The sequence below is a fragment of the Vigna umbellata genome, chromosome 7 (assembly GCF_029865625.1).
Source record: "Vigna umbellata cultivar VRB3 chromosome 7, Vumbellata_1.0, whole genome shotgun sequence".
Taxonomy (NCBI): domain Eukaryota; kingdom Viridiplantae; phylum Streptophyta; class Magnoliopsida; order Fabales; family Fabaceae; genus Vigna; species Vigna umbellata.
In genome coordinates this window covers 26,481,181-26,553,269 of record NC_142171.1, presented here as the reverse complement: position 1 = coordinate 26,553,269, position 72,089 = coordinate 26,481,181, and the positions used below count along the sequence as shown (strand labels likewise).

Sequence of the window (72,089 nt, the reverse complement as noted above, 5' to 3'; positions counted from 1 at the left end):
TGTGATAAAATTAAAATTAAAATAATTATAAAATGTTGGTAGAATAACAATTATAATGCATAACAACAAATTAAACTAAGTTTTAATTAATAAGTTTAAATTTTTGTAATTGTGACCATTATTTGCATAAAAGTAACTCTAGAGAAGCAACACTATCAGTATTTAATATTAAACATCTAAATAAATAACTATTATACAAGATGAAACAGTATTTTGTGTGTTTAATTAAAAATATAATATTAAGAAAGAATCTAAATGAGTAAATATCAAACAATATGAAATAATATTTTGTGTTCGTAATCATAAGTATCAAACAATGCTTATAATAATGTTAATGTTTTTAATTTAACGAAAGAATTATATTAACTTCTTTTAATTAATTTAGGATCATATTAAATAAAATATTCAAAAAAATTACTATAAATATGAAAATCAATATTAAGCCAAAATCTTATTTATTTAGTGCAAGAAAAAAAGTTGACAACAATGTTAGGTATGTTTCTTCTCATATGTAGTGGATAAGGGTAAGTGGTACCACATACTCTTTCCATTTATTTCTTTATAAATGATTAGGAACAAACTACTCAAATTTGCATTCCTTCCTAAAAAATCAGTAATAAAATGTAAATGTGCTTACCTAATTCAATACAAATTAGAGAATTTTGGTTCAATTATTCTTAGTTTTTTTTTTAAGAAAAAAATTGGCCAAACACTTGTTTATAAAAAAATTCCTTAAAAGAACATAGCTTTTAATTATAGTAGAGGAGTCTCTCTTCTTTTTTCTTTAATCCTTAGAACTAGTTACATAGAACTTATTTAAGTGTTTGAATCCAAACTTAAAAAAAATAAAAATTGCTCAAATATGTCACTAATCATTGTACCAAGCATACGAAAAATCAATGCTAATTAACTAGCTAGGTTGAAATTATAGGAAATAATTTATTGCAATCCTACACAAAAGTGAGCATGAAAAAAAAACGGTTTTCAATCATTGACATCCAACTACTAATAACCAAACACATTGAACACACTCAAAAGTTTGTTTTACCTAAGTACAAATAAAAAGAAAACAGTACTGGCATAGATTCAACCAAATATGTTCCACGTCTATTTCATTAAATTGCGTCACCCATATATTGAATTTGATCAAATGTGAGAGTACCAACTAGGTCTGTCATGGTAAAAATAGATATAAATTCAAAACAATATTATTAAATTTTTATAGTTTCTGATTTTTTTTTGTTAGAAGACAATTATATTTGTTGATGATTTCACCTCTTTCATTTTCTACAAGAGGTTGTGATAATATGAGGAGAATTTGTGGAGGTGATCAAAAGGAAAGTTGATTTGATTAGTAACATAGAATGGAAATAGGAAATAAAAATTTGGTGAGGATAAGTGGATTGACAATGGACATTAAAGAAAAGATTTCTAAAGTTCTGTAGAAATTTAATTGTTAAGGAAGTAATTGTAATTGAGTGGGATAAGGGTATAAAGGTAGGGAGTAAAATATACAACATGTGTAGAATCGAAGATTAAAATGTGAGTCACTTGTTTTTTAGTTGTAGGGTGGCAATACTTATATGAAAAATTTGTGATTCCTAGGTGAGGATTATATATGTATATCATGGGAATACACCTATGCCAATTTGGATATCTAGGAATGAATAATAGAGTGTGGCGACGTATGCTTCATAATAGTTTGGAATATTTTGAACCATATAGGAACAATGTCAAAAGTATATGTAGTGGAAGTATTACTCTAGCACAAGTTAAAAATTGGGCATGAATCACAAGTAAATGGTCATACTTTGATTGGTTCATGAGTCCAATAATGTGTGTTCAACTTTTACACTTCTAGATATGTTAGATAGTTGAAGAGAAAGTATATGACAGTTATGTTCTTTGATTAGTAATGGACTAATCAAAGCAAAACATAAGACAAGGAATAAAATGGTTTAAAGAATAATTTTGATATATTATTTTAAAGATTAGTGTATCATATGTATACATACGAAATTCCACAATTCCTCATTTATTAAAATTTAAAAATAAATAAATAAAGATACAAAAATAAGGTTGCACGTGATGTATAACCTTATCCTTGCCATGATTATCAATTATAAAAGGGTTAAATATGTTTTTCGTCCCTTAAGTATCACACGATTTTGGTTTTAGTCCCTACTTGAAACTTTGATGGTTTTTAGTCCTCGTAGTTTTGAAACTATTAGTATTAGTCCTTAAAAATGGACGGCGTTAAGTTTTAGTAGATGTGGCAAACGGCGATGCCAGGTTTGATGCCAGCTGCGCTCTGCACTCTCTGCCACGTTGCTGGCCAATAAGAATCTGACACTGATCACGTGGCCATTCTCGTTCTTCCTCCCTCACCCTCACTACAACTGGAATTTCAACCGTCAAAAGGACTCAGAATGTTGCTGCCAAAGCCGCTGCTCAGCGCCTCGCTCAGGTCATGGCTTCTCAGACTGCCGACGACGACGAAGACGACGACGACGACAAAGATCTAGGTTTTCACCACATTGCTCCCCCGCCTCTATCTCTCTCCAAGAACTCTGCTAAGTCTACTACAAATCTCAGATCGCCATCTCCTGCCACGGTCCGATTCTTCCCATTCCACTCCACATTTATCTCATCCATCATTAACTGACTTCCTTTCCTTATTCACCTCCTAACTTAATCAGGTACCTCGAAACCTCCCGGAAGAATCAATGTATCTTCGCGCACCAGCACCAACACCAACTCCACCTACTACTAACAGACCATTACATTATAATAATGTCTACCTGTCCACCCCCTAAACAACAATTACAATTCGGGATTCCATTAAATTTGCAGGTTTTCGTTTGATACTGGATTCGTTCTACCATGGCGGAGGTGCAGGGGCAAGTTTCCCCAATCTGGCAAACCCTAATTTGGGGTGGAAGGGAGCTGACACGTGTCAAATTCTTATTGGCCAGATAAAAAGAAAAGCAATGTGGCACAGAGTGCAGAGCGCAGCTGGCATCAAACCTGGCATCGCCATTTGCCACATCTACTAAAACTTAACGTCGTCCATTTTTAAGGACTAATACTAATAGTTTCAAAACTACGAGGACTAAAAATCATCAAAGTTTCGAGTAAGGACTAAACCCAAAATCATGTGATACTTAAGGGACGAAAAACATATTTAATCCATTATAAAAAGGAATCCAAAATTAGGGAAAAAAATTCATATAACACCTTCATGTTCAATAAATATAAATGAAAAAAAGAATTACAAATGGATGAAGAAGATGAATGTAGACGAAGAAGATGAATGAAAAAAAAAGTATGAATGAAGGAGATGTGAGAACAAAGGAGAGATGAGGAAAAAAATGTTGATGAAGGAGATGTGCTTGAATAAAAGAATAACTGGGGATGAAAAAGATGAACGTAGATAAAAGGGATAAGTGTAAATAAAAAGACGAGAGTGAGAAGATTTATAAATATGAATAAAGAAGACGTGAGATATGATTTATCTAGAAAATAAATAAAAAATTGTAAGTGAAAAAATTTGTTATTTTTTAATATAAAACTTTTGAATAAAATTAATCTATTCATATTTATTGTGACGAAACCACACATGTTCATAATATCGAGTCCTATATTAATATTAATATGAACGAAAAGTGATCGATGAGATGATACATAGTAAATGTATAAATAATTTTGCTTAGTAACATTTTTTGTTGTGTTTTTTCCAAAACCTCATATTACCGTTGTGCTTCTCCGAAATTGTTTGCGTGTGAATTCTTGGCACAGTAACTACAATTAATGCAATAATAATTTTTGGCTAAGGTAGCTCAACCTCAACTAACTATTGTGGAGTATGCAATAGAACATAATAACGTGTGGTCATAAAGTACAATGGTGTTAGTTCTTATTTGCTTAGGTTCAAGTTCCAACAGAAGATCTTAATAGTCATGATGTAGGGAAAAACATTACATCAAACAAACTATTCATATTATTAAAAAGTTGTTAAAAAATATTTTCTATTCAGAATAATGATATATTAACAACTTTTTTTAACAATTTTTTGACAATAGATTATATATCACTATTTTTTTGGTTCGTATATTTGAAACGGATCAATCACAAGTTATTACATTAACGGTTGTAAAAAAGTTGTAAAAAGTTGTTAAAAAAACATTTTTTATTTATATTTGTACCCTTTCCTTAAAAACAATAATAGGTATCATGTAAACGTGCTCACTTAGTTCAATGCAACTCCAGATATTTTTGGTTCAACTATTATGAGTTATTTTAAAGAAAAAAGAATTGGTCAAAAATTTGTTTATAAAAAAATTTCTTAAAAAAAGGCATAGCTTTTAATCAAGTTATAGTAGAGGAGTTTCTTTTTTTTTTTAACCTAGTTACATAGAACTTGTTTAAATGGTGTCAAAACTCGATAAAAGAAAATAACATTGTTTTGGTTATGGGGCTAAGTCACCAAACTCCTTCACAATTTGCTTTTTTGTCGTCCGGTCTCGCTCCAAGCTCCTTTGTCTTACTCTTCCGTCCGGGAGGAAACCTGTCAAAGATCCTTTGATGCCAAAGTCAGTATACGAACCGTTCGACAATTCAATAGAACAATAATAAATGTGCAGTAAATGCAACCTATCTACCACTTACCTTTGAGCTGTATTTATAGTTTTCGCCTTGGGCTTGGGATTAGTGAAAAGTTAATCACGGCCCAATTCTAGCCCAATGGCTTTAATCGCTATTTAAGGATTCAGCCAAGGGTTCAGCCTCCACCCATTTGGTGAAGTAGTCGATCGCCACAAGGATGAACTTCTTATGCGCCCAGCCTGTTGGGAACGGGCCGACTATGTCCATCCCCCATTGCGCGAACGGCCAGGGTGACGTCATGTTGTGCAAGGTGTACGATGGTGTGTGCGTGTTGTTGGCGTGGGCCTGACAGCTAAGGCATTTCTGAGCGAAGACCTTAGTGTCCTCCTCCATGGTTGGCCAGTAGTATTCGACCCATAGTACCCGAGTCTTTAGAGCTCGACGATCGGTGTGGAATATGCAGATTCCATTATGGAGCTCGTTCATGACATACTGCGCTTCTTCCTTCCCGAGACACTTAAGGAGAGGGGTGGAGAACCCTCTCCGATACAGGTCGTCCCCTACCATAAGGTAGCGGACAATCATCTTGGCGTCCGCCGACTTAATCGATTGGTCGGTATTTTGTTGGGCCATTAATGCTCGAATCTGCGCTTGCCAATCCCCGACTTCACCCTTTGACACCGCCAGGCATTTGACCGACGGTTGCAACAATAAGTGGTGTATGATCGTCGTCAACTGCCCTTTTTCTTTCCCCGAGCTTAATTTTGATAACATGTCCGCCCGCGTGTTATCCTCGCGAGGGATGTGCTGGATGCTGACCTGATCAAAGAATTTTGTTATGGCAATTGATCTATGGAAATATCGGAGGAGTTGTTCCTCCTTCACCTGGAACTTCCCATTCATCTGTCCCACAACAAGCTGGGAATCGGTCCGGCACACAACCTTCCGTGCTCCCATATCCCTTGCTAGCTCCAAGCCGGCCACCAGAGCTTCGTACTCCGCCTGGTTGTTGGAGGCGAAGACCAACGAATGCTCTAGCAAGAATCCGTTCGGGCCTTCTAGCACTATACTAGCCCCACTCACAGACCGCCATGACGCGCCGTCGACGTATAGGTTCCATTCATCATTGACCGCTAAGGGCAACTCAGCTACAGAATCGGCCAAGTGTTGGCCCTTAATTGATCCTCTCGGCTCGTAACGCAGGCCGAACTCAGAAAATTCGACCGCCCATCCCACCTTTCGTCCTGCCAAGTCGGGTTTTCTCAAGATTTTGGAAATAGGAAAGTCTGTCCGGAAGACGACCTAGTGACTCTGGAAATATAACCGGAGTCTCCTGGATGCGTTCAGCAAGGCTAGGACCACTTTCTCTACCTGCTGATATCGTGTCTCGGCCTCTTGGAGGGTCCGCCTGATGAAGTACACGAGCCTAGGCTCGGGTTGCTCTTGCATCAGCACTACGCTGATCGCCGACTCTGAGACACCCAAAAAGATCTGCAAATCTTCCCCTGGCGTCGGGCGGTTCATCACTGGTGGATTCATCAAGATTGTCTTGACATCCTGAAACGATTGTTCGCACTCAGCATCCTACACGACGGCGGGTCCCTTCCTCATCTTTCTCAACACCGGTTTCACCAGCATTGGTTTCATATGTAGGAAAAAGCGATGTTTCAAATATGAATCCTCGTTCCCTAAGAAAATGAAAAAGTGGTTCCAAAGATGAACCCTCATTCCCTTAGTCCTCAACAACATGTCTTGTTTTGGTACACTCAATAGTCTCACATTTCTTAAGAGTCGATGTCAATGGTCGTTTAAATACCCCTTCCTCCTTTAATCCACTAATGTGTCTTTTAAAGATAAAATCATGACAAAGTTTTGGGTTCCAAAACAGACAATATCTTAGATGAGGTTACCTTCTTTGTGTTGCATATTCAAAATACAATTGAGCAAACGAGGAAATTTTGTTACTAAGTTGTCCATGTCATATTTAAGAAAAAAATAGTTTAAAATTTTAATTTTAGTATTTTTTTGTTGTTGTTGATGCTCTTAATCATCTAAATTTGAAGAACTTATCAACCATCTTTGAATTATCTCAATAATTAGTAAGAATAAGAAATACATTTTACTTGATAGAAAGATTTTTTTTTTTACTGTAATAATGATTATCAAAACAAGATTGAAAAAATAAAATACAAGATAAATTTCTTATAAAAAATATGATTATTTCATTAAAAAGGTAAATAGCTAAATATTTTAACTTGATTCACTTATTAATAAGTTAAAAAATTTGAAGTAACAAAGAACAATTTATTAAATATATACAATTTCTTTTATAATTATAATTATATTAAATTATATACATACTTATTTTTATTGTGTTAGTCTTAGTGATCAAATATATAAATTAATGTTAGGGTTTCTAAAGTGGAACCCTCTCTTGATTTAAAGATTCGTTTCTAACCTTGAAACCCACCTAATCATATTTTCTATCAAATATGCCAACTGCTTTTCAAATTCAAATCTATCATAATTTGTTTTTCTTCACTTTCATGTTAACATCCTGATCATTATTTTATGTTCTAATATTTTAACATGCAGTCTTTACTTTTTCACATCCTTATTTAATTTCTGCACCAATTAATAAAGATAAAAAAAGAAATTTTCCTATAGACAAAAGTACAAATAAGACGAAGATTTTCCTTTAAGTTTTCTTCCTATAAATTGAACTCATAAATATTCAATCCTAGGCCATATCTCTTCTAATAAGCTAACACGTCACATAATCCAACAAACATATAAAAAATGTGTTACACTTTATTAAAAAAAATAAAAAAAATAACATATTAATTATGTTCTAACAAAATGTAAATACAATAACACCAATTATAAAAAAAAACACCAAAATCTCAGTACCCTTTTATTTCTAATTATTATATTTTTATCAGGTTTAATTGTTAACCTCCACCGTTAAGCAAATGGTTGATTATTGTGTACTGGAAAGAAAAAAAAACTCCAATAAAGTACTGAAAACCACCAATCCCTAAAAAATTGAATGATCATCATAGTTTTTCAAAGACGTGATAGCATGAAGAAAGCATCACTCTTGCACTAGATAGAACCTATTTCCATGAATTAAATTTATGTTCCTTTAGCATATGCAATGTATACGGACAAACATAAGAAAAAGTCACAACTAATTATTATGTTAGGTCTATCTAGATTATTACAAGAGGAAATAAACTTGGATTTAAATGTATATATTTAAAGTACGATGTAATTTAGTTTTAAGATTTTAAAAATAAATAAATATAATTTTTTTAATTTAATTCTGTTAATTTTCTTTTACATATTAAAGGCTTTTCAAAATAACATTTAAGTTATTTATATATTTTGAAAAATTATAACTCAAATATTAATCTAAAATATCTTTTTACAAATCTAAAAATACTCAAAAAATTAATATTTAATTTTTTAAGTTTAAAAACAAAATATACTAAAATTTAGAATTTGAACAAATTTCAATTTTTCATTAACATATTTAACTCACTAATATACATTGATATAGGGATGAGTTAGATTTAAAAAAAAGTTTGATCATGATTAATTCGATCCAATTATATGCATACATAGTTTTATTTTAAAATATATAACTTTTTTCCAAAAAACTATACATTATTCTCTCTATATGTATAATTAAAAAAAATTATTATTTACTTAAATTAATAGAATATAAATGTACTTATCAAGTCGATTATGTTTATTGTTAATAATTTATATTTAGAGAATTATATTACTGTTAATTATGTAATATAAATAATTAATATTAGTGATTGCTTTATATCTTATATTCTCAAAAGGACAATAACTGTAACACTAAAATCAGATACCAACTCAAACTATTTAATATTGAAATGAATTATGTAACACCCCATAATTTCAAACTTGATAATTCATAATTGATATATTGTATCATATTTCAACTATAAATTCATAAATATAACTCGAATTCTTCTACTTTATTCTTCTATCTCTCTCTTCATTGACACTGAATCAGACGACATTCCTTCATCTGCTCCCGTATAACGAATTATACGATCATCGCACATACACAAACACAAACAAGTAGGGTGAGCTAACATGCAACAAATCATTTATAAAACATACAAAATTACTTTGATACACTCAACAAACATCATATAATAATTATGTCAGACACCCTCATACCATCATACAACAATCGCACCATAGATACTCATCTCATCATACCACAATTTCTAATAAACACTCATCCCATAATACCCCATAAACACTCATCTCACAATACTCAATAGACACTCATTCCACAATACCCAATAGACACTCATTCGGGTGATACGTTGATGAGCGGTCACGGGAGGTTATGCACTTGTGATGACTTCTACTTCTTCTTACAAATACACTTCCAAAATACTCCACACCATCCACAAGGTTAGTCCTCAACACTATGTCCAAAACCGGCACATAGACCAGGACCTCCTGCCCCTCTCACTACATAACTCATCCTTCTCTACTTGAGACTGGATGATTATTAGAGTATCAGGATAACTTCCAACAACAGGACCCTCAACATCAACATATACACAAATACCATATCATTACAGGAATCTCCACGTGACTTATACCATGCTCATATTCCTCAACTCATATTATACCATTACGAAATCTCCCCATAATACTCATATCATGTTCAGATGAATAAATTCAAATCCAATATAATAAATTACAAACATCACAGAAATCATACAAAATGAATATATCACAAAAAAAATTAACAATACTAAAATATCACCATAAATGGTCACCGGAGAAGAATCAAATATTTGTCGAATCAAACTCACCATAAACGCCAGTACATATGACTAGTCACAACTTACTGGATTTGTCAGGGCTGCTCTATGATCAGGGATGTACCAACTCCGGTTTTTAAGATTCCTCTATCCTACCATCACAATTATAATTCATAATTCCATATCTACCACAATAACATGAATTCATCAGAAACTTTCATTCCAACAAGATATATTGCACAATAATTTAACAGTACATAATCTGTTCAACAAGATTTAAGTTAAAAACTTGTCGAGTAGACTTCCAGGGAAGAGAGGTGCGTCACAATAGACAACTTAAGTACCAAGTCTTTCCTTAGCCAAAGTGTTCCTCAACTAGTTTTAACAAATTTCTTATTTACAGATTCAAAACAACAACATATAATATTAACACAGAAATTCAATATAGATAGATATATATTAAGCACATATGTTTTTCATTAAAAGTATTCACACATAATTTCAAGGCATGAATAGTAATAAAACAATACTAAATCATAATATAAAAGCTTAGAAAGGTTAGCTCCCCTACCTCTATTCCAGACTTAATCTCTTGCTCAGAATTTGTTTCCCCGAAAACCCTTCAGAACTTCTACTCTTCTTGCAACTAAAAAATTCTTCCTAACTCTTTCTTCTCTATTTCTCAAGTTCTCACTTGATTCTTCATCTCTTAGTGCAGAATAACCTCCCCTCTCATGGCTATTTATAGTCCAAAAATTTTACTATTTAACAATTTTTTAATATTATTTATTATTTTAATATTATCTTATTATATTAATATTTTAATCATCACTTATCAATATTTTAATTTTTTTTAATTTTTTTTATTTTTTTTTATTTTTTTTTATTTTTTTTTATTTTTTTTAAACAAAAAGGTAGAAAAGAGCTTGAACTCTTTTTCTTGAAATCACCACAATTTTCTACCATTTAAGCTACCAAAATTTCTATATTTAATTTATTAATTATATTTTCCATTCACAAAGAAATTTATTACTACTAGTACTAAAATTGTTACAATTAAGGTAAATATTTTTCATGGATCTTACAAATTATATATAAAAATTGAAATTTAAGAGAGAAATGACATTTAAATTGTAAATGAAAAAAGTCAGAATCATTAAATTATTTAATAAAACAAAAAAGTTATCTAATTTAACTCCATTAACAAACCTACCCATACTTAAAATATTATACAAAAATACCTCTAAATAAATTAGTTTATTCATCTCTTTTCATCCATACCAAAGTTTGGTGAGGCCAATAAATGAAAACTTCAAACTTATTTATGTATAGTTATTTATCTATTGAGTGAATTCAACTAACAATCACATTTGGTTACTTATAAAAATTGAGTTCTCTTAAAAGATGTACAAAAATTGAGTTGTGGTAACAAATGACTTTTTAAAATATTGTTCTAATACATACTTTATAACATGCCAAATGTTTAGTATATTCATGATATTGATTAAGAATTAAAGGAATAATTAATTCTAATTAAATATTTTCATTTTTTATAATTTTATTGTATTTTTAATATCTTTTTAATTTTTTTTAATAAATATATCCAAGGTGATTAGCATCTTAATATTTATAAAAAAACTAGAGCAGTTAAAACAGGTAATCCGGCTCGGACGAGTTGGTCACTTAGTGAGTCAACCCAACCCGGCTCACTTTTCAGATGGGTTGGTGGGTTAAACGGGTTCACTCACTAACTCACTTAATTATAAGTTTTTTTTAAATAAAAAAAATTATATATTTTTTTAATTCAAATCTAAATAAATTTCACTCTAACTCCAAGACAATTAAAAAAAGTATAACATACAATCCAAGCGTAATCCAAAAACAGGCACAAAAGGCGATAAAATAAGTTTTTAATATTAATAGTTTTTGTATCACTTGTCCATCTATAATATTAGAGTCTTGAATAGATAAATCTATAATATTTTTCTTTCTTGAAACATTTTTTTTTATCTAATCTACAATATAATAAAAAAATGTTAACTAATCATATTGAAACACAAAATAATTAATAATTAAATTAAATTAGGTGGGTTAGTGAGCCAATCCGGCTCACCATGGGTTCAACTCGGATGAGCCGGATTGTAAGTGAGCTGGGTTGAAAACTAATCCGCATAAAAAAATTACATTTTTTCAAACCCAACACAGTTCAAACACTTGCTGGACTAGGTTGACTCGCGAGTTAGAACCCATTTTGACAGAAAAAAAAATATAAAATCAAGAAACAATTATATCAAATAATGCAAAAATAGAAAATAATTGAAAGTATATTGACATATGTTAGAAAATATATTATTATCTTTATATTATCATAAATCAAGTCAGAAATTGTGAACAAAATTTAAGTATAAAATAAACTTTATTAATTCGATGACTTAATTAGTAATTTAGTTTTAGTATTTAAATTTTTTATTTGTTGTAGCTTTTATATTTTTTTACTCAATTAGGTATTTTTAAAAGGATTTAAAATAACTAAATGTGATTATTTTCATTAAACTAACGTTAATATTTTAAAGATTTTTTACGTGTCATATTTTAGATAATATTCTATTTTGAACGTATTACAAATTAAAATTTGAATCATAGTATCACATAAAAAATAGAAGAGTTCTAAAATAATCCAAACCTTAACATGTAAAGATTAGATTTTAATCCTCGCACTTTTCAAATAATATTAACGTTAATTTAAAAAAAATCATATCGAATTTAATTTTACAAAAATAAGCTTTAACAAATAAAAAACAAATATAAATATTATGAAAAATCAAAGATTTAAACAAAAATAGATTAAATTGCTACTAAACCTTTTGCTTAATCGTTAAATTATAAATTAATCATAAATATATATCAATATAATTTAGAGTTGTCAAAACGAGTAACCTGCCTTGACTCGGACCCGGTCACCACGTGTTAGTCACTTAGGGAGTCAACCCTACTCAGCTCACTTATTAATAATTTGAAAAAATTTGAACTCGGTTCGACCCACCACGGATTGGATCAATGACTCATTTAATTATAAATTTTTTAAAATAAAAATATTACAATTTTTTAATTCAAATCTAAATAACCGTCATATTAAAAGACAACTCAAAATAAAAAAGAAATATCATACAATCCAAGCATAATCCAAAAACATGTATAAAAAGCGAACAAATAAGTTTTTAATATTGATATTTTTTATATCACTTGTCCATTTATAATATTAGAGTCTTGAATAGATAAATCTATAATATTTTTCTCTTTTGAATAGAGTTGTCAAAACGGGTAACCCGGCTCGACCCAACCCGACCTACCACGGGTTGGCCACTTAGTGAGCCAACCCAACCCAGTTCATTTATTAGCGAGCCGAAAAAATTTGAACTCGACCCGACCCATCACGGGTTGATGGGTTAAACAGGTTGGCTCATTGGTTCACTCAACTTTTTTTCACCCTCTTTTCTGAGATTCTTATAACATGTTACTTTGATCGATCAAATTGAAACAGTAATAATTGGACCAATTGATATAAAAAAAATGAAACAAAAGAATTCTATTGTTATATATTCTAAGCTATCAAGCATAAAATTTTGCCAATTTAGTTTAATGAGACATACACAACCATTTGACCAAGAAACTACATATAGCCGTTAACAAAAATATATAGAAGAATGGAAGACAATAGCACAATGCAGCACGAAAAAGCTCTACTGTGAAGTAAAAGTTGTGTTTTGAATAATTAATTTGATTTCAATAAAAAAGAAATAGGATTTGAATAATTAATTTGATTTCAATAAAAAAATAGGTGGGTTTGTGAGCCAACCCGGCTCACCACGGGTTCAACCCGGGTGAGTCGGATTCTTAGCGAGCTGGGTCAAAATTGGTTCGCATCAAAATTTTCACATTTTTTTCCAACCTAACCCGGCTCAAACCCGTAGTGAGCCGGGTTGGCTCACGGGTTTCAACCCATTTTGACGGCACTACTCTTGGGACATCTTCTTCTTTATCACCCACCATCTACAATATAATAAAAAAAATACTAACTAATAATATTAAAATACAAAATAATAAAGAATTAAATTAAATTAGGTGGGTTGGTGAGTCAACACGACTCATCACGGATTCAATCCGATGAGCCAGGTTAAAAGCTAGTCGACATAAAAATAACATTTTTTTTAAACTCAATATGTCTCAAATTCGTGGTGAGTTGGTCCGTGGTTACAATCCATTTCTAAAAATACTAATATAATTATTGATGTTAAATTTTCTTAAAATTGAACAAGAATAAATAAATGAATTAATTAATTTATATATATTATTTGAACATTAAATTTGCAGTTCCCCATGTGATGAGAGTAAACACGTCAGGTGTTAAATGCAAAAACTGTTCCTTCGTGTAAGTGATGCCAATAAATAGCAACCCATCCACCATCCTTCAACCATCCTTCAACCATCCTTCAATCCACCATTTGGTCTCAACAAAACCTTATTCTTCTCAAACATCATAGTTTCTGTTCCCAACAACTATGGCTTCAACACCTGGAATCCTCTCAGACTGGCCATGGAAACCTCTCGGAACATTCAAGGTTAATTCATTGTCTTTTCCCTTATTTGCAGCAAAGTTAATATATAGTGTTTTTTTATCACCATAAAATAGTAATATACATAGAACAATAGGGTGCTCCAATCCTCAGAAAAAGATAAAATTTGGAACTGATAATTACAAGATAAGTAAGGATTCATATATGATTTTTTTTTCATTTAATAATCCTAATTTAGTCAAATCGGTTTCTGAATTATCATATATAATATTTTATATTAAATTGATGTTGATACTATTTAAAAAATAATAACTTGAAAATATAAATGAACATATAAATAAGAATTACGAAAAAAAATATAGTACTGATTTATATTTAACAGAAAGAGTCTCATTAACTCTTTTAAATTAAATAAAAGCTACGAAAAAAAATTGAGAGAATATATTAAATACTATTTGACAAAATTTGAAACATAAAAAACTATTAAACTTAACTTTTTATCAAGAATAAAAATTAAATAAATAAATAATCACTTAGATTACTTCAATCATTTTACATTAAAATTATATATATATACTATTATATAGCAAGAATTATTTTTTTGTGTTCAAATTTTTCTCTAATTTTATAGTTCAAGTAATATAATTTTTATTTAACAGTTTTCTTTTAAAATTTAATCACATGGTATGTTTATATATATTATAATATAAATCACATTTTTTATTTGAGAGTTCATATTATTTTTATGTTTTTAACAAAATAATTATCAAATAACAAAACAAAAAGTACTGATATGTAATAAAAATAATATTATTATACATATTCTAGACTAAAGATTTTACATTTTTGCGAATCACCCAAACCCTTATTTATTTTAATCCAAAAAGTTTTTTCCCTATCAGTCTTTGTATTTCTAAAATTAATATAATTATTTTTTATATTTTGTATGCCACACACGATACGTAGCAACCCACTAATACATTTTATAAGTAACAATCGTCATTTTATAAGTAACATACATTTTATCATCTTTCATTATTATTCTTTCAACTTAGCTTCATCAAAGGGTTTATTGGAATTGTCCTTTATTTGGTTGGTGTTGGTCTATTATTTGACAATTTGCCAAAAGGGGAAAGTATGTGGTGTCAAGTCAACATCTAGATTTAAACATGGGATAGAATGACATCAAAACTATTTATGATAATACTATACGTATAATTTCTCTTACTCACTTTTTCATGGATTTGTAGATTTTAATGAATTTTATCTTTTTTTTTACTAATATTACCTCCATTCCAAAACAATCGTCATTTTCGTTTTCTTTATTGTTTTTTTCCCTCAAAATAATATTCTTTGTATCATACATATCTAAAGTATTTCTCGTGCCACTTTCAAAATTAGAATTAAGCCAAAAAAATGCATACCATCTTTAGAAAATTTAAATATAATTAATTTATTTTTTAATGTTAACATTTTAGTTTCACTTCTTATTCTTGATATAGAATCTTGAATCCCATTGAATATTTCACAAAAATGAGATCTTATATAAATTTTAAAATCGTAGGGTCTGTATTTAAACCTGAAATAATGAGATCTCGAGTCAGGTACCATTTGAACCCAACAACTTATTAAACAAGGTATCAATAAATAATATAATTTATCAAAACGTAAAAAATAAATTATCCAAAATTGACTATTGAGCCAAGGTAATAAATAAAAATTTAAAAAAAAAAATCACATATATATTATAATTTAACATTTAGCTTTGTGATTGTGCAGTACATGCTATTGGGTCCTTTTGTGATTAGAAGTTGGTATGGTATGTTGGTGAAGGATGAGAGCGAAAGGGACGTAACAGCCTTTCTAATACTACCATTTTTGCTGTGGCGTATGCTTCACAATCAAATATGGATTACTCTCTCTCGACATCGAACTGCCAAAGGCAATGCAAGAATTTTTCACAAAGGAATTGAATTTGATCAAGTTGACAGAGAGGCCAATTGGTTAGTTTCTTCCATCTAATACAATATTATATTATAAGCTTTTTTTAGGTCTTTCGCCTCATTTACATCATCACACTAAAATAAATTATGAGTAGAAAAGTTTATGTTAAATGAAAACAACCTCACACATCCCACCTATATTTACATATTTCTCTTCTTGTGATATAGATATATGTTAAAATATTTAAGTTTAATTAAATCTCTCTAATTAGAAGATGAACATTAAATTTAGTTTTACAATATATAAGCTTGTAAGATAAGCTTGTAAGATGATATTTGCATTTATTTATATATTCTAAAATCAACTTAGGTAGTTGATATGAGATTCTCGATACTAATCATGTCATGAAATATATATTTCGAACAAAACAGTTCGATAGTGAGTGATATATAGACTTAACAAACAACAAATATCAAGACTATGTTAAGAAATGAATTTTAAAACTATGTTTTTATGAAGCGATTTTACTGTTGAAGCGAATTTACGAAGATAAATTTTTCATTTTAATCATGTTCGGATTGAGGGAATTGAGAGTAATCGAAGCCGATGATTTACACGATATATGAACTTTTGAATCTATAATGATATACTTAGATTTGCGGCGATTTAAGTGTAAATGTCACTTTTGCCCTCAACAATTTTCATAATTTCAATTTATGTAATAGGTTACACTGTATTCGATTTCATAAAGTACCCCATTCCATGACTCTAGCTATTGCTAAGTTCACCCCATCCCATCTCCTCTAAGTTAGTGTAAGCGGACATTATTTGAAACTATAATCCATCTTCTCTATTTTTCTTCAATTATGAAATTAGTGCAAGTGAATATAGTTTAAGTTTCACTCAATCCTAAAAATCATAAAATTTACGTTCATTTATATATTATAAATTTATCCTTTTTAAGTAGACGTGAGATCTTTAATATTAAACTAATTTCATTGAAATAGGTTTTTCACTTATGTATATAACGTAAATTGATCTTAATCAATAGTCGACATGTGATTGTAAGATTATTTGATTTTATTGTTGAGATGATGTTTTACATTTTTGTTTTTTCATGTTGTAGGGATGACCAAATTCTGTTCAATGGGCTACTGTACTACTTGGCAAACTGGACATTCTCTGGTGCATCACGTCTTCCATTATGGAGAACAGATGGAATGATTATGGCAATGCTGATTCATTCAGGACCAGTGGAGTTTCTGTATTATTGGTTGCATAGAGCACTTCATCACCATTTTCTCTATTCTAGATACCATTCTCACCACCATTCTTCCATTGTCACAGAACCTATAACTTGTGAGTCACAATTTCTTCTTTTGCATGCTTTGCTCATCAACGTCTCTCTCACTTCTCACTCACATTAATTTCACTCAACATATTTTAATTATACATCTAAGTTTCACATCGACTAGAGATAAGATTAATTTATAGTATATAAACGACTGAAAATCTCACCTTATATATCAATTTTGTGAAATTGTCTTAAGTGTAAAATCCATAACTATCAGACCATCCATTAATATTAGTCTCACGTTTTCTTAATCCAAATATATTAATATTTATCTTAATATATCACTCAATTTTGACATATCAATTATTTCAATATTCAAAAACTAATTTATTACTTATTATCATATGAAATATTTTAACCTTTTTTTTCTTTTATCGAAAATATATAATAAAATTAAAGAATGAAATATTAAGAATGTCGTGTACACATAAAATAAAATGTCAAAAAATAAATATACAGAGAAATTTGATAATCTAGATTTCCATTTCCTAAGATTTGAATGTCACATGTGAAAAAAAAATTATTTTTATTTTCCTATATCTCCTATACACCCTAAAATGGAGTCTATATTGATCTTCATTCCTGTTATATATTTTGCTTTTATTAGTTAAAATTTTGACCAAGGCATCACCTTACAAAATTTGTAAGTATTATCAATTAGGGTTAAATTAAACTTTATTGGTATATAACTTTTATTCCATAGAAATTAAATAATTTACATTATGTATTCATCTTTATGTAACTTTTTTCTTTTTGCAGCTGTGATTCATCCATTTGCTGAACACGTATCATATTTCGTTCTGTTTGCAATTCCAATGTTAACCTCAGTCTTCACTAACACAGCGTCTATGATCACCATATTTGGATACGTGACTTACATTGATTTTATGAATAATATGGGTCATTGCAACTTTGAGATTGTTCCAAAGTGGCTCTTTAGTATCTTCCCTCCTCTCAAGTACTTCATGTACACCCCATCGTAAGTATTTATTACTTTTAATCCAAACCATTTTTATCATTGCTATATCTATATATCATTCATTATATTTCTTCTCAGATAATGAAATCAGATTATTTTTGTTTATCAACAAAAAAAAAAATTGAATATAGTGAGTACTTGAATTGTTCTAAACCCACTTACACATAAAAATTATATAAAATTTTCCAAAAGGAAGAAAAATAAAGACACAAGCTCATCACTCTAGTACTACTATTTAAAAATATATGATATTTATAAAATAAGGTTTACATCGTATATACATATTTTAAAATAATGTTATTTTTAATCTATATGAAATTTTTAACACATTTTATATTAGATTATACTTCATCTTTGTGTCATATCTTATAATTTACTGTTGCAAAAATATCAAAGTGATAATTTCCTTAAAAAATACAAAGTTGTCTATGTTGAAACAGTGACAATTTTAAAGCTATTGGGGATGTTTAGACGACGGTAAGTTAAAATTGTCGTCACGACAGACAACCTAATAAATTATAGTTTTTTAACCGTTAATGAAATCTTCATGTAACTATTGTCTGCAACCTCTGTTACAATAGTGATTTCACCATTAACTTCATAATTTATTTATATTACTTGTACTAATCTATCACAATTGTGAAAGAAAAAATAGAAACAAGATGTAATGAATAAGAAAATTTAAATACAATTGAAATTCCGTACTTAAAATTTCTAGGTAACTGAATGTACTTATTTTGTATATATCTCACAGGTTTCACTCCTTGCACCATACTCAATTTAGGACAAATTACTCTCTCTTTATGCCATTTTATGACTACATCTATGGCACCATAGACAAAAATTCTGATCAATTACATGATTCAGCATTGAAACGAGAAGAAGAAACCCCAGATGTTGTGCACTTAACACACCTCACAACACCTAAATCTATCTATCATCTAAGACTTGGATTTTCTTCCTTAGCCTCCAAACCCTACCAACCCAAATGGTACCTTTTCTTCATGTGGCCTCTCACAGCTTTCTCGATGATCCTAACATGGATATGTGGTCGTACATTCATTGTGGAGGAAAATCGTTTGGACAAACTCAAGTTGCAAACTTGGGCAATACCCAAGTACAATTTTCAGGTAAATACGTTACAATTTTTCTGGCAAAATTTACTACTTTTGAAGTATGAGTCGCTCTTAAAAGAAATAATGATATCACTATCAATGTAAAATCTTAGATTCAATATTTGTAGTTATTTTTTTTATTTATAGCAGTCATTTTTTTTTTCATTTTAATAAATGTGAAACTTTTAATTCTTACTTGGATTCCTAATAATATGTTGGGATTTATATGCGTTACGAGATATATGTTGGGAATTGAAGTGTGAGTCCAAGTCCCACATTGGATAAAAATAAGAAAGTAGAGCATTATATAAAACCGATCTTACCTGAGATCGAAAATTCCAAGTTTGTCTATGAAGAACCGAACTAATTATATTAGTGTCTATGATGGATTTTTTTTGTATAATACACTAACCGATAGGGCCTCATTGTTAAGTGCTACAAGATCTCGTACATTTGAACCCATCGTTGTGGACCCGAATCCATTAGTATGGGACATTTTCTTTTCCAAATGAAATCCCCTAGTATATGAAAGAGTGAAAAAGTGTTTTCGTTGTTGTGGAATAAGAAGCCTTCGTATCTTAATGCATATATTGAATTTATTCGGAGCTATTAGAGTTGGATCTACTTTTTGTCCATTATCTTAAGATTTTGCATAGAAAGTGGTGTCAATCACTTATATGGTTGAATTTATATTACTGGTGTTTTGTATCTCCTTATACCCGAGAGATTTACTACGAAATCCACGAGAACGAGAAAAAATTTACTATTATGAAGCATGAGTTGTTTATATGAACATTGATATTGTTTTCAACAAAATACTTTAAGATTAAATGCTGTGGGTTTTTACTTTACTTTTTTATAGTACTAACTTTATTATTTTTATTCAAAATTTTCAACTCTTGGTTAGATCTCTATAATGTAAATATTCAATACAGTTATATTATATAGTAATGTGTAAAATAACATTATAGACTATGCGATTTCTTTGTAGTACTCTTTGCAATCGCAAAAGTTGAGTATCAACAGAATGATAGAGAAGGCAATATTAGATGCAGACAAAAAGGGTGTAAAAGTGTTGAGCCTAGGTCTGATGAATCAAGGGGAGGAGCTTAACATCTATGGAGGGTTATATGTTAGCAAACATCCTAAGCTAAAAGTTAAGGTTGTTGATGGAAGCAGTCTTGCAGTTGCTGTTGTTCTTAACAGTATTCCTAAAGGAACAACACAAGTATTGCTTAGGGGCAAACTCACCAAGGTTGCTTGTGCTCTTGCTTTCAAATTGTGCCACCAAGGAATCAAGGTTCACCATTTTAATTAACTGCATAGATTTAATTATATATATATATATATATATATATATATATATATATATGTTAATTTATTTAACTTTAGACTCTCTTAATTTTGATCTCACATGCATGATTACTATATTTCAGGTTGCTACAATGCATAAGGATGATTATGTGAGGCTAAAGAATTTGTTGGATAGGTCTGCAACTAATTTGACTAATTTGATCATTGAGAAAAGCTGCACCCAAAAGGTAATTAATGTGTAATAAATTTTTCCTAGTTTCATTTTCATAATATATTTTAGTAGAAACGATTTTGTAAGGTTGAGGCATTATAGGAATAGAATCAATTCTACTCATTCTTCATTTGTTATTGTTGGAGAGCATTATATAAAGTCTCACACATAATAGATAAATTTAACAATATATTATTAAAAAAAAACACGTAAATATAATGTTTTAACACCGAGTCAAAATAGGTAGCAAGTTTATTTGTGTTATTTATCCATGGTATATTGATGGAAAATTCTAATATTTTACTCATTTATATTTAAAAAATATTCATGTACATCAAAAATAGTAATTGACGCTTAAAATAACCAAGAAAATAAATAAATAAGTTTATAAAATATATGATGGGAAAGAGGAGAGATAAGAAAAAAAAATCTTTAATAAGTATATAAGAATGAAGGTATATTTTTATCATTTCTTAATAATATTTTTAATTATCGATCAAATTAGTAACGATGAATAAACTTAAAAGCCTACCAACAATGAAAGTACTAAAATATGTTAATTAAATGAAAATGAATAAGCTGTAAAGATGATTGAATGGTGATAAACAAAATTTTCTTTAGTCTCTCATCTTTCTTTTATTTATATAGATTTGGTTAGTTGGAGATGAATTGACTCAAAAGGAACAATTGCATGCACCCAAAGGAACATTGTTTATTCCATACTCACAATTCCCACCAAAGAGATATCGCAAGGATTGCTCCTACCATTGCACCCCAGCAATGCTAATTCCCAGTTGCGTTGAAAATGTCCATTCTTGTGAGGTTTGTTCACATAATGTTTTCATTCTTCAAATGATTCGATGGTGTTATTCAATTTGTACATGGTTCAATGTTTTGTTTTGGTTAGAATCTCAAATGATAAAATTGCAAACATCTTGCATATATTGCAGGATTGGTTACCAAGGAGGGTAATGAGTGCATGGCGCATTGCTGGAATAGTACATAATTTAGAAAGATGGAGTGAACATGAGTGCAACTACACAATGAATGACATAGATAAAGTTTGGCATTCAACACTTCAACATGGATTTCAATCTCTTAATGCACTGAATTCTGACAAGGAGCAGGATGAATGATTCCCTAAAAAAATATTCTCCTTATATCTCTTTTTAAAGCTCTTTTCAAAGTTATTTTATGAATAAAAAAAAGTTGTTGTATCTCTTTTTAAAGTTTTTTTCAATGTTATTTTACAGATTAAAAAAAAACACACTACTTGTCTTAGCTTTTTCAAATGTATTGGTTATGGAGATCATTTGTGTAACACTTTTGTTATTTCAATTATACAAGCAAATTAGTGTATGTATATCTACATGTATCTATAAAAATTTAAAATTTCTGTACATTCTACTTTCCTTCTTAGATGCAATTAAATATTTCTTTAAAGCAATCGAAGTGAAAAGAACATTTTCACTCTACATCATTGTTATAGTAAGAATGTTGTTCGAATTTGAAGTGAGTTTAATCTCACTTTAAGTAGGGTATAGAAAAAAAAAGAAGACTTACATATTTATGGTTTTAAGGATTTTAATTGAAAGTAGAATTATGAACTTTTTATATTAAAAGTTTATGACTCATTGGTATCAAATCCTCTATGTATCTCTTAATGAATAAAAAACTAATAAATTGATATGATAAATTTGAGACACATGTGTTATTGGCACTTCTACTAATTCACCATGCCATGTCCACTTGGGGTAGCTCCTTAGGAACCCATCACACAAAACATGCTCTCGTATTATTGCAATGGGTAGTCTCCGCTTGTTCAAACAATTCACACATGGACAATAAAATCTTCCATTATTATCTACTACATTCCTCATAGCAAATTCAATAAATTGTTCCACTCCTCTCTCATATTCTTCGTTTGTTCGTTTAGAATTTATCCAACTTCGGTCCAGATTAACGTTCTGTGCCAATGAACTGAAATTAAGAAAGTGATGACACTTTAACGTTTATTTAACAACGTTAGGCTTTGTAGACCGCTACAACGCAAAAACACTATAAAGCTTATTTAATAACGTTTTTGAAAACCTTTAAGGTTATTTTGTTGTGTTGTGTTCATTCTCAATGACCCTCTACTACTCTTATTCCTAAAAGACAACAAATAAAAGACTTATGGTTTTGTAATAATAAAACCGTAATAATACTACCCTCCATACATGAAAGAAAGAATAATTTCATTCTAATAACCATATTTGGAAGAAAAAACATGAACAATTACAAAATAATACAACTAAAAGACAATAAATTACAAAGACATAAAGGATAAAAATTAATACCTTACCTATGTAACCTTCAAAATTGATAACTTGTACGAGAAACCCTAACCAATGCTTGATTATAATTGTAATCAATGACTGAGCACTAGAACAACAAACTCGATGATATTCTTCATAAGTTTAGAGAAAAGATCAACACCTATACCTACAAATATACAAAAATGAAAAGTACAAGCATAAATCCTACCACACATGCATAATTCAAAATACACAATTGTTTTTATGCGATTGTCCTTTGCACACATGTTCAAGTAAAAAATATGTGAGAGAATTCAATGCATCTATCATACTTTTAATAGATCTCTATCAATCACAACAATAAAACCTTATTTATAGTTCTTTTCTTTGTGTAGTTGTGAACTTTAATCCTTGTTAAATTTTGAATACAGATTAAAAATATAAAATTTTAGTAATTTCCATAAAATGTGGATACGTTTTCACATTGATAAATTCAGTAATAAATTTTAAACATTATGTTAATTTAATCTCCGTTCTATGAGTATTTAACATGTATGTGAAATTTAAAAATAAATAAATGTACATATTTTTCAGAGTAAAGACTAAAGTTATTAATATAAAGTATGGAGACCTCGCTTAGTTTGACCAAACAGATAATTTAAAATGCATTATTTTTTATTAAATGGCAAAATATCATAAAATCCATATGAAAAAAACAATCATGATTGAAGATAACAATGGAAACCGATAATGCAAAAGAATGAAGACACATGGCAATGCATATTCCTTTGTAATTAAGTTAATATAGAAGATTGAAAACAACCATTTTAATTTCTAAGATGTGTTTAGTGTAAATATTTTCTCCATTGTCGAATACTTTACAAACCTCAGTTTTTATTAATTAAAGTTTACACAAAATGCAGATATATGTACACAGCAATAACTACTCCGCAGCTGCAAGGAACCAAGAAAATTTTGTATTTATGCAAAATTTAAGACCTAAATTTATCTGTGACTATACACAAACACATTTTTTTAGTGTGTATTGATAATTAATTATAGATTCCTCTCTTCCCAATCCACAATGGGAAACTTGTCATTCATGCAATCCTGAATTATCTATTGATTTCTGACCACTCATCAATTATAGGCCTTAGGAGACTTTACTTCATGGAAAATATTTAGCTTTTCCTATCAGCAGCATTCTGATGCATGAATCAATTTCATATACGTATTTTAATTCCATCAATAATTCAAACAGGAAAGTAGCTTTATAATGAGTTTCTTTTGATAATGCATGGCAACAAATATAGAAAGTTGAGGAGGCAGAGTTATGCTATGATCATTCAAGTTTTCTTCAAATCAGAAGCAAGCAAAGTTCGAGATTCCTTTGATCTTTCAATTGCAAAACTAAGAAGCAAGCAACTACAATTATATGTTAAAAGAAAGCAATGCACTTTTTTTGAACACGGGTCAAAACTCTCCACATGATTTCTCTATCAAGACTCTATCAGTGAAGTTGGAAACTCTTCAACTCCATACTGTGCAAACCCTCACTGTCGCATGCAAATTGAAAGCATCATTCACTTTAATCCTAACTTTAGAAAACTCATTTCAATCCCTAGTTTCGCGGATGGCGCAACTTGCAAGTGTCATTCCCACTGCTATGCTCCTTTTTCTCTGCCACTTTCATTGGCACAAGGACTAAAGTGAATAACACTTTCTAACATTTTACAAATTTTAAGACTTAGTTTCATAAAGTTAGGAACTATACTTCATGACACTTTAATTTTTACTATATACAGGTCTAGGTTAGGAAAAAAAAGGAAGTTTTCATGTATATATTAGTCTTGAAAGTAAAGTGTAAATACATAGTAAACCTATAAAAATCAAACATAAAAGTATTTTTAATTAAAAATAGCCTATGATTACACTGGTTTATTTGTAAAAATATAACCTTAAATCCAAAATTAAATTTGAAACAGATTCTCGTGCACAAGAAAAACACGATCTTTTTGTTCTTCAAGAACCCATGAAAACTAAATTAACAAGATAAAGAGGGGAAAAGTGTTATAGAGAAAAATGTGAACTATAACTACCTTCAAAATTCTCCAATCACCAGTGTGGATTCGGCATTGAAGGCTCCCTCCTCCTCTCTCTCGTGTTAACGCCGCTAATTTCTCCATCAATCCAAACACAATCCCCACCAATCTAGGAGAAATTAGTGAAATTAATAGAAGAAAAACATAACAAATTAAGAAAAAAACAAATAGTAGAATGTGAACTATGAATCATAAAACCTACTTGGTCAGACTTCGAAGATTTCGACGAAGAGGCAGCGGAGGCAGAAGTAGTCTTGCGAAGGGAGGAGTGTTCTCGGAGCCAAGAAAAACACAGGCGCGAAGGAGTGTCGAGAAATGCGAGTGAGGAGAGCCGAGAAATGCGAGTGAGAGGGAGGAGACAAATAGCGGAAGAGAGGAATGAGAGTGAGAGGGAACGTGAAATGGAATTTAGCGACAGAGAAATGTGAAAAGTTAGAGAGGAAGAGTTATTATAACTGATCTCTAAAACCATGTTATAAAAGAACAATGATAGGTTTTGAACTTATTTATAAGTTTGTCACCGCATTTCATATTATAACTGATTTTCAAAACTACGTCATAATATATCTTAAACTTATTTACAAGTTTGTCACCGCGTCTCATATTATAATTGATTTACAAAACTACTTTATAATATGTCCTATTTTTATTACCACCATCCTGCCAGCGATTAACCTATTATGATGGATGTTTCGGATGTGTAGGGCTGTGCGGTTCCAAATCTTCCGAGTCCTCCCGTGGTCTTGTCTCCGTGGCGGATCTTCTCCGGGCGCTCTGGCTCTCCTCTTGATCCGGAGGGGTGGAGACCTACAAAAGATTCTCCGATGCCAAAGTCAGTTTCAGAGCAGTGGCTATTTTCAGTAGTAGCAATAAATGTGCATTCAATCTAACCTATCTACCACTCACCGTGGACCTGTATTTATAGTTTTCGCTATGGGCTTGGGATTAGTGAAAAGTTAATCACGGCCAAAAACGGCCCAATAGCTTCTAATTTCTACTTACCTTTAAACCAGGCTACTTTTCCTTAAGTTATGTTGATTAGTGTTTTGGCGGGCGTGGACGTCCGCCACTGTGAAATGGGCGTCTGTCTCGCGCGCACGGAGATCCGCCCATATGGGGTCCGCCCATGTGGGCTCTTTGATACGGCGTCCGGTCTTGCTGGCCGTGTCCGCGGAGATCCGCCCATGTGGGATCCGCCCACGTGGGATCCGCCCATGTGGGCTCTTCCGTACGGCGTCCGGTTTTGCTCGTCGTGTCCGTCCATGTGATATGGGCGTCCGTCTCGTCCGCATGGAGATCCGCCCAATTAGCTTGGGCGTCCGCTCACATGGATCCTTCCGTACGGCGTCCGGCCCTTGCAGATACACAAGCCCCCCAAGTCCTAGTGCCCGTAGTGAACGTAGGACTTTGGGTTACCTAACAGATAAGATTTGATGCAGTGGCTGTCGTGCCGGGCTGCTCTGTGATGGTAGGATTCCTTGTGAGTTCTTCAAAGTTTTTCTTATAAAGAGGTTCGGCCCGGTTGGTAGGTGTTCCTCCCTGCTACAAGAGGGTTAGGAGAGTTTATACTGGGTCTAGGTTCGATCTTTGGCCGGCTCTTCAACGCATGAGCCTCCGGCGTGTCTTTTACGATTGCGTACAGGCATTGTCGTAAGGCGCCGTAGCCTCCGGAGTGGACTCCGGTATATCTTTGGGTAGGCGATCATTGGACAACCTGACGGTCCTTCCGTGGCGTCTTTCGTACGGCGCCTGGCACTTCGGCGCCCTTCGGCGGTTTCGGTATTTCGGGCGTCCTTTGTACGGCTCCCGACACTTTCTGGTACACAAGCCCCCCAAGTCCTAGTACACGTAGTGGACGTAGGATTTTGGATACGGCGCGTGGGGGTCGAGAACCCGTAATTGGGCTTTGTCCAGTGGGCTTCTTTTTTTTTTTTTTTTTTTTTTTGAATTCGAATTTCAGGCGGGAAAACACGTGGCGCGTCCCCATTGAATAGGGCTGAAGCGTCGCCAAATCTGGAGCGTTGGTTGTACCAAACCTAGACGGCCAAGATACATTCAACGGTTACTAATTTTTCCCTATAAATAGCGGAATAGATGGTGTCATTTTCGCTTATCCTCATCATTCACGAGCTCAAGATTCTTTGTTCCCTCAGGTAATAAATGACGTCTGTGTCCATCGAGTCAGGTTCTGGATCGTCGGGCGGAGTCCGGGAGGGGTCGGTGCGGGGCGACAGCAGCGATTCTCTCGGCTCAGTGTCTTCTCACTTTTTGGAGGAGGCGATTGGGTCTTCTGGGGCGGATCCCGATTCACCGACGGCGGCGGATGACCGGATTTTTCATGGTTTGCCGTTATTCCTGCTCAATGGCGGTATTTCCGTGGTCGGGTCCCCCTTTGAACCGGAAGGTCAAGGGGTGGCTGTGTCTGACTTGGCTCCCCCTGTTCCTAGCCGGTATGCTTCCTCTTACGCCTTCCGCAAGGATTTAGTGTGGCGGGTTCGCCGCACCCATATTGTCCGGGATGTGGAGGACTCTAAGTTAATTAAAGCCGGGGTAACTTTGCTAAATGAGAGGGTTTTCCACGATGGGCGGTCTAGTCCGTACGATTTCTTTTTCATGTATGTGGCTTTCTTCACCCACCTTTTTGTCCGGGTTCCCTTTACTAAATTTCAGACGGCTATTCTTCGGGAGGTCAACGTGGCTCCAACGCAGCTGCACCCCAACTCGTGGGCGGCCGTGCAGGCTTTTCTCGCTATGTGTTTGGCAGTAGGTGTCACGCCAACCATCCCGGTTTTCTTTCATTACTTCGTAGTCCGCCCATCGCGTTCTGGCGGTTGGGTGTCTTTTAGATCGGTACGGGGCAGGACCCTTTTTCGCCCCTTCTCTGATTCGTTCAAGAATTTTAAACAACATTACTTTAAAATAATCATCAACAAAGTCGGCGTCCGCGAATTTTCGGACGGTGAAGGGAATCCGCTGTTTCCACTTTATTGGACGAGAGATCCTCGACACATAAGGGCGACTTCTACAGGAGCCTTGACAGCAGCCGACTTAGAAGCTGTGCGCACCATTAACGCCCTCCCCCGCCGGATCTCCGCCCGCCACTTGGTCGAATGCCTTAGTCTCGAAGATTGTGGACCAAAGGCGTTCGGTATGGTCTTGTCCCGTTGGGTGTATTTGTTTTTCGCATACTGACGTTAAATTTTCTGAATTTTCCTGTCTCTTGCAGAATTAATGACGAATCCGGGTCCCCGCAAATCCAACTTTTTCGCACTGAGGAAGAAGTCTGGGGCTAGCTCGTCGACCGCCCGGCCGACTGTTGTTCCAGATGCGCCCCGTCCTCCTCCTTCGAGGGTCCGCCAGGCGACCTCCCGCGCTGCTCCTAAGGTAGGAGTTGCCCCTTCTGCCGGAACCGGAGGTCACAATATGCAGGCATCGCCTTCCAATCCTCCGCCGGAATTGGAGGCCGCCCAAGTGGAACCTTTGTCTGAGGCGGCCACTGTTTCAGCCGATCTCTCGAAGCGCAAGAGAGCAGATCCTACTACGGAGGGGCGACGAGACAAAGAGGGGTCGTCATCTCGCTCGGCCTCGAAGAAGGCCCGGAAGGGCAAAGACAAGGAGAAGGATCGGGGGAAAGCCCCGCTCGTTCCTCTTCCTGGCGGCATTTTTAGCCCGGCCTTCAGCATGAGCGACCGCACCAAATTTCACATGAGCTCCTCCCAACGGGCGCTCATTGAACCACTTTCCGAGTTGGAGCTTACTAACGCCATGCTGGAGATGTCAACCCGGACATCCGCCTTGGCTTGGTATTTGAAGGAGTGGGCCGACCGCCCCGGAGTGGCAGAGGTCCGGGCGGAGCTTGACCGGGAGAAGAAAAACGCGGCCTCCCTTCAGCTGACTTTGGAGGAGATGGTACTTAATCAAGACGAATACGATAAGAGGATCGAGCAGCTCGAGGACGAGCTGGAAAAAGCTAAGAGGGAGTCCGCTGAAGGGTTGGAGGCCGCCCGGATTGAGCAGGAGCGTTTAGCGGGAGAGAGCCGCCAGAAAATTGAGCTGCTGGAGGCGGAGGTAACCCGCTTGAAGGAGGCCGAGTCGTGCCGCGCCTAGGCCAATGAGGAGCTTACTCTTGAAGTGGCTAAGGCCAAGGAACAGATTGCTGAGTTGGAGTCCACCATCCTGTTTGAACATGAGGAGGGTTTCAACAAAGCCCTTCGCCAAGTGACTCTCTTGGCGGGCGTCCATGATCCCTTTGCTCTGGGCGTGGATATAGAAAAGGACGTCTTCAACGGCGTTCTCGTGGACTTGAATGCCGTCGAAGAGAACGAGCCGCCCGTGGAAGCCGCTGGGAGGGGGAAGAATTAGTTTTTTCTCTTTTTTAATATTGTTTTTTGGAGGTGTATCTTTCGACCGTCCATCCAACGTCTCGAGTGTTCCAGAGGTTGGCTGGGCGGCCTTTTTTGTAGATCTCAGCGCCTTTGAGCGCAAATGATTAATATACAGCTCTTTAATTTTGCACATCTTTATCTGCCTTTATTTTTATCCGGTTTAGTTGCATAGCGCCGCCCAACCAAGCCGAGAATTGTACTCGTTGGGACAATCACCGGGTTGGAGTTTGGTAGGGCGGACAATCCTTTCGCGGTGTCGCCCAACCAGGCCGAGAGTTGTTCTCGTTGGAACACTCGCCGGCTTGGAGTTTGGTAGGGCGGACGATCCTTTCGCGGTGTCGCCCAACCAGGCCGAGAGTTGTTCTCGTTGGAACACTCGCCGGCTTGGAGTTTTGTAGGGCGGACAATCCTTTCGCGGTGTCGCCCAACCAGGCCGAGAGTTGTTCTCGTTGGAACACTCACCGGCTTGGAGTTTTGTAGGGCGGACAATCCTCTCGCTGTGTCGCCCAACCAGGCCGAGCGTTGTTCTCGTTGGAACACTCACCGGCTTGGAGTTTGGTAGGGCGGACAATCCTTTCGTCTTGGTCGATCGAGTTGAGAGTGGCACTGAAACGCTTTTTCTACTAAATTTTACCAGATGCTTCACAGGGAGCAATAGATATCTCGTTTGATTGATTGTGGGAGTACATAAAAATAAGTAATTGAAATTAACTAAAGTAAAATTTCAAATGTGTGGCGTTCCAAGTGTTGGCGATGGGACATCCGTCCATTCGTTCCAGCCGGTAGGCCCCGTTTCCGAGGGATTCTCGTACCTTGAATGGCCCCTCCCACTTGGCGGCGAGCTTTCCATGTGCCGGGTTTCGGCGGGCGTCGCCCGCTTTTCTCCATACTAGGTCTCCCTCCTGGAAGCTTCTTGGCCGGACCTTGGAGTTGTATTTTCTTTCGACCATTCGCTTGCATGCTTCGGCTCGCAGTGCTGCCCGGTCTCGCCGTTCGTCCAGGGTATCCAACTCGATCCTCAACTCTTGGTCGTTGAGGTTCAAGTCTTCAACCTCCCGCCTTAGTGATGGTTCTCCCAGCTCAACCGGCAACATGGCATCAGTACCATAGGCTAGGTTGAAAGGGGTCTCACCTGTGGTTCCATGAGGTGTGCATCTGTAGGCCCATAGGACCTCGGGTAGTTGATCCACCCATGCTCCCTTCCTCTCCCCCAAGCGTCGCTTAAGCTCTGAGACTATGGTCTTGTTCATTGCTTCTGCTTGTCCGTTCGTCTGGGGGTGCTCTACAGAGCTGGTGATGTGCTTGATCCCTAGCCCTTTGAAGAATTCGGCGAGTTTTTTGTCAATAAACTGCCGGCCATTATCTGTGATGATGGACTGAGGGAGGCCGAAGCGACATATCAATCTCCAGCAGAATTTCTGGACCTGGGAGGCCGTGATTGTTGCTAAAGGTTCGGCCTCCACCCACTTGGTGAAGTAATCGACTGCCACCAAAAGGAATTTCTTCTGTGCCTGCCCTGTTGGGAACGGTCCTACGATGTCCATTCCCCATTGTGCGAATGGCCAAGGGGAGGATATTGAATGTAAGGCATGTGGCGGAAGATGGGAGTTGTTGGAATGTTCTTGACAGCGGATACACTTTTGGACGAACGCTCTTGTGTCCGCCTCCATGGTAGGCCAATAATATCCGGCTCTCAGTAGCCGGGCTTTTAACGTCCTCCATCCCGTGTGGAGGCCACAAACGCCGTTGTGAAGTTCGTCCATGACATAGTACGCCTCTTCAGCCCCCAGGCACTTAAGGAGGGGGGAGGAGAATCCCCTTCGGTACAAGTCATCTCCCACGATAAAATAACGGGCGACTTTCTTGGCTTCGCCCGGACCTACCATCCGCCCCTCATCCTGGCGGTTCATGATTTCTCGGATTCCTGCGCGCCAATCTTGTTCTCCGCCGGATACCACCGAGCATTCTACAGAAGGCTGTAGTAGAACCTGCCGTACGATAGTAGTCAGCTGCCCATTTTCCTTTCCCGAACTGAGTTTGGATAGTACGTCCGCCCTCGTGTTTTGTTCCCTGGGAATATGCTGTATATCAACTTTGTCGAACGCCCGGGTGAGCTCGGTCGCTTTCTGATAATATCGCGAAAGGCGTTCTTCCCTGACTTGGAAGTTGCCATTCATTTGGCCCACCACCAGCTCAGAATCCGTCCGACAGGTTATCCTCCTCGCCCCCATATCTTTTGCCAGTTCGAGGCCGGCTACAAGGGCCTCGTACTCGGCCTGATTGTTGGATACTTTGAATTTGAATATCAAAGAATGCTCCAGTAGGAAACCATTGGGGCCTTCAAGTACGATGCCGGCACCACTGACCGAGCGGCCGGAAGCTCCATCTACATACAAGTTCCAGACGTCTTGGCCGGAGGGGGGTAATTCGGCCGCGAAATCCGCCAGATGTTGGCCTTTAACCGATCCTCTTGGTTCATAGCGCAAGCCGAACTCTGAGAGCTCTACCGCCCAAGCCACCATCCGTCCGGCTAGGTCTGGCTTCCGGAGGATTTTGGAGATTGGGAAGTCCGTCCGGACTATGACCTGGTAACTTTGGAAATAAGGACGAAGTCTTCGAGAGGCATGTAACAAGGCCAAGGCCACCTTTTCTACCCGCTGGTACCGGGTCTCTGCGTCCAAGAGCGTGCGGCTCACGAAGTAAATTAGCCTCACCTGAGGCCGTTCCTGCATCAACACGGCGCTGACAGCCGTTTCGGACACTCCCAAGAAGATGTGCAAATCTCCACCTGGGACCGGTCGGTTCATGACCGGTGGGTTGCTAAGGAGGATCTTGATGTCCTGGAACGCTCGCTCGCATTCGTCGTCCCATGACTGGCCGGTCCCCTTCTTTAACTTACGCAGGACCGGCCTCATCCGCTCCGCCAACTTGGGGATGAACCGGGATAAAGCAGTGAGGCGTCCCACCAGTCTCTGCACTTCCTTAAGGGTGGCCGGACTCTGCATTTGCAATACCGCGTCGCATTTGTCCGGGTTAGCCTCGATCCCCCTGGATGTCAGCATGAAACCCAAGAACTTTCCGGCTGCTACCCCGAACGTACACTTTGCGGGATTTAAGCGCATGCCAAATTTCCTAACTTGGCTAAAAACCTCCTCAAGATCCTTGAGGTGCCCCTCTCCGTCTGCTGACCGGACGACCATGTCATCTACGTATACGTCCATGCACCGGCCTATCTGGCCCTGGAAGATTCTGTCCATTAGGCGCTGATAGGTTGCCCCTGCATTCTTCAGGCCGAACGGCATAACCTCGTAGCAGAAGTTAGCCTTCTCCGTAATGAAAGCTGTCTTTTCAATGTCCGGCCCGTACATGGGTATCTGATTATACCCGGAATATGCGTCTAGGAAGCTCAATACTCGGTGCCCGGAAGCGCCGTCCACCAAGGCGTCAATACTGGACAAGGGGTGGGAATCCTTCGGGCAGGCTTTATTCAGATCTGTGTAATCAGTACACATACGCCACTTCCCGTTGGCCTTCTTCACCATGACCACGTTAGCTAGCCACGTGGTGTAAGTGACTGCCCGGACGAAACCGGCTTTCCTCAGCTTGTCCACCTCTTCTTGCACAGCCTTACGTTTCTCCTCGCCCATTCGTCGCTTCTTCTGGGCCACTGGGCGAGCGTTCTGGAAAAGCGAGAGCTTATGGCTCATTACGGCGGGATGGATGCCCGGCATATCCGCTGCCGTCCATGCAAATAGATCCCGGTTTTTCCACAGGAGTGCCCTCAGATCCCTTTCCATCTCAGGGTTTAGCTCCCTGGCGATGAGGGTGGTTTGGGCGGGTTCCCTTCCTATCAAGATAGGTTGGGTTTCCCCAATAGGTTCCAAGCGGTCTTCGGTATTCGTCCTTGGGTCGAGGTCTGCCATGGCCACCTCAGAGCCGGCCGCCCGTCTTTTCATTGGACGAACGTGCAATCTCAACCCCGCCGCGTAGCATTCTCGTGCCGTCTTCTGGTCCGCCCGGACCGTACAGATAGTTCCCTTCTCGGAGGGGTACTTCATTGCGAGGTGGGGGGTAGAGACGATCGCTCCAAAGGCGTTTAAACACGGCCTCCCGAGCAGTACATTGTATGACGTGTTGGCCTCCACCAGCAAATACCGGACCCTCTTCTCCTCGCTAGATCGTCCGGTTCCCAGCCTCGTCCTTAATTCCACATACCCCCTCGTGTCAACTCTCTCTCCTGCAAATCCCACTATCTGTCCATCGTAGGGGACGATCAGATCTTCCGAGATATCCATCTGCAGGAAAGTCTTCCAGTAGAGGATGTTGACCGAGCTTCCTTGATCAACCAGGACTTTGCTTATCCCGTAACGTGCTATTTCTGCCGTTATGACCATTGGGTCGTCTTGGTCGGGATCGGGGGCGTGAAAGTCCTCGTCCGAGAAGGTGATGGCCGGCATGGAACGGCGCGGCTTATCAACCACATGGACGGAATGGAGGGCTCGAATATGGCGTTTACGGGCGGAGGAAGATGATCCTCCCCCCGCGAATCCTCCGGAAATGGTGTTGATATGCCCTCTCAAGGGGCGCTCCCTGCTACGGCTTCTGCTTGGTCGCCTTTCCGAGCGTGGTCGCTCTGCCCTCGTGCTCTTTGGCTCGTCCTTTCGGTAGGCCGGCCTCTGAGCAGGTCGTTCGGTTTGTAATGGCGGACGCTCATCGCGGACGTATTTCTTGAGCTTTCCCGCCCGGATGAGCTCCTCTATTTTGTCCTTGAGGGTCCAGCACTCTTCGGTGCTGTGACCCATGTTTTTGTGGTAGGAGCAGTGTTTGCTCCGGTCAGCGTTCTTCGAAGTTGGGAGTCCCTCATGCTCCACTATCAGTTCTGCACTTAGGGCCTCTCGGAGAATTTTCTCCCTTGAGGCGTTCAAGGGCGTATATTGTTGGAAGCGGGGCCCTTTCTTCTGCTCCCGGGGCCTAGGGCCGAACGTTTTTCCCGTAGAATTGGCGGGTTTATTACCGTCCGTCCTCTCTCCTCTGGCCTCTTGAGTTTCTTTTTTATAGGAGAGCTTCATCTCCTCCACCCTTATTTCATCAGCTGCTCTTTCCCTCAACTCCTCCATTGTTTTGGGTGCTCGCCTGCAGACACTATCTTTGAACGGTCCCGGCTTAAGAGCCGGCAGGATGTAGTGAAGGGCGAGCTCCGGCGTCAGGCTTTTCACTCGCCGGACGGTCTTCTGATACCTGTCCATGAACGTCCGTAAGGTCTCGTCCTTCTCCTGCTTGAGGGTCATTAATTCGAATACGGTCAGATCTTGAGTGCTGCTGGCCGCAAATTGTTTGACGAACAGCTGTTTCAACCCGGCAAAATTTTCTATTGAATTAGGGGGGAGGGTGTTGAACCATTCCAGTGCCTCATCTTCCAACGAGAGCGAGAATGCTCGGCACCAAATGGCGTCATTGCCTGTTCGGAACGCCATCGCATTTGAGAATGTCTGGATATGGGACGCGGGGTCCGTCGTTCCGCTATACATTTTGAACTGCGGAGCCATGAATTGCTCCGAGATTTGGACATTCATTATGTTCTGGGTAAATGGGAGCAATAGGGTGGATGGAGGCTCCGGCTTGATGACCATCCGCCCGTCCTCAGCAGCGCTTTCCGCATGCACCGACTTAGCCTTGCTTTCTTCTGCCTCCGATCCGGAAGGCCTCCAAGTCCTATCGCCCTCGGTGTCCGGGGGCGGGCGTTCTCCTTCCACCCCCTTTCCTTTATCTCTCGTTCGCTCTCCCCCGTTCACCTGCCCGATCTCCCGAGCTATCCGGGCTTCGCAGTCGGCCCTCACGGCCGCCATCTCTTCTTCATGACGTTGCTGCATCTCGTCCATTTTTTGTTGTAGCACGCGCATCATCTCAGCGGGATCGTCTAAGCTCATATTTCTCGTGGTCACCATTGGGTTTTTTAAATCACACGGCCCCACGGTGGGCGCCAAATGTTTCGGATGTGTAGGGCTGTGCGGTTCCAAATCTTCCGAGTCCTCCCGTGGTCTTGTCTCCGTGGCGGATCTTCTCCGGGCGCTCTGGCTCTCCTCTTGATCCGGAGGGGTGGAGACCTACAAAAGATTCTCCGATGCCAAAGTCAGTTTCAGAGCAGTGGCTATTTTCAGTAGTAGCAATAAATGTGCATTCAATCTAACCTATCTACCACTCACCGTGGACCTGTATTTATAGTTTTCGCTATGGGCTTGGGATTAGTGAAAAGTTAATCACGGCCAAAAACGGCCCAATAGCTTCTAATTTCTACTTACCTTTAAACCAGGCTACTTTTCCTTAAGTTATGTTGATTAGTGTTTTGGCGGGCGTGGACGTCCGCCACTGTGAAATGGGCGTCTGTCTCGCGCGCACGGAGATCCGCCCATATGGGGTCCGCCCATGTGGGCTCTTTGATACGGCGTCCGGTCTTGCTGGCCGTGTCCGCGGAGATCCGCCCATGTGGGATCCGCCCACGTGGGATCCGCCCATGTGGGCTCTTCCGTACGGCGTCCGGTTTTGCTCGTCGTGTCCGTCCATGTGATATGGGCGTCCGTCTCGTCCGCATGGAGATCCGCCCAATTAGCTTGGGCGTCCGCTCACATGGATCCTTCCGTACGGCGTCCGGCCCTTGCAGATACACAAGCCCCCCAAGTCCTAGTGCCCGTAGTGAACGTAGGACTTTGGGTTACCTAACAGATAAGATTTGATGCAGTGGCTGTCGTGCCGGGCTGCTCTGTGATGGTAGGATTCCTTGTGAGTTCTTCAAAGTTTTTCTTATAAAGAGGTTCGGCCCGGTTGGTAGGTGTTCCTCCCTGCTACAAGAGGGTTAGGAGAGTTTATACTGGGTCTAGGTTCGATCTTTGGCCGGCTCTTCAACGCATGAGCCTCCGGCGTGTCTTTTACGATTGCGTACAGGCATTGTCGTAAGGCGCCGTAGCCTCCGGAGTGGACTCCGGTATATCTTTGGGTAGGCGATCATTGGACAACCTGACGGTCCTTCCGTGGCGTCTTTCGTACGGCGCCTGGCACTTCGGCGCCCTTCGGCGGTTTCGGTATTTCGGGCGTCCTTTGTACGGCTCCCGACACTTTCTGGTACAATGGATAATTTATATCCGTCATAATAGGTTTGTCATAGAAAGATATTTTTTCACTAGTGAAATGTGAGTAATAAACCCTTACAATTAATTATGTTAAATTAATTTCTCATCTTCATGTAAAGCACCTTAAGGTTCTTCTTGATTTTCTTTTTCGACCAGAACAAGAGAGGAGAAAGAAACCTGAATGATGTATGTGTTCACAAGTGAAAAACATGATTTCTTTATTAATATCTAGTAGTTACTTTTCTTAAATTTTAATATTTTAATTTGATCCTACAACAAATTAAAATATCGTTTATGATACAATAATTCCTTCATAACATATATGTGTTTAGTCAATTATAGAGTGATATAATTAAGTAAACGTGGTTAAGGATTGTTGAGGGTAACTCCTCGTGATGCCAACTATAGGCATTGAAACCTACCAAGCTGATGCAGAGACCGACGATGCCTCTGGCGGTGATCGGCGTTGCCGGTGCTGTCTCTGACCGGCCGTCGAAGGTGCAGCAGTGGCGGGTCTAGTTGGCGTAGCAATGGAAAAGCCACCATGGAAGAGGGAGACGGAAACCCTACACAGGAAGAGTGGCGTTGACGACGCCGGCAATGTCGTCGGTCCAGGTCCTCGCAACGGCGAGCGGCAGAGGTTCAAGCAGCGGTGACATGGTTTATGCCCGGTGCCTCGTGAATGTTGAAGAAGATGGGAAGGAAACCCACGCGCAGGCAAAGAAAGAGGAAGAGAAGTGATGACGCCGACGCAGGTTCCGATGGTGACCGGTGCTATCGTCGGCTATCGTGACGGCAAATGACGGCGGCGGCCTTGGTTGCGGAGGTAGGTGCGGCTGATGGGGAGACATTTTGGGCTTCCATTTTAATATATCCGTTGCACCACAATATTTACTACACACACCTCCCATCAATTGCTCACCACACTGCCCCTAATTTCTTACCACATCACCGTTTTACTATCTGTACCCCTTATATTTTATTTTTTATTTGGATTATTTTATATTTTGGATGTACTAGATGAAACCATGTGTGATCGTTGGTGAATTTTCAACACTAGTCACTCCTTCCCGTAAAGGTCATCCTTTTCTATCTTCATTTTCTCCACACATTTCATTCCTTTTTGTACATCCAAACCTCAATCTTCTCATCCTTATGCGAAAACTTCATACTCTAAACCCACTAAAATCTTCTCTTCCCATAGCACTTTCTGGTGCCTATGGAGGGTACCCTCTTCCCCAATCGGCCAGTTTTACCGGCCCCTGCACCTACTAGACCAACCGAACAACCTTCAAAATTCAAGCCAAATTTTTTACCTCCACAATCTCCACCACCTCCTCCTCCTCCTTCTTTCCAATTGGATTCACTTCTCCAACGTCTTCATCATCTTTCTTCAGTCCCCATCACCACTCCCACGCTCACCCTTGTGCCTCCTTCCAAGGATAACAACTCCCTTCATTCAAAGCAAAAGCAACCCTCTTTAGCTTCTGATTCTGTTGTTGAACAGGACCAGCTTGAGGATGTAAAGTTTGGATTTTTATCTGACAAGGGAAAGTTGTTGCTCAATTCAATTGTTGGGTCACCTTTGCATGAATTGAATGGGTTTTTCAACGCTGTTGAGTTTGAGTTGCTTGAGGTTGATTTTCTCAGCATGTTGAAAGCTTTGGACCTTTCTGGGAACTGGGAGAGGGCTCTTTTGCTGTTTGAATGGGGTTGGTTGCATTTTGGGAGTGAACAAAATTTGAGGTTGGACAATCAGGTTGTTGAATTGATGGTTCGGATATTGGGGAGAGAGTCACAGCATTCTATTGCATCCAAGTTGTTTGATTTAATTCCTGTGGAGCAATACTCACTTGATGTTCGGGCTTACACCACTGTTCTTCATGCTTATGCTCGCACGGGCAAGTATAAACGGGCAATTGAGTTGTTTGGAAAGATGAATGAGTTCGGTCTTGATCCAACTTTGGTCACTTACAATGTTATGCTTGATGTTTATGGCAAGATGGGTCGTTCTTGGAGTAGAATCTTGGAGTTGTTGGATGAGATGAGGAATAAAGGGCTTGATTATGATGAGTTTACTTGCAGCACTGTGATTTCTGCTTGTGGGAGAGAGGGTATGCTAGATGAAGCTAGAAAGTTTTTTGCTGAATTGAAATTGAATGGCTATAAACCAGGGACTGTTACATATAATGCTATGCTGCAGGTTTTTGGAAAGGCTGGAATATACACAGAGGCTTTGAGCATCTTGAAAGAAATGGAGGATAATAATTGCCCTCTTGATTCGGTCACTTACAATGAGCTCGCTGCAACATATGTAAGAGCTGGGTTTCTCGACCAAGGGAAGGCTGTGATTGGTACAATGACAAGCAAAGGGGTAATGCCAAATGCTATTACTTATACAATTGTAATAGATGCCTATGGTAAGGCGGGAAGGGAGGATGAGGCATTGAGGTTGTTCAGCCAGATGAAGGACTTGGGTTGTGCTCCTAATGTATTCACTTACAACTCTATTCTTGCCATGCTAGGCAAGAAGTCAAGAACAGAAGATGTCATTAATGTTCTCTGTGAGATGAAATTGAATGGATGTGCTCCTACTCGGGCTACGTGGAACACAATGCTTGCTGTATGCAGTGAGGAGGGTAAGCACAATCATGTTAATAGGGTCTTAAGGGAAATGAAAAACTCTGGATTTGAGCCTGAAAAAGACACATTCAATACATTGATTGCTGCATATGCTCGGTGTGGATCTGAAGTTGATTCTGCAAAAATGTACGGGGAAATGATTAAAGCAGGCTTTACACCATGTGTAACAACTTACAATTCTCTTCTAAATGCCCTTGCTCGGCTAGGCAATTGGAAAGCAGCAGAATCAGTCATTCTAGACATGCGGAGTAAGGGCTTCAAGCCTAATGAGACTTCATACTCACTAATGCTCCATTGTTATTCCAAGGCTGGGAATGTCAAGGGGATAGAGGCGATTGAGAAAGAAATTTATGATGGTCATGTCTTTCCTAGTTGGATTCTTTTGAGAACCCTTATCCTATCAAACCACAAGTGCAGAAACCTTAGGGGAATGGAAAGGGCATTTGATCAATTGCACAAGTATGAATATAAACCTGATTTGGTTGTCATTAACTCCATGCTTTCAATGTTTTCCCGGAACAAGATGTTTTCGAAGGCCCGTGAAATGATGCATTATATTCATGAAAATGGATTGCAGCCAAATCTTTTCACCTACAACTGCTTGATGGATCTGTATGTCCGAGAGGGTGAGTGTTGGAAAGCACAAGAAATACTCAAGGAAATTCAAAACTCTGGTCCAGAGCCAGATGTTGTGTCTTATAATACTGTTATCAAGGGGTTTTGTAGAAAAGGGCTAATGCAGGAGGCTATTAGAGTTCTCTCAGAGATGACCACTAAAGGGATTCAACCAACAATAGTTTCATACAATACTTTCTTGTCAGGCTATGTGGGGATGGAGTTGTTTGATGAAGCAATTGAAGTCATTAGATTTATGATTGAGCACAATTGCAGGCCCAATGAACTAACTTACAAGATTGTAGTTGATGGTTATTGTAAAGCAGGGAAGCATGAGCAAGCTATGGACTTTGTGTCTAAGATTAAGGAGATTGATATCTCTTTTGATGATCGTTCTGTAAAAAGACTAGGTTCTTGTATTAGGGAGAGAATGGGGTCTGTTTTGTGAACTATTCTTTTGGACTTCCTTTTTCTTTAATTTTTTATATATACATATAGTTAGTTCCTCAACTATCAGCTGTTGCAATTCTTTAGCATGGATCACATCGAGTCTACTGGGAAAGCCATTTATACTACAGTTCTATAAGCTTAATAGTTGTGTCAATACATAACGTTATAAGGATATTGAATCCACCGACCAGGAATAAGTCCTCTGCCTGATTAAATAACTAGAGGTTCTAAATTTTGGTGTAAGAAATATTTTTTAATCTATCATATGATTATTGTTGCAGATCGGATGGGCTCTTTTGCGGTCTTCCCGTGTTCTTCAGAGTCTTCCACTCATACAGAATTGCTCGGAGGGGCGTGTTTGGACAAAAATCAAGATGAAAAAAGTGAATAAATTTCTTGTCTTTTGAAAATAATTTTTCTTCTCTCTTTATAAAATTAACTTAACAAATAATATCAACAACAATAAAGAATATAGGAAAAGAGAGATTTACACAAGTAGTTTTATACTAGTTCAGATCTCAAGGATCTTACAGATTTTATGTCAAACAGAGATTAACTTCTAGTATCACAAAATCAATAAATTTTTACAATCACACACAAAAACAAGTTTAAGGTTTAGAAACACCTCTCTTGTTATCCTAAGAGACAATATTCACTTTCCTTAAAAAACACAAAGGAAGAACACCTCCTCCGAATGTTTTATAAAGGATGAACACTTTCTTTGAATCTTTACAAAAGATGATAGGCTTCACTCAATAACAACAACAATCAATCATACTTCTAGTGAAAGTTCTCGCTCTATGCAAAAATCAAGTTCTCAAAGTCACAACACAATGGTTATACAAACCCTAGATCACGCTTTACTTTTCAAGTTCAATTGTGTGTGTTAGAACGAGTCTAAAACATCTTTATAAATATCTCAATCAAGAACACCTCCAAAAATTCATTGTCAGCTTATTCTCGCGTGATAATCAATTATGCATTTACTGAATGTACAACGGTCAAAAATATGCCTAAAAACTCCAACGGATAGTCGTGATAATCGATTATGGTAAGTTATAATCGACTATGGATAAATGACTATCATAGTCTGGTAATCAATTATTCCAAAGCCAAAAATCGAGTTTTTAACAACCTTTAAAAACTTTTTGTGATAATCGATTATCTTAAGTAACTAATGGATTATTGCAGAGGTTTTTTACTCTAAAACAAATTTTAAAGCATAACCTACATGGAATCATACAACATATAAGGCCTTTATACATGAAGTAACTCATTACAAAAGCTTTAACACATAATACAAATCTTCACAAAGGTCTTCTTGCAAAGTGAGCACTTGAGACTTGATTTTGGACATTATCAAAACTTTTATGCTTCATCCTTTTGCTAACATGTAGAAGGTATTTTTATGCCAAAATTAATAGGTAACCATTCAGTTGGATAGTGATGCATGTTATTCTAAAGTCATACCTGAGAATTTTATACATAGTAGTTGTGATAGGCTTCTACCTTGTGTCGGCCTAATGACGACCCAATCACAAAGAATCAAATGAGTGGTATAGTGAAGGATAACCACCCAAATTGTTCGGCCCTAGCATCGATTTGCCCAACCTTAGCTTGTTGGTCTTGTTCAGCTTCGACAAAATGCCCTGATGCAGTACATGGATCGTAGCTTCGTTCAGCCTCAACCTGTTGTTCAAGCCTCAATTACACTACCACTTTTGGCCTCAAGATCTTGGCTTTGTTCCAAGCCTCCAAAGCATGGACATATCTGGCCTTAATCTCTTCTTTCGTTTAGTATCCACCGAATGGTATCAAGGTCGTGGCAATTGTTCAACTCTCATTGAACAATTGTTTGGCCACTCTTGCCTTACGTTTTGCTTTTGTCTAAGCATCAACAACATGGCCCTTTGTAACCTAAAGCGTTTGGCTGATTTTCAACCCTCAACTGAATAATTGTTCAGCCACTTCTGCCTCATGTTTTGGCTTTGTCTAAGCGACAATTGTTTTGTCACCTCTAGTCTTAGTCTTGGTTTTGTTAAATCTTAACAACACAACCACCTATGGCCTTGTTCATGCCTTTATTCAACATCAACTTAGAATCTTGGCTCTTGTTCATCCTCTCCTGAACAGACTCAATCAGCATAAGTCTCTTGACTTCTCAACGATATTCGACTTCGTGAATGGTCGTTCAACCTTGCTGAAATGATTCCAATCAATAAGCCTCATTTGCTCCTTCTTAGCCTTGTGTGGCTCCTTCTTACACTATACGCCTTCTATTGAGCCAACAAAATGACCACTACTGGTTTTAAGCACCTAGCTCTTGTTCAGGTGCACGATCACCTTTGTCCAAGTTTGTGGATGTTGTTTAAGGCCTCAATTGCACATCCATTTATATTAAAACCTTTTAATATTAACATAATCGAGTTTAGCTTGTCATTTCTAAAATATCATTTTTTAAGTCTTTACAAATTGTGCTTAAGTAATTTTTTTATATTTAATTCATCCTAAATTGATAGAAAGAAGTAATATTTTAAATAACATTCCAAAGATTAAAACAAGAATTATTGAAAACTTAATGATTAAAGGTGTAGTTTAATTAATTACTAAATTATAATTAAATTTTGTACTTATAAATCTGGTATATAATTTGAAATCAATTTACTACCTATAGTTTTTATATTATTTTTATACATTTCTAGTTATGGTCTTAAAATTATATAACTATGGTAAGTTGTTAAATTTCAACTTTTATTTTAATTTTGATATATTGTTACGGAAAGTACAGGTTTTTCACTTTATTATCAACTGAGATACAAATTTAAAAAAAAAATTATAAAATAAAATGTATTATTTTGTATTACTCTTCCCAAACTTATTTCATTAATTATAATAAAACTGTTACTAAAAACTTTTAAGGGATTTTTATTTTCAATTTTCATTTTCCATATTTATTTTATAATTAAAAGACGTCACTTTCCTTATTTCTAATTTGCTTCTTGCTTACAAATTTTTCTTAAAAAAAATATTGAAAGCTTTCATTTTTTTTTTCACTTTTTCAACAAATTTTTAAAAGAAAACACATTAAAAGTAAAATAACTTTTTGATAATCAAATAATGAAAACAGAAAATAGAAACCAAGTACAAATGCAAGAACAGTTCATTATATAGTCAGTGTTAAAGCTTACAGCATCAGAACTCAAATTCTCATGCTACTTTAAATTTTCAAACATAGTTCCCCATCCTGTTTGTATGTATTTGCAAATGGAAAAAGGAAAACACGAAAATTAATATATATATCCACATAAAAGTGTGAAAAAATACATTAAAAATCACAAAGTGATTATAATTTTTATATAATAAATCATGTCAAACACTTTACAATATTTACATATATCTATATTATATATAAACATTATATTAATATTTAAATTTTTAATTAATATAACAAATACAAATACATTAACATCACAAATGCAAAAGATATAAAAATTAAAAATAAGTGTACAAAGCAAACTTAACATTATTCATCCAATAAGTCCAAGAGATTGAAACCATCATATCTAAGGGACCAACTTATACCCTTCTATCCCTAACTAATGATTTAGTAACCACAACAAAACAATGATTCATACAATCTACTAAAACCCCTTTTGAGTTATAAAAGACAAAACCAAATCAATTAACTGGATTAACTATGGGACATAAATCACCTGGCACTAAAGGCAAATATGAAAAAAACATTAAATGAGAAGAAATACTATACTCAAAAGACCTCTCCACATTTCAGTTAAACCAATCACGACAAATTGCTGGAATTCTGGTATGCTACAAATGATCATTCTGACATTTCACTGGCTGTTATTTTGTGAAAATTTTGTACATTTAAAGAATTGAAGCTTGAGGCGTATAAAAGGCTACAATGGTCTGTTACCATATTTCAGCTTCATCTTCATCTTAATTTAACTGCAGAAAACAGATCAATATCAGAAACATTTTGAATATATATCAAGCTTAATGGCAATCAAGTGATAACCAAATAAGAAAAAAGTATATATAATGGATTTTAATGGATTGGAGAATAGAGACTGAAGTATTGAAACAAGAGCTAGTTATTGAAACTGTAGGATTTTAGGTAGAGGGAAGAAAAGATAAGAAAAGAAAAGAGATTAAATATCAAGAGATTGATGTTTGACTTGATTCTATGTAATGTATTACAAAGTATTTACGGGTGCATAAAATTTAGCATATTAACCTATATTTACACGAATTATAATCCTATTAAATTCGTGAAACTAATCATGATGTAAGAAATTATGTTTGACCAATAGTAAGAGATAATGTAAAAGAGGAAAACCAATAATAGTATGAGCTACTCTTATGTATTGATATCATATTTTCATATGCAAAACTGATTAACATATACAGTTAATGGAGCCAATTCAAGGTAAATCAGAGATTCATAGTACCTTCAATTGTGTACCCACATAGGATCCAAAGAGAAAAGTTTCTCGCTTCTTGTGACAGAAGCAGAAGCAGGAGCTCTTGGTGGTGGAGCATGTACACTAATTGGGAGAACCCATTCCGTTTTCTCCCTTGCCTCGACCAAAAGAGGATGATCATACCTGTGGTTCAAAAAATCATTTATGCCATTGACAACAGTAGCTTATGCCTACATGTGAGATCTACTGCATGGATCAAATGATGTCATTGAATTTTGTTAAAATACAACTGTTTAGAGATATCACATAAATTATGGTTAGTGATGTGTAGAATAAATATCAATGAAACTAAAGGTTGATCTTTGGCCGTGTTTCAAATATTACAGTTCAAATATTAAAAACAGATTAAGAATCATATGGTACATCCACATCAAGAATAAACTGACAACTAGCCTCAGCAAGAAGACTGTCCATGTACATCATGGATAAAGTCTAAGGATGAAAAATTTGTAAAAAAAAAAAAAAAACACTATAAGCAAACAATAGGTGGGTTATGAATTGAAAGATAATCAGTAGGGTGCAGCGAAAGATGGCATAGTGTGGACTGTACAATGAATTGCTCTCGTGTAAGATCAAGAAAAAAGCAGGTGGAGGTGAAAATGGTTACATGAGTTAGTCAAGGTTGGAAGTCATACTTTTTCCAATCTACACGCTTTGGAGTTGTGAAAAATTCAAAGCGGAGAACCCACTGCACAGAAACATGTTGAGTTGAGAAGGACATTGGGCCATCCATGGGGATAGAAAAGAGAAAGCTTGTCTGCAATAAATCTGCTACAACCTCATGATGATCGCTCTGAACCTAAAAGTATAGTTGAGAATCACAATTATCAAAAACCAGTAATATATTAAAATACATGTATGCTCATCAATTTTCTCTAGTTTGATAATGATCCATTATTTTTCTAGAGTATTCTAGATTGACATTATACAAGCAAGTCTTTCAAAAAGTCAATCAGAGATTGGCCCCTTGAATAATCATGCATATGGTTAATCAAAAGGCACCACTAAACAAAATCTACATCATGATTTCTGAATAACACATTGTAGTTATCAGTGGCAATGGGCTTTTAATGATTAAATCAAACGGTGCATAGCATAGCGTGCTATATTGAAACCCTGCACTTAATATATGAAAATGTATATCATTATATATGGTAATGCTTCAAGTGTAATTTGTGCCCACAAAGTCCGAGAAAACATATAGAAAAACTACACCAGCTACAAGAGTAGCAAACCTATAGGGTAGCAAAAGCTATGTGGCAACAAGAACCAAAAGACGTCAGCTGTAGAATGAGTTTTGACCAAGGTACTAGGGAAAAAGTAAAAATAGCATCTATCGAAGAGAAGATACAAAAATGATCAAGGTGGTTGAGTCAATACAGTTTTAGACTAATGGAGGCTCTACTTAGAAGTAAATAAAATCAAAGGCAGTCAGATGAAAAGCGTTAGATTGGAGATAAAGAAAACTTTAGCTTAATATAAGTATCAAATACCTTTGTGATTGTAGGAGAATTCCTTCTAGAAGGATGGACAAATCGCCGATTTATGGTTTCTGAAGTTTCAAGTGTTATTGATATCTGAAAAATAATAATTATGATAGTAAATTCAGTTCCAGAGAAACAACCACAAAAACTATCCGTTAACTACTAGTTTAATATCAACAGATGACAAGGGAAATCACCTCAAGGCATCTCCTAGCTCCTTCTTCGTGAAAGAAAGTTAGAGTGCCACCTATCTGTAAGAAGAAAGTTGTTGGTAAATAGAACTCCTATATACGCCATGTATCAAACTCTACTTCATAATACTTACCACATCACTGAAGTAATATGTTGAGTCCGAATTTTTAGGATAAAATTTAAGCAAAACTTGATCATCAAGTCGGATATTATAAGACCTTCCTCTAATAAAGCCTTCTCCTGCAGAAAATGCCTGCAAAAAATTAGCTTACATGGAATGGGAATTTTTTTTAAAAAAATAAATTGAAGTACAGTATTCATTGTGTCCAAAGCACATAAAATTATTTTAGAAGCATAGAAAATGCATCAACTCATATGATAAAGATTCTACAGCACCAGCTTCAGCTGAAGAGGATGCTCCCACATCTTCTGTGGAAAAAGTCTTTCGCAGCTTCTGTTGCTCGTTTGGGGACATAACGGCAAATAACTTTTGGCTTGATAAGACATCTGTTTTATAAATGAATTAGCATAGCAAGTATTTAAGTTCAAAGCAAAAGTAAAAGATAACTCGTATCATTCAGACACTTATAAACCAATACAACTTCATACTGTTTCAGAAATAAATTTCCATCATAAAAAATGAGCAGTTTCACGCATAAAGACATTCTGCTATAAGTTTAAGACATAAATTTCGTATCATTCAGACACTTATAAACATTTGCTCACCAGAACCAGAATCAGATAATACTTCAGCAACAGATAGCCGAGGTAGTGCCATATTTGAAGATAAACTTGTTCGGAAACCTTCTACAGTAGAAGCATCCCTGGTCAATGATCTTGCAGAAGAAGATCGCAGTGACAATGAACTTCCAAAGCCTCTGTGTAGGTTCTCCTTCATGGGGTTATAAGAAGAAACAGATGAGATGTCATCTCTTGAGCTGTCATAGCCCTCCTCTACTCCATCATAAATATCATTTGCTCTAACCTGTGAAGAAATTATTCCATTTTATCTAGAGTACAAGAAAAAGAACAACATAAAATAAGTGAAATGCCAAAAGTTAGCTTTATGTGCAACCAGAAATGAGATACAAAATTCCCCAAAAAGAATATGAAATAATGTTTTATATAGTTTCATTAGTAACCAGATAATAAGCACCAAGCACTTAGGGAACCCAACCCTTAAAAGCTAGTTGTTGAAGAGAACCAAACACCTAAGTACTCCATTGAAAATCCCACACCACTTGAAAAGAGACTAAGGAACCCAATAATACCCGAGTCTCTATCATAGCACCACCACCACAGTCAACATTTGGATCACACTGCAACACTTCACTAGGTAACACTTCACTCGATTTCCCAAATGACTAGAACCACCCTCCACCTATCAAAACCCTTTGTAGGCCTTCTCGAGACACCAACAGCTAGCTTTAATACGAACTAGAAAACCCACCTTTACAAGTCAGCAATTAAGGACTTAAGAGAGGAGAACGAAACATTTGAATATTCTATTGAGCATCTCAGACTACTTGATGTGGGACTTTGGCATCCAATAGTACCCAATCCATCAGTCCCCATATCCATGTCAATGTAGTTGGTGTACTTCATAGGATTCTAACCTAGCTATGAGTAAGAGATTGTTGAAAGGATTAGTGACAAAATAGGTCATGTAGGATGATACCACTCTTGTACCTTGAGAAGAGAGAAATCAAGAAGGATTATAATGAATTTGTGTAGTATTCTTGTTTATAATGAAGAAGAGATACAATAATAAGGAACAAAATCAATATCTAATGATGGAAAATATTTGGTAAGATATTTCCCTATCAAATGATATTATATTTGTCTATTTAATGTAATCAAATCATAACAACATACCAACTCATATCTCTTAACACTCCCTTTGAAGCTGAAACTTATGTATCATGAGACGTACTTGTTACAACAAGACCACTTGAGAGACTTAGTAAGCATGTCAGACAGTTGGTTGTCAAAGCTAACAAAGTAAATAATGACAGCTAGTAGATATTTTCCACACATAACTTTTTGTTTGTCAAAGTGACAATCAATCTTCAATATGTTTACCATTCATATCTTTAACACTCTTCCTCAAGTTTGAACATATCTATCACTAGTCAAGCTTTTTAAATATAGTTAGAGGGCACTGTGGTAAACAATACTTGTCAAAAAAATCATCAACAGTAAGCAGTATTCATCAGAAAAACATCGACAATAAATAACACTAGCCATAAAATGTCGCCAGTAAACATTACTGACCAGAAAACACTTAAGCAGTACACAGAAGCCAAGAAACGTCAACAGTAAACAATATAGCCCAAAAAAACTGTCATCAGTAAACAATATTTGCCAGATAAACATTGGCACTGAACAATGTGTTCAGAGGAACAGTGACGAGCAGGGAAAAGAAATGATGGAAAACATTCACAATTTCTAAAATATTTACTCCTATAAGCAGGGGGGCCACATGGAAAATTTTGATGACTCCAACTATCTTCACTTGTGACAACAAGTTGAGCCTGATGTTAAATCGCATTGATTTCATCAATTCATTGTTAATCCTACAATACCACTGCAATGCCTATCCAACCAGGGTCATGATGTTGATCATGCCAATTATGCATATGAAGCTCGGGAAGTTCAGGATCCAATGCTTCTTTCATGGCTTCAATCAATGTTATCCAAGTCAATTCTCTTGCATTATTGACTCCACCTACTCCTATCAAGTTTGGGACACGACTCATGAAAACTTTCATCTTCAGACAAAAGCATGTGCTTGTCATATTCGTACTAACCTTTGTTGTGTATCTAGATAGTAAGATGATGTGAGACTTTTTTACTCACATCACAATCATTGTTGACAAAATTCCGGGTGTGGGTAACCCTGTTCCACTTGAAGAGCATGTTGCTGTCATACTTGAAGGTTTAACACTAGAGTATGCATTAGTCATTTCAATTATTGAAAGCTTGTTTGATACTGCCCCGGTTGCTAAAGTGGAGGCGCTTCTTCTAGCTCATGACTCTTGTGCTCTCTGATTTAAAAAGAAATCCTCTCATGTCTTCGCTAGACCTAGAGATATGTACCATCTACTCCCATAATCCTGGATCTAGTCCTAATAATGATTATGCTAGTGCTAGTAATAGCCCTGGAAGTGAACACTTTGCCAATTTTCAGTGCCAAATCTGTTTGAAGTATGGTCCCACCGCTAACATTTGCTTCTACAAGACTGATGCCAGTTCAGTTATCAACCACATGAACCTCTTCTTCTCTATGATCCTTTCAAACTGCAACCTGTCAAGTTCACTCCTTCTTAGTCCAACACCAGAGCTCCTAACACCTGAGTGAATCCTAATTTAAATCAATATACTCATGCTGTCACTCCCAGCACTATGCTTGCCAGCACATCTTCTCAAGATGGTGTCAATTCTACATGGATTCCTAATTCTGGTGTTCTTTTCATGCTACTGGGAGTCACAAAACATACATCAACCTGGTCATTTTGAGGGACCAAATAATTTTTTTATTGGAAATGGTCAAGATTTGCTCGTTCATGGATCTGGTTCTTCCTACTTTTTGTCTCCTATTAACTCATATTTATTTCAGATTAAATAAACTTCTTCATGTTCCCTCTATTACAAAATGTATTAAGTGTTAGTACTTCTGTACAAGACAATTCTGTGTTCTTTGAATTCCATCCTCATTATTGTCTTGTCAAATCTCAGGAAACTAAAGAAATTTTACTCAATACTCCTTCCCCAATCTCCAGCATCAAAGGTCATCTGTTTACCCATCTTCTTCAATTGATTCTCCTTCAAATACTTAATGTTTCTGTTGTTGTTTTGTAACCTAACTGTCACACTACATGGCATGCTATCCTAGCCCTCATGTTCTTAAACTCGTACTTAATTGCTGTAATATTCCTTCAGTCAATAAAAATGTTCCTGACCTTTGTTCTTGTTGTTTTCGGGAAATCCCATAGACTTTCTTCTTCTACCTCTGAAACTGTTTACACATCTCCTTTAGAATTAACTTTTACTGATATCTGGGACCCTCACATATTACCTCACATTTTGGTTACACTTATTATGTTTCCTTTATTGATGCATATTCTAAGTTCACATGGATTTTTCTTTTAAAATCTAAATCTGAAATATTGTTTCAGATTTTCAACAATTTAAAGCCATGGTTGAACTTCAGTTTAACAATAAAGTAAAAAGTGCTCAATCCAATTGGGGTGGAGAGTTCAGACCCTTTAATGATTTTCTATCAAGTCATGGTATCACCCACGGATTAATCTGTCCACACACCATCAAAATGGTGTTGTTGAAGGGAAACACACACATATTGTTGACACTGGCCTCCCTCTTCTCCATCATGCTTCTTTGCCTTTGTTTCTTTGGGATTAAGCTTTCACTACTAAATGTATCTCATTAATAGACAACCTACTGCTTCATTACATTTTAATATCCCCTTCACATTGTTGTTTCACAAGACCCCTAATTACAACTTCTTAAAAACTTTTTGGTGTGCTTTATTCCATTTTTACGAGACCCTGAATTACCCTTTAATTACACCAGACCCCTTTTTACACACATGGGATTTAGTTCCTCTCCCTTCTGATCAGAAGCCATTGGCTGTAAATGGGTTTTTCGCATAAGAGAACGCAAATGGGTCATTCAATAAATAAAAAGGCAATCTTGTGGCTAAGGGGTTTCATCATGCCCCTAGATTTGAATTTCATGACACATTATCGGCAGACATCAATCCCAATATTTTCATTTTAGGTATGTGGATGATATCATCATTACTGACTGTTCATCATCCCTCTTTCACAGTTACAGATCTCCTTTATTCAACCTTCTCTTTCAAATAACTTGGCCACTTGGGCTATTTCTTGGACATTGAAATCAAGCAATTACCCAATAACTCCTCTTGATACTCACTGGGTAGCAGGCAAGAGAATTCTATGCTACCTTAAAGGAACTATCTCTCATGGTCTATCATATTCCAGCCTTGGATCAATGGGCAGATTTGCTGACAAAGCCTCTTTCTCCAACCAGATTTGTTTTGCTCAAAGACAAACTTAATGTGACAGACATATCTCATGCACGTCCACCTTGAGTTTGAAGGGGACTGTTAGGATATATTAGAATAAAAGATTCTTTTCTCTCTCTGTATCTTTCTGTTACATTTTTCCCTCTTTGGTTTGTTATTTCCAGATGTCCCTTTTGGTGAATCAGTTTTGGGTTTTTTGGTCTTTTTGCTTACAAGTGTAGCTACTATAAATGCTCCCTTTTTATTCAGTTTTATACATAACTGAAATGATAAAATATCACATCAGTTTCTCTTTTCTCTAAGAATAATTAAAACCAAATAAAGGCATTCTTAAAATAATAGATGGCAATCGAATATAGGCTAAAACACAGATAAGTTTAGTTTACCCAATTAAAAAATATCACCAATAGCATACCCAATCAGCATCTCCATCCATCTCTTTCCAAAATATATCCAGTTGTACAGTAGTTAAGGGAACAATATCTGAAAATGTATAAACACATGGATATATTACTTGTAATGTTCCACAAAAATTAAGATGAATCAAACTAAGCTACATGAAATAAAAATGTATAGTTGCAAAAAAAAAAAACAAGAACTTAATAGTGATATATGCAATCAACTTTCATAAACAAGTAAAATCAACCAATGATATCTGGTTCAACCAAAGCTTGCTTTTCTCATCCATTTTATGCTGCAAATTGAAGGGTTGAATTTGAAAAATGTTAATAATGCCATGCTGCCATGGACTCAGACCAAAGAGAATGACAACTTCATACAAAACATGTTTATAATTTTAAAGGTCTACAAATGATAGCTAGCTTCTTAGGTCATCATGTAAACATGACACAATACTTGGCAACAATTACAAAATCTAAGGCTAAAAGGAAGAAAACTATATTTGTTCAACATCAGGAAAATTAAATCTGCCAAATATACATCTATAGGATAAACATATTTGTTCAACATCAGCATTCAAAATTTAAAAGAAAAGGTAATTTTTCAAACAGATAGCAATTTTACTTTGTAAGAAAGAACATCTTCACATACTCCTTTATAAATAAATTAATAGTGTATACAAAACAGAAAATCTATTTAGACCTCTATAGAATAAGTCAAACTATTACAACAGGGTCACAGCAGGCCCAAAAGAGACAGCAAGTTAACAACCAAACTAACCATCATCCATTGGAAAGCCACCACTCTTTTGGTTTATCCATATTTGTAACGGTATACGAACTTCCTGTACAAATCAAAGTTAACATACTTGAAAATCTAAAATACACAAACCGATACATTTTAAAAGATTGGAATAAAAATCTCACAAAAATAGAAGTATCAAACATTAAAGCAGGATAGAAGAAAGTGGGATGTATGAGAGTTCAAAACTAAAGAATTATATAAAATTAGAGACATGGTCATCATTACTAATCAAAAGTGATACCTAAGCACAATCATCATTGAAAACGAAGATGGTGTAGTAAAGGAAAAAAAACAGTGTATGTTAGTTAGCACTCATCCTGGAAAACAACTACACAAACAAAAAGGAAAAAATATGAAACACAAGGAATAGCCCTAGCAATTACTACAGTACACAAGTAGGATCCCACAACTCTGAAAGTGCTCCTAAACCACTGCTTCACCACCTAAAACAATCTTTCCTGCTCTTTACCTCCTACCAGCTTATTCCCAATAAAGCAGAAACAAACAATGAACATGTTCACATTCTCTGAACAATTGTTTCATTCAGCATGTGCCTTGAGATGGCATACTGCCTTGGAATTCCTTAGAAAGATGGGAAACCATGCATGTCAAGCACGAAGTTTTAGCTACCCTTTCTTCAATTATTAGCCCCCAATATGATACAAAAGGGTGTTTAAATTAAAAAATAAATAAATAAATAAAATTAGGCATAGCACAATGTTAGAGCAAGACAAACAAAAACAAAGATATATTAAGTTAGGAGTCCCACATTAAGAATGAATTACATGATGCTGTACTTAAAACTAGAAGCTCTCTCACCTAATGGACTAATCTTTTTGGGTTGGGTTCTCCTCTTGCATTAAAGTCCTTACAATTGCTACTTTCACTGAAAGTTGGGTCACAAAAAGGCCACCCATAGGTTGGATTAAGGTACACATTGAATATTGATAGGTGAGTGAAGCCATCAAAGAGAAAAGGGCTAGGGTCAGTTTAGTGTAATTGGCGTGAAGCTGTTATAGATGTCAGTCCTTAAAAGGGGTTGATGGTATTAGGGATCTCACATTGAGTATGATGAACTATTTGAACCTTGAGGTTCTCCCACCTAATAAACTAGACTCTTGAGTTGGACTCTCCTCGTGTTTAACTCCAAACATATTACCATTATAGCTTGCCATAAATAAAAACACAAGAATCCTACAATACTGTGGAGTTAGGTGAAGGCACAAGAATGGTCTTTTATATTATATCTCTAACAGGCCCACTTCAAAGCCTTTGGAATTGAGGCACAGATAACGCAGAGGTCTACCAACTGCGTGCTATAATTCAACATTTTGTTAGAACAGGACAACATCAAGTAAACTCTAGATCACCTACTAATTTAAAAAATAGAAGGGGAAAATTTTAGGACATACTTTTAAGAAGCTACTTCTTTTAGCTTTTGAGAAAAGTAATAAAACAGCTTTTGTTGAGAGCTTTATTGCAAAAGTTTACATACTTATTACAAGTCCTTAAACATATTTGTAAGCACTTCAATGAGGGAAAAAAGGAGGGTTTAAACAAACAGGCTGTTGGTCACGTGGTCTCTAAAACTGTGTCATCAACCAACTCTTCCAGAAATTTTATTTGCTTGGTAAAAGATCATTTGCTTTTACATCTCCAAAAACAGAGCATGAAAATAACATGAGGTAAAAACTTTTCAGTATAAAGCAGAGCAAGTCATTGCAAAACCAACCAAATCAGTAACATCATTATTGGAGTCTGCATGAGATTGCCCATTTTCAAATATTATCCACCCTCCAGTTATGGAACTTCTAACATAGTACAAATAGCGAATGTTGGAACCCTTGTAAGATGGTGGAATAATGCTAGGCAGCTGCGTCCGCACCACATCTGCAATTAACACTCCACATAATCAACCTTAAATCAAAATATATACGAAATCAGCACTAAAGCATGCAACGTTCAAATTAGTAATCCAAAATACTATATACCAGACAAAAAAAATATTTGTTATTTTGTTTACTTTTAGAGAATAAACTAGAATGAACATTTTAAAACCCACACCAAAATTGATGATTTATTATTTAACTCTATAACTAATAGTTCTGGATCAAATTGCTCATTCGTCCAATTTTAACTCATCTTGACATCACTTTCCTCCTTGCATGAATGGCTAACATCTTTACTAACTCTTTCTTTGATGGTTCTATTAAAGGATATGGGTTCTCCTTTGTTTCCTCTTGCTCTTTTCATATCATTTATTAGAAGATGCTAACAATATGAGCAAGAACTCCCCCAAAATAAGACTGAGATAATTTCATTAATGAAATTTGATCCAAAATAACCAAAGACCATAGAGTCCCGCCAATTGTCTTTGTTATTTTATCAGGTCACAAACCCATACTCACATATTTCAGTTCAAACATCCCAAGTCCTACCTTCAACAAAATTATAATGTACTTGATTTTGGTAAAATTCAAACTTTAAAATTCTAGTTCATTATTGTGAATCAAAGCAAATATAAACAAACTTATAACTGCATCAGCCCTCAAAACCAAAAGTCACAACTCCAGCAAACAAATAGCTTAAAGAAAGCCTCTGGAATCTGAACAAGTAGCAATCAACACATTTTTTAAGGCATGAAAGTTTTGTACGAAAATAGCATCAGATATTGTTCTATACTTTAACCCAATAAAACCAACTTCTCAATTGAACAAAGGCATAGGAGAGTAATTTTGAACATGTCTACAATAAGTTAACACAAATTTTGGTCTAATTATGATAATAAAAATTAAAGGATAAACCAACCTACTAGAGGCTATCTCTAACAAAAAGTGAAGCAGAATATTTCCACTGTTATGCCCCAAGAAAATGAATATGGAACAGTTTTACAATCTCTAAAATGCCCAATGGAGAATATCCATTTAAGCAAACTCAATAAAAATAAAAATAATAAGAATTTGTGTATCAAAATTCCATATGCATAACCAGACTACAAAGAAAACATATAAGAACTAAAAAACATGAAGAGAGTCCATAAAAAAATCAGAATCCTTTAATGTAGAACTTAGCATACAGGATTTGGTCGCGCCCGCATTAACAATGTGGTTTGCAACTAGGACCGGTGTTGAGAACTCCAGAAAAACATGCTCACCTGAAATAAAAATAATAATACCAATAATAAAATATCAATACTATTATATAACTCGTGTAGCGCCATACGAGTATAACATGGCACTTTCCAATAACTCCACCAAGGGCATCTTGTGAAGGAGGCCCCTTATGCATAGGCCAAATGGCCCTTTCCAATAATTCCACCTTATTCCTCCATCCACCAATGATAATCTTGATACTATTACTACTACTGCTACTAATATTAATAAAAGGGTAAAAGATGTTATTGGTCCGCCCAAATATCTCGAAATTCGATTTTAATTCCAATAAAAATTTAATTGGCGTTTTAATCTCTACACATTTTGGTCTCCTCAAGAAGTGATAGCAATATACTCCACTATTAGTTAAAGTTTATTGAAAACTATAAAACAAAAGAGTGACTGAGAGTAGTAACTAGTGTGCAGACCCAAAAAAAAATTGTATTTGTTAATAAATTTCAATCAATACAGATTATGATAAAAAGGGTGTGTTATGTGTTGCTAGTATTTACCTTAAGAAAACCACATCACTTCAGGTAAGGACTAAAACAAGTATAAAATTTCTACAGGGAGTAGAGAATAAACCTGAATTTCAAGATATTTGGGCATAACAAAACTTATTTTATCATCATAATAACAATGATACAGTAGAAACTATAAATTTTCATCTGGTAGTTAACAAATTAAACAAAACAGCAACTAAAAGAACTAAAACTCCAATTTGACTGTTGTTGCTGTAACAACATACCTCTCCTATGTCTTGTGCCAGGCAAAGGCTTCTGTGTGGCGAACCACTGAGTATCCAATTTCTCGATGCCCCTGATCTCAAAACCGAGTCTTTCCATCAGAAACGAGCACCCATTTGCCGGATTGGAGATCTGGATGGTCACAAGCACAGGATCACCGGGCCTGTAAACCTGCCTATCGGTTTCGAGCTTCAGTGTGGGGGAGATAACGGGCGCGAGTTCCTCGCCCTTCGATGTCGAACTGGCGTTGTCCACCGGGCGAGAATCTCCGCCTCCGAATAACGGGAACCTCCCAGAAAACATTGCTGTTTTTTGGGTCCAAGGTGTTTGGTTTTTTGCCTGTGAGAGCGATTCGGGTGAGAGGAAGAGCAATGAGTTTTTTCCAAGGAGGGGAATTGAAATGGAAAATTGGGGTTGTGAGAGGGAACTCGGAGGAATGGGGAAGAAGGATATCACCGGCGATGAACAGAGCAGTGTGGTGAGGTTCTCACACCGGATCTGACCTGAGTCACAGGGAAATCCACTGTCCACTATTAGCTGAATATTCAATGTCTAATAAATTCAAAATTAAAAACAAAACAACAGCAGTGATTGTGCATTTTCTCTTATTACACACACTCAACATTGGGCATTTTGTGTTTTGCAGATTTTGCATTCTCTTCTTACTGCACACTCAATATTGGACATTTTGTGTTTTGCAAATTGTATCACATCATCTTATTTTAATAAACTAAAATTTAATATTTAAACAAATTCTAATTTTAGATATATCCAGTAATAATACTATTATTACTAGTCAAAGTGCATGTCCACTTTTACCATATGATTATAAAAAAATAAAAGTTAACTATTCCAATTATTACTAAAATAAAAATGTTATTAAATTTATAAAAAATATTTTCTTAAAAAATAATTATAAAAAATAGACACAAAATTTAAAGGATAAAATAATTTATATTAATAAAGATAGAAAAAACGGTTACTTATATTACTTATAAAAAGTCCCTTTATATATATATATATATATATATATATATATATATATATATATATATATATATATATATATATATATATATAGTTATATAGTTATATATAGTTATATAGTTATATAGTTATATATTATTATTTATTTTATGTGATTAAACATAAATATGATTAAACATTTTTGTTGCTAACATTAAAAAATATATGGATATAGTCCAGAGTGAGTTAGTGTTGTCAAAACGGGTCAGTCGGTCCAATCTTACTCGTCGCATTATGAGTTGGTCATTTAGTGAGTCAATCCAATTTGATTCGACTTACCATGAGTTGGTGGATTAAATGGGTTAGTTCACTTTTCACTTATTTACAAGTTTCTTTTTTCAATTCCACAAGAAAATAACAATTTTTTTCTAATTCAAATCTAAATAAATTTCAATCTAAAATAATGTTAAATTTCAAAGACAATTCAAAATAATAAAAAAATGTAATACAATCCAAAATCATCTTAAACTCCAAATATAATCCAAAAATAAGTAAAAGAAAAACAAAATTATGTGTGTTAGCGAGCCAACCCGGCATACCATGGGTTCAACCTGGATAAGTCGAGTTTTTAGTGGATTGGACTAAAAATTAGCTTGTATCAAAATTTCAATTTTTTTCAACTAAACCTGACCCAAACTCGTGGTGGATAAAGAGAATTACATTACTATATATAGATAGGATTCAATATGTGCATGCATATATGAAGGTGGAGTGGTGCTAGAAGTTCTTTTCCACATAAAGTTGCAACTGTCGTTTAAATCGAAATTTTGTTGACATGGTCTTATTCATGGAGGTAGAAGTTCCATTTTGGATTATTAGATAAATACTTCAATTTTCACGCATTGTGTCTTAGATCATTGAGAATCGTAAGAGATCCTTGTAACCTCTTAAACATGTTTCCGTGGACAAACTATGGAGTCACTCAGCAAGACGGTCTTTGTTTACAAAACATGATTAGGCTTATAATAAATTACTCAAAAAATGATAATATAAAATTTCAATAATGGTTTATATTTGAGAAGGATTTGCAGATTAATTATGTATGGAGCTTTTGACAAATTGTCATTGGAAAACAAGTAAGCTGTTTTCAAAAGGCATTGTTTAAGATTTCAGGATGATAAAGAGGACCATCAAAGTGCATTAAATAACATTTAATGCATTTCACCAAGTAGTTTTTTTAGAAGATAATGCAATTAACATATCTTGCTTTAATTTTGTAGGTTATCTTTAACTTTACATAGTATATTTAACATGTAGCACAAAATATATGTTTTTTTTACATGAGTTTTTAGATGGAACTAACTCTAACTTCATGTCTTAACTTCTACAAATAGCACTTTGACTGAATCTAAAGACGACATAAGACACTTTGAAAGTAATATTAAAAACTTCAAAATCATACATACACTTTATTTTAAGTGTAGATATTGTTTTATTTATCCCTAACTTATCATATGGTCTAAATATAAGTGACATATTCTTGAATTCAATAATTAAATTATGCATTTTCTCATATTGAGTCAGTAGATAATACTTTGTCTAATACTTAAAATCATGTTTATTTATATGTTATTCTTCAAAAACAAGTTATTAATAACTTTTATTTGTCTAATGTTAACTAATCTAGTTTTTTAGTAACTGATAAATGTTAATATACTTTAAATTTAACATCAAAATGGATACTTAACAAACTTGATTTATATGTGTTTGATGTGAAATAGACCATTTTTAGCTTAAAAATGTAGAATGAGGTATAAATGAACCAAGTTATGTGAAAATCTAACTATATTTTATTATTTTGCAGCAAAAAAAAAAAAAGAAGAAATGACAAAAGATAATTGAGTCATAAAAATGGTGTTGAGTCATAGAAGAAAGAAGATGAGAAAGCATAAAATGGATCATTGGTTTAGCTTAACAAATCAGGACTAAGTTAAAGAAAAGAAATATTTTGAATATGGAAAACAACGACACTAGAAGTACGAGAAAACTCAACCATGAAGAAACCTCAATGGCTAAGCATAGAATATGGGACTAAGCACTGACCAATATGATCTATAAACAAAAGGATTTGTCTATGTTGTATGCACTATGATACAGTGAGGAATAATCACTTTTCTTCTTTGTAATTGTAGATTAGTTGTAGTAAGATCCATAAGGAGGTTTTGCCATTCCTAGAAATCGATTACATTCATAATGAGTGGTTAATTCTTCTTTTTAGGAGGTAGGGTAATTAACTCAGACTAATATGAAACTAAGGTCCAATCAAGCTATTACACTCTTACTAGAGGCTCCCACAAGATCTAGAGGTCTTGAGCAGTAAAGCAATGATTTATTTTGTTAGGAGTAGAGGAATCACCATAAGTCTAAAATCCTTAGGTTTTAGTGATTCAAGAATAAACCTAGATTTACAAGGAAGAGTACTTCCAGGATATAAGAACAAAGATGCAATAAATATAATCAAATCAATATTAGTGCAATAGATGAAGAGGAGATGAAATTCAGCCTCCTCGAAATTGCATCTTCCCAAATAGACTTGGAGGGGCCCTTATTCATTATAACTGGTAGGTCTACGTTTTAGAGGTGACCGATCGACAAGTACAAATATAAATTAATCTTCATAAACCCTATATGATTAACAAGACAAACCATACTTATGAACTTTTGGACCGAAATTGGGTAATCCTAATGAAAAGTCCACATCAAAACCTATAAATACAGAGGTAAGATAAAAAAGTATGTGATTGTATTTATTGTGAAATTAATACAACATTGTTATTATATATCGAATTTTGTAACTAACTTGAGTGTATGAGTGTTTTTGACAGATACACAATCGCTTGGCTTGAAGACTGAACCAAAAATATTGAAAACAACAATATTTAGAATAGAAAGAAAAACCAATAATTAAATGTAGAGAAATAGTTATTGACTCCACTGTACAAAACATGATGCATATTTGAAAGAGCGCATGCAAGAATCACAACAAACATTTATAGTTTTGTAAGAAGCGTGACCAAGCATTGCATGCCACGTACGAAGAGTGTTAGATCCAGCTTTGGTGGAACGATGAACTTGAGAAACGGGCTTAAGGATGGAAAAACATATATGTCATATTTAATTTTTTTCTCGAAGAAGGATCTCCTAAGTGCCCTATCCTTTTACATTGTTTATATATAATATTCAATTAATATAAAATTTAAGTATCTAAATTTTACGTAAAGAGACTCAATATAATATTACTAGGGTCAATGACTTCCATATATCTTATTATTATTAATATTACACTAGTGCAGTTAAGGAAAACGACATCGGTTATTTTCGCCTATAAACAACAGTTTTTGAACCGAGGCATATACAGGCGAGGTAAACAGGGGTAGGCTTTTGGCCTCGGTTCACAACCGAGGCAAAAAGAGGTAGGATTTTGCCTCGGTTCACAGGGAATCGAAGAAGTATGGTTTCTTTTTTTGAAGGACTTTGCACTTTCGGTTTAGAAGGATCGAGGCAATAGAGTGGTTATTTTTTTTTTTTTGCTTTTGTCTGTGAAAAGTTGTTTCTCAAGCTTCGAGTTCTCTCAGTAAGCAAGGTATCTTCACTCTCGAGAAAGGTCCCCACCAATCTTCAACACTCCATTCATACATCGGACCACCACAGACCACCCCACAAAGTCTTCTTCTCCAACAACATTCTCCAAAATCACGCCGCTATCCATGGCAACCTGTAAGAAATAGAAACCAAGCCAGAGAACCAGGACGTTGCCGCGACTGCAGATCAGAAAGGAAGGAACCAGAAAGGAAACCATTGTCGGACCACCAGAGAACTAGGACGCCACCGCGACTCCACCAATCTTCAACACTCCATTCATCGGACCACCTTTACCGGACCACCACAGAACCACCGCGAGAGCTCTCTCTCTCCTTCGCGCAACCTGCAATATTTCCCCCGATCTCTCTCTCCTTCGCATCGAACCACCGCGACTTCACCAATCTCTCGATCTCCTTTGCACCACAGAGCAACATCTTTCCTTCGCGGCAGAGCACCATCTTTCTCCCAATCTTCATTGTCAATGTCGCCGTCACAAACCCTAAATCAAACTGTTTCCCCCAACCTCACTTTGCGCAACCCCGTTCAACCTCCATTCATCCAAATCAGCAATTTTCAACCTGCAAAATCAAGCTAAACCTGCAAGGGAGCCTCCGCCGTGGATGATTGAAGGGAGCAAGATTGAAGCAGCGGTGGAGGCAGCATCAGCGGAGGCAGCATTGGTGGACACAGGCGGCAGGGCACCAATGGCGCGACGACGCAAGGAGGAGGCGCGGGCAAGAACAGAAACGGAGGTGACGAGCGCAGAGGTGGCGGCGCGACGAGGCAGGCACGAGCACTGGCAGCATAGGGGGCGGCATGGTGAGGCAAGGAGTGGCATTGGTGGACGAAACTGCAGAGGAAGAAGGGGAGATGAGATTGGGATCGGAGGGAGGGTTATTCTCTTTGGAGTGTTTGTGCTTGGGGCGGGTTTTGGCGGAGCTAGGAGAGGCGATAGTGGTGGTCGCAAAAGCGAGTTCTTCGTCCCTAAAAGGGTTTCTTGGGAACATGAAGTGCTTCATTTTGGGGCAGAGAGGAGAAGAACACAAATGAAATGGGGAAAGGTAAGAAGAAAGATTGTGGGGTTTGGAAAGCATACTATACCTTGGTTCTACCTTTTCTTGAGGCAATAAAGCATTATATGTCTCAGTTAAACATAGCACCCGATGCCGTACGGCTGACTTAACATGTGGAAGAAGCGTGTTCAGTGAGTTGCAGGTGTGGCAGAGGCTTTATGCCTCGATTCTGCATGCACCCGAGGTAGTATCACCTTTTCAAAAAGCTGTCAGTCCAAAAGCCTGACTAGTAGGTGGGATTTTTTGCACCGGTTCTGTCTGCAACCGAGGTCGTAGCGTTGTTCTGCTTCGGTCCTGCATGCAACCGAGGCCTATAAGTTTCCCTTAATTTCAAATCTGCCACCGCATTTTGATAGGCAACGATTTGATATAAAATGAAGTATATTATACGAGTTTAAAAGCAAATATTGTACTAGTGTTATTGTTTATATATATACATATTCAATTAATATGATACGGAGTAATATTTTAACAATACAAGGTATAATAATGTGTTTAAAATATTAAAGATCTAAGATCCAAGTGTATCTTAAAAGATAAATATCTAATGTGAAGTTTCAACAAAGGTGATGTCCATGTGCACATCTTTTATAAAATAATTAAATGGAGGAAACTAAGAAGGGTAAGAAAAAACAGTTAAATTTTAATTTACTGTCGACTCAATATGTGACTATGATAGTACATTTTTAATATTTCAAAGTAGTTATTTCTTGTTAAACATATCCAATATAATATATATATTTATAATTTTTCCCACTAATATGATATGATATATTGTTTTAATAATTCAAGTAATTTTAAAGATATGTATATTTAAAAAAAATAGAGGCGTGGTGTAAAATTTCAACAAATATGTACTGATTCCTTGTTTTGAAACATATTTCGGTTGCAATATAATATATAAAAAAGTAGTTTTAAAATAATAATTTTTATATTATTAATTTTGTTTAAACAATATTAATAGTTGAAATTGCATGCAACATCTCAATCTTATAATATTTAATTATTTTATAATATATTACATTTTTAATATTATAAAATAGTTAATTCGAGAAAAAGTATATAAAATGTTATTACAACTATTCATAAATAACATAATTAATTAATATATATATATATATATATATATATATATATATATTATTCTAGACTGAACCAAAAGTACTATAAATTTTACAAAACAAAAAGAGAACGAAGAAACGTCCTACTCTAAGTTTCATCTCTACCACCAACTAACTTTTGTTTATCAAAGACACCCTCTAAACTCATATCATTAAGGTGATTATTACAGAAAGAAAAAACAAACACATATACGAACAGACAAAGACAAAAGGATAAGCTAAAGTTCCAAAAGAATAATCATACATTTTAAAACAATAATTTCACATTCATAATATAAATTAAGCAATACAAAAATAATCATATTAACCTTCGACCATCCAGATACATGTATTGATGTCGAACTCATGGAGGACTTGTCCCGTGTGTGGTGAAACAACTTGTCCACCCAAGCTACCACACACTAAGGTTAATTCGTTAACACCTATGACCTAAACCAGTGATCATAGACTAGAACCTTTGATACTCCTTACGACATAACTCATCCTTCTCTACTTAAGCCTTGATGGTTATTGGAGTATTAGGATCATCCCCCAATCCTAGAGTCTCTACTTTAATACACAACAATATAACACAAAGATCTTTCCCATGAAATTTCTTTCACCACATACTTAATCCACACTTTCCATTTCACTACAAATCACAAGACATTCATAAGTATTAAAATTATACATATCATCATAACCACCATATCATGTGTTAACAACTACCAAACATATTAATATTCAAATTTGTATTTCATGAAACATCATGATACCATCATATTCATCAACCATAAACATGTTCATAAACCATAAATATCCCTTTTCTTTTTAGATAATCGATTATTTCACTAGATAAATGATTATTCTAAAGAATTTTAAGCAAAGACAACCATACCTACTGCAATAATCGGTTATCAGGTTTGATAATTGATTATTTTAGAGAGTTTTATTAGCAAAGATGCAATACTTATTGAAGTAATCGATTATTAGGTTTGTTAATTGATTATTCCTGTCATTTTTTAACAACAACATGATTTTTTGATTTTGATTACCCCCAATACCTATCCAAAATGAGCAAAATGGTATCATTGACACTCTAATTTATTCAAAAACATTTTTATAACTCAAATTGAATACCAAATTTCTCAATTGTTTAGGAACAAGGTCCAACAGACCAAACTAACAGCTCAAACTCATACATGTTTATTTCACATGTCACATACCACATTTTAGTGAACTAAAAAGCTACCTAAGTCCTAAATACCACTAACAAATACTACCAACATTCAATTTACTCAAATAACACTCCCTACAAAAATTCACTTGTCAAACCATCACTTTTAGACCAAAACCAAGCAAGAACAATAATTAACCAAGTCCTGGTTTGCACAAACTCATACCACCAACCTTAAAATCATTCAACAGGAAAATTACTATAGAATTTAACATGTTATACCACAAATTCTAGAAAAAAACAAACACACATTCAACAAAATTCACATCAAGAACTTCATAAACCAATTTAGAAAATCAAATCAAGCATGCAACACAAGTTAACAAAACATTAACAACAAAAAAACTTAGTGGTTAGCATTACTTATCTTACATAGGACTCAACTACTCTACAAGAGCTAAGACAACTCCACCAACTCAAGGAACTTTATTTGCACCTAACTCATAAAAACATGATCATGGTATATCGTTAAAACCACTGATCAACAAAGTATCTTATAGAAGACTCAGATGACACATGCAAAAACAATATTATTACATGCAAAGGAAATGAGACAGACCAAAGAAAAGGAGTAGAAACTACTAACTTTCTCTTTTAGAGAAACTAATCAGATAGACTTGAAGATCTCGCTGCTGTGATCACTCAAACGGTCTGTGATCTCCCATCACATGAACACAGGAGAAGAACTCATAGAAAGAAGTCAGAAAACTTTAAAAAAATTATTTGTGGAGAGATGAAACTCGTTTATAACGAAACTATTTATATTAAAATCATTTAATATTAAAATAATGAAGTCTTACTATATCACTCCTAAAATACCATTTTCTAGGTCTTCGCACTTATTAATAATTAATATTAATATCATTTTTTCTTTTTATAAATGATAATTATTAAATAACAAATAAGCTTAAAAACTAAAATGCAGGGGAAATATGATTTCTTAAAAAAAAAGAGACTAGTGTAAATTTACTATTAGCCTATGATGATAATTCATTTTATTTTTTAAATAAGCGTCTTCTTTTAATTAATTTTTATCGTAAAAGATCGTGAAATGGAATAATTACAGAAATAAAATTCATAAAATATAATTGTCACAAACTCTTATTATGAAAATATAATTGCTACAAACTCTTATTATATATAACACACAATTGTTCTATTTCAATTGATAAAATTCTTCTAACATGTTCTTGTTTCATAGATAAAACAACCTTTTATTTTCTCTATCTTTTATTTCTTAAAAAATTAAATATTGATTTTTCAATTTGGAAAACGAAAAAATAAACTACATAAATATTAATCGGACAATTGATCTTATAACCAATCATTCTTAAGATTTTCTTCCAACTTTTATTCTATCATAATCTCCCTTTATTAATATTTTATTATTGATATTTAAAAATATATTTTATTTTAATGACCGAAAGTCTTAAAGTTTATGTTACATCCTTTCTTACAAAAGCTTATTCACCAACTCAAAAAAATATGAACAAGTTTAGAAAAGTATCAAGATATAACTGAAAAAGGTTAATAAAGAGCCTTTATCACCCCTTCTATACTGAATAAGATTTATTAATAAAATATTCTTACACATCATTGATCTCACTATAAAAGTAAAAACCCTTATTAAGATATTTGTGACATCATTAATAAAAAAAAATTTAATGATAAAAAATCAATTAAAATTTTTAAAATTAAAAAGATTTATTCACAAAAATTTAATAAATATTTAATTTGAAGTTTCTAAATTTATCAGATACTCAAAACATAACCTAAACCAAGTCAAACCATAATTTTCTATAATTTAAAATTTAATTATTATGCATTACTTGATAACCTTTACATTATTAATTAACAAAACTAATTGTTATTATATTTTTTGAATAATTAGCGCAAAAGTTTACAAATTTATTATATAAGTAGTGACCTGCACTACAGGGTAATGTACATATTTTAAGGTCTATAGAAATAATGGTAGGTAGACTCTTTTTTGCCTGAATTTTTCTTTTACTATTAAATTGACTTTTAATGGTATACTAAATTATTTTGAATATATTTTAGGTTACAAAAAGTAAACAAAACAATAACAAAAAGTTATTTGGTAAATAGTATATACATTTTATTAAAATTATAATTCGTCTAATTTTTTCGCATAAAACATCTACTTACTAACTTGAAAAGAAAATATGTTTACTATTAAATATAAATAACAAAGTAAATAATATAAAAAGACAAACAAGTAAAATGGTTTAAATTATATCTATATTATTCAAATTATAATAAATTTAAAGATATTTTATAGAAATATATTATCCTCATATTACACTTTTTTTCTCTATATTAATATATATACTGAATAATTAAAAAGCTATGAATTTTTATTACATAGTTATCTAAATTTGATATAAGTGTTTAGAGTTATATACAATATATAAATGGATCTTAAATAATTTTTAAATCTGTGATCAGTGATTTTATATTCCTAAAATTTGTCAAAAAAAAAATTTCTACTTTAAATCAATTAGAATTTTTTAACATTATGACTGAATCAAGGTGTTTTTAAGGAAATTGTTTTTTATTTTTTATTTTGAGAAGGAAAGTTACATGGTAGTTAACAGAAGAATCTCACCACCCTCCTTAGTTGCTGGGAAATCATGATTGTAGCCGTTACAATCACGCAAACATATCTTTCCTATTTTGCCCCTACCGACTATTAAAAACGACCTTCTTCCTCCTTCGTCAGCTTCACTTCTCTCTTTTTCTCTCTAAAAAGAGAATAAAAAAATTCACCTTCCTTTTGTTTCTCTTCTTTCTTTCAACTCTATAAATAGCACACAACCATTGAAATTCCCCTCTTCATTCTTCTATTTATCCCTCCATCTCTTTCTCTTTCTCTCATTCTCTCTAGCGTAAGGTACGACCTAACTCTGAATCTCGTTTGAATTTTCTATTATTCGCTTCGTTACGGTTCGCTCTCTCGAGATCTCTTTGAATCTCGCCGAGATCTGGCCGTGCCGATCTCCGATCTGTGCCTCTTGTAACGTGTTTAATTTCTCGAGTCTCTTGATTTGTTTGTGCATTGTTCGATTCCGTTATCGAATGTTGAAACGTAACGAAAATTCACCTCAATTGTAAACTCGGCGATTCGTGATCTTATTTTCAGTTTTCTGATGTTCATTTTCTCGTGGATGTAATTGGTAGGCTAGTTGTTTAGTTGGTTTGTGAGATGTGATTTTGGCTTGTTTTCTGTAGATCTAAATTATGATGCTGGTAGCTTTGAATGATTTTGAGTGATAAGCTTAGCGGAAAACTGAATGAGAGTATTGCATGTCGCTCTTGCTCAACCTCTTGATCTGTTGAGCGTGAATTTAGGTGAATATAGAAACTGTGTAAGCATGTGAAGATTTAGAGTATCTTGTAAATGCATTATAAGATCAATTCACCCTTAAATGTTTTAATTCAAGCAGAAGTATTCTATAATTTTATGGATCGGATATGTTTTTAATGTTCTCTATTATCGAGTATGATTCAGATATAATAAAAAGTTATGAAACTATGCTAAATTAAATTATATGTTAACTGATTTGTGTATATTATTCTAAAAATAATTCTACTTCTGACTATTCTTTTAATTGTTGAACAAGTTACAATAAATGGCACGTTAGGAAAAAGTTCATTTTTAGTGAGATTAGCGAAATTAAATGATGTTAGTTATTCTTTTTAATCAGTGCTTAAATTATTCCTTTATGCTTTGGCATTAGGGAAATGACTTCAATTTTGTATGGAAGTTTAGCTAATTAATTATGATGTTATTCTAGAATATGTTAATGAGTAACGATACCTAATGGATATTGTAATATACGTGCTTTATTTTTTATTTTTTTGACTTAGATCACTTCTATTTGACTCACAAATACTTGACATTTTTTTACAGATAAACACATTTAGGTGCTACTAATGGGAAGTGTTGAAGCTGCAAACAAGGTATCCATGGATTCACTTCTAGAATTTGTTATGTATTTTCACTTGTTATCTTTTAAACCATATTAAAGTGAACATTTGTGTAGGTTTGAATATTGAAAATGTTTTTCCTTGATTGCGCAAATTTGGTACTATATCCAGCAAAACATAGTTTTCTTTTTGTTCTATAAAACCAACATAAGCGCTAAGCTTAGCTTTATAGCCTTTTGTTCTATTGCAGAGATATTTTTAATGAATTGTATATTTAGACTGTTTTTAATCATTCATTGTAGGATGCAAATGGAAGCCTCACAGAGAAAAATCCTACAGTTGTTTTTGTCTTAGGTAAGCAGTTATCGGTTTCATTTAAGTTAAGCATCTCCGTTGCCATATTCCCTCTAAAAGAACTTTCAATCAAATTCTGGTGCATGAACTTTGTTTAAAATTGTTGAAGATGACCCTTACGTTGTAATTTCATGCCATAGATCTTCCCGTGTTCCACTCATTAGTAACAGTTTGCTCTTTTGGAAATGTTGTAATTTTCTACTGAAAAGGTTTTTTAATCCCTTGAGATTCTTTTTCTTCATTGCTTCAGTTTACATGCACGAGCTGTACTGCAAATCCTGAATCTTCAATTAATTGTTTTCTAGTTTCTCAGCTTAAATCTGCCTACCATTTAGACAAGAAATTTGACTGATGACATCATTACTTTTTTGTTATTGAACTTTCACAGGAATATTTTAAGAAATAACATACAAATACTTGTAAGCTATAATGAATATTTTGATTCTGGGTATTTATAAACTATTTGCAATCGCAAATATAAGGGCTTATTTTTTGTTGTTTAGCTTATGGCACACAACTTTTTGTTATGACCCCTTTCCGTTTTAAGAGTGAATTTATTTATCATTTATGTTTAATGTGTTAATTGGAATTTACAGTGCATTTTTTTCTGACTTTTAAGTTGGTTATTGATCTGATAATGGTATAGGTGGCCCAGGCAGTGGAAAGGGTACGCAATGTGCAAATATTGTTGATAATTTTCAGTATACTCACCTCAGTGCTGGGGATCTTCTGCGAGCAGAAATCAAATCTGGTTCTGAGAATGGGTGGGTACAAGTTTATTATTTATGTTGATATGTTATTTATAATTCATAAATGCATAAATTTATAAACTTGTTCTGGATTGAGCAGTTATCGTCTATCTTGTCTCTTTTAGAAACATCAATAGGTAGTAATTTTCATCTTGTTATTTTATTAAAAATTATATATGCACAGAAAAAACTTTTTTGTTGCCACACATGTATGAAGATTGCCCTGTTTCTTTGCCTAGAATCTTTAAAAAAAAAAATTCTAATGTGAGACTTCATTTCCCTTATTATGCATTTCTCTTGTTTATGGGAACTTCATCTATTATGAAGTTATAGAAATAAGTATACAATTGAAAAGGGAGACATAATCTTTTTCTTTTCTCAAAATTGATAGATATGCATGTGGATTCAATATCATATTGTGCTTTTGGCATCTTTGATTATATCACGGGAAAATTTCCCAGATTTGTGGATGAGTACATTTTGTCCCTTTCTTTTGCTTTTTAGTCAATAAAGATGTAAATTATCCCCTAACATTGATGTTAGGTCATGTACTCATGTTCATCTTCTGCGAAATATCTAATTATATGTATTTTTGTATACTTTATTCCTTTTGAACTTTGTCTGCTGAGCGATGGACACTGTTATTAGTCTACCATTTTTTGTATTGTTGGGCTTAAATGGCCGTTAACTTCTCATTCATTTCATTTGTTTGACAGTACAATGATTCAGAATATGATTAAAGAAGGGAAAATTGTTCCCTCTGAGGTAACAATTAAGCTCTTACAAAAAGCAATGAAGGAAAGTGGCAATGACAAATTTCTGATTGATGGTTTTCCCCGCAATGAGGAAAATCGTGCAGCATTTGAGAAAGTGGTAATGGAGATACTAAAATTTAAATAAATAAAATTTTAACTATTCCGATATGGATAATGGTTTACTAACTTTTATTTCCAAAATGCATTATGGATTTGCAGACAGGAATAGAGCCAGCTTTTGTCCTATATTTTGATTGCCCCGAGGAAGAGATGGAGAGGCGACTTCTTAGTAGGAACCAGGTTTAGGTTTATTTTTGTTTGGTTTTAGTTATTATTTGTATTTCCTATTGCTAGTCATCACTGAGGACCATTTCTTAATTATAAAGGGTCGAGAAGATGACAATATTGAAACAATAAGGAAGCGGTTCAAGGTGTTCTTGGAGTCTAGTCTTCCCGTGATTAATTATTACGATGCAAAAGGAAAAGTTCGCAAGGTAATTTATAGTTGTGCTTCTACCATAGTTTCATAAGTTTCTTAGTTTCTTTTGTAGGGACATCAATAAATTTGTTTCTTTTGTAGATCAACGCTGCAAGATCTGTTGAAGAGGTATTCGAGACTGTGAAAGGAATTTTTGGTCCCAAGAATGAGAAGGTAAATCATTATGTTCGTCTTATGTCAAAACTTTATATGTACAAGTTCCATTTTGTATCAAAGACAAAATTTGGGAACCATTGTCTTCCTTGTTAATTAGTAATGTACCTGTCTTGATAGTAAAGTGTGTTGTATACTATAATAATTTCACTAATGATCGACTCCTGTCATGCCTGAATATTTTAAGATGTTTAATTTTATATACATTATTATGATGTTAATTTTTCATATGCAAATGTTGTAAAACTATAATATTTAAATAAAACTTTGATTACCCTTTTTTTCATCATCAATTTTATTTGTTTAGTATACATTAATGATAGGGTTGATATATTTTTTTTCCGAATAAATAAATATATAGGTAACATAAATGAAAATATTATCTGAAGAGGTGTACCGTTCAAGTAGATATATTAACATAAATCTCAATTGGACACAATTATGAATTCAGTAAGCCTTCATGAAAACTTTCAAGAACCAATTGCTGGCTCTCTACCTATGCTTTCAATATCTACAAGAGGAAAAAACATTTATTAATTATCTAGAACATTCTTTAATGGCAAAACCTACTATTGTACGTTTGAGAAACATGAAGCCTTAATCCTCAAACATTCTTAAACCCTCGAGGGATATAAAGTTTTCTGATTAGACTACTCTTTGAATCAACTATTGTAACAATTATATATGTGAAGCCTAGTTTGTGCACGTGAAAGTAGGGAGAATAG

At 35.2% G+C, this 72,089-nt stretch overlaps 6 protein-coding genes and 1 pseudogene across 7 annotated transcripts; 4 read left to right on the top strand and 3 right to left on the bottom strand.

The window, feature by feature from the left end:
- Positions 1 to 4,749: 4,749 nt before the first annotated feature.
- On the bottom strand, positions 4,750 to 6,582 carry LOC124823012 (uncharacterized). The gene is made up of 2 exons (XM_088095254.1): positions 6,516 to 6,582; positions 4,750 to 5,849 (listed from the first exon to the last, which is right to left on the bottom strand). The coding sequence occupies exons 1-2, from the start codon at positions 6,580 to 6,582 to the stop codon at positions 4,750 to 4,752; spliced, it is 1,167 nt and encodes a 388-aa protein (XP_087951380.1).
- A 7,334-nt stretch (positions 6,583 to 13,916) lies between these two features.
- On the top strand, positions 13,917 to 22,310 carry LOC124825295 (very-long-chain aldehyde decarbonylase CER1-like). The gene is made up of 9 exons (XM_047297885.2): positions 13,917 to 14,047; positions 15,782 to 16,005; positions 17,073 to 17,305; positions 18,060 to 18,279; positions 19,034 to 19,409; positions 20,386 to 20,694; positions 20,831 to 20,935; positions 21,568 to 21,741; positions 21,870 to 22,310. Exons 1-9 carry the CDS (start codon positions 13,988 to 13,990, stop codon positions 22,053 to 22,055), a joined length of 1,887 nt encoding a protein of 628 aa, XP_047153841.1. The 5' UTR covers positions 13,917 to 13,987; the 3' UTR covers positions 22,056 to 22,310.
- Positions 22,311 to 30,410: 8,100 nt separating this feature from the next.
- LOC148195593 (uncharacterized) lies at positions 30,411 to 37,373 on the bottom strand. Its single transcript, XM_088095253.1, has 3 exons — positions 37,250 to 37,373; positions 36,641 to 36,816; positions 30,411 to 35,807 (listed from the first exon to the last, which is right to left on the bottom strand). Exons 1-3 carry the CDS (start codon positions 37,371 to 37,373, stop codon positions 30,411 to 30,413), a joined length of 5,697 nt encoding a protein of 1,898 aa, XP_087951379.1.
- Positions 37,223 to 40,595, top strand: LOC124844415 (uncharacterized). The gene has a single exon (XM_047321355.2). The coding sequence runs from the start codon at positions 38,047 to 38,049 to the stop codon at positions 40,531 to 40,533; it is 2,487 nt and encodes an 828-aa protein (XP_047177311.2). The 5' UTR covers positions 37,223 to 38,046; the 3' UTR covers positions 40,534 to 40,595.
- Positions 40,596 to 44,010: 3,415 nt separating this feature from the next.
- LOC124844411 (immunoglobulin) lies at positions 44,011 to 57,556 on the bottom strand. 2 transcript variants are annotated; one of them, XM_088094641.1, is made up of 13 exons: positions 56,888 to 57,551; positions 56,064 to 56,141; positions 54,720 to 54,877; positions 52,964 to 53,027; positions 52,200 to 52,267; positions 47,440 to 47,698; positions 47,110 to 47,220; positions 46,847 to 46,953; positions 46,719 to 46,772; positions 46,531 to 46,614; positions 45,673 to 45,836; positions 45,005 to 45,160; positions 44,011 to 44,501 (listed from the first exon to the last, which is right to left on the bottom strand). In XM_088094641.1, the coding sequence occupies exons 1-12, from the start codon at positions 57,186 to 57,188 to the stop codon at positions 45,007 to 45,009; spliced, it is 1,602 nt and encodes a 533-aa protein (XP_087950767.1). In that variant the 5' UTR covers positions 57,189 to 57,551; the 3' UTR covers positions 44,011 to 44,501; positions 45,005 to 45,006. The 2 variants fall into 2 exon arrangements, with proteins under 2 accessions (XP_087950767.1, XP_087950768.1); XM_088094642.1 differs by lacking the exon at positions 44,011 to 44,501 and having other exon boundaries at positions 45,019 to 45,160; positions 45,645 to 45,836; positions 56,888 to 57,556.
- LOC148195592 (uncharacterized) lies at positions 47,721 to 52,145 on the top strand (annotated as a pseudogene).
- Positions 57,557 to 67,661: 10,105 nt separating the features above from the next.
- On the top strand, positions 67,662 to 71,585 carry LOC124844412 (UMP-CMP kinase 3-like). The gene is given in 9 exon segments (XM_088094855.1): positions 67,662 to 67,812; positions 68,838 to 68,887; positions 69,157 to 69,208; positions 69,855 to 69,972; positions 70,674 to 70,830; positions 70,932 to 71,012; positions 71,099 to 71,206; positions 71,293 to 71,433; positions 71,435 to 71,585. Coding segments are annotated over 8 exon segments (714 nt in total). The 5' UTR covers positions 67,662 to 67,812; positions 68,838 to 68,860; the 3' UTR covers positions 71,465 to 71,585.
- Positions 71,586 to 72,089: the final 504 nt, after the last annotated feature.

Excerpts from the sequence above, each read along its gene's own strand:
- LOC124823012 (XM_088095254.1), bottom strand. The coding sequence starts at position 6,582 with ATGGACAACTTAGTAACAAAATTTCCTCGTTTGCTCAATTGTATTTTG. Across the intron at positions 5,850-6,515 it reads GAATATGCAACACAAAGAAG|GACGAAAGGTGGGATGGGCG; the intron begins GTAACCTCATCT and ends CCGACTTGGCAG.
- LOC124825295 (XM_047297885.2), top strand. The coding sequence starts at position 13,988 with ATGGCTTCAACACCTGGAATCCTCTCAGACTGGCCATGGAAACCTCTC. Across the intron at positions 17,306-18,059 it reads TGTCACAGAACCTATAACTT|CTGTGATTCATCCATTTGCT; the intron begins GTGAGTCACAAT and ends TTCTTTTTGCAG. Across the intron at positions 19,410-20,385 it reads TACCCAAGTACAATTTTCAG|TACTCTTTGCAATCGCAAAA; the intron begins GTAAATACGTTA and ends ATTTCTTTGTAG.
- LOC148195593 (XM_088095253.1), bottom strand. The coding sequence starts at position 37,373 with ATGGTGGCTTTTCCATTGCTACGCCAACTAGACCCGCCACTGCTGCAC. Across the intron at positions 36,817-37,249 it reads TCGGTCTCTGCATCAGCTTG|AAAGTGTCGGGAGCCGTACA; the intron begins GTAGGTTTCAAT and ends CCATTGTACCAG. Across the intron at positions 35,808-36,640 it reads GGCGCCTTACGACAATGCCT|GTCTCCACCCCTCCGGATCA; the intron begins GTACGCAATCGT and ends AATCTTTTGTAG.
- LOC124844415 (XM_047321355.2), top strand. The coding sequence starts at position 38,047 with ATGGAGGGTACCCTCTTCCCCAATCGGCCAGTTTTACCGGCCCCTGCA.
- LOC124844411 (XM_088094641.1), bottom strand. The coding sequence starts at position 57,188 with ATGTTTTCTGGGAGGTTCCCGTTATTCGGAGGCGGAGATTCTCGCCCG. Across the intron at positions 54,878-56,063 it reads TGCGGGCGCGACCAAATCCT|ATGTGGTGCGGACGCAGCTG; the intron begins GTATGCTAAGTT and ends TGTTAATTGCAG. Across the intron at positions 46,615-46,718 it reads GAGCTAGGAGATGCCTTGAG|ATATCAATAACACTTGAAAC; the intron begins GTGATTTCCCTT and ends ATTATTTTTCAG.